This window comes from Anabas testudineus, chromosome 11 (genome assembly GCF_900324465.2).
Source record: "Anabas testudineus chromosome 11, fAnaTes1.2, whole genome shotgun sequence".
NCBI classification, from domain to species: Eukaryota; Metazoa; Chordata; class Actinopteri; order Anabantiformes; family Anabantidae; genus Anabas; species Anabas testudineus.
The window spans coordinates 16,289,812-16,361,900 of NC_046620.1; the positions used below are offsets into that span (position 1 = coordinate 16,289,812).

General features: G+C 41.2%; 3 protein-coding genes and 1 long non-coding RNA gene across 6 annotated transcripts; 1 reads left to right on the top strand and 3 right to left on the bottom strand.

Annotated features, from left to right (window-relative positions):
- Positions 1 to 2,650: 2,650 nt before the first annotated feature.
- On the bottom strand, positions 2,651 to 31,631 carry trim71 (tripartite motif containing 71, E3 ubiquitin protein ligase). Its single transcript, XM_026348699.1, is given in 8 exon segments — positions 2,651 to 7,284; positions 7,416 to 7,556; positions 8,447 to 8,671; positions 8,673 to 8,945; positions 9,069 to 9,311; positions 12,094 to 12,228; positions 16,710 to 16,877; positions 29,809 to 31,631. Coding segments are annotated over 8 exon segments (2,487 nt in total). The 5' UTR covers positions 30,538 to 31,631; the 3' UTR covers positions 2,651 to 6,711.
- Positions 31,632 to 33,878: 2,247 nt separating this feature from the next.
- Positions 33,879 to 45,223, bottom strand: topaz1 (testis and ovary specific PAZ domain containing 1). Of its 3 annotated transcripts, none has more exons than XM_026346980.1 (20): positions 44,787 to 45,223; positions 41,103 to 43,626; positions 40,975 to 41,024; positions 40,611 to 40,696; positions 39,429 to 39,475; positions 39,265 to 39,335; positions 39,055 to 39,113; positions 38,549 to 38,635; positions 38,412 to 38,469; positions 38,127 to 38,278; positions 37,361 to 37,453; positions 37,145 to 37,245; positions 36,935 to 36,986; positions 36,642 to 36,813; positions 36,450 to 36,550; positions 36,060 to 36,225; positions 35,817 to 35,969; positions 35,092 to 35,295; positions 34,650 to 34,836; positions 33,879 to 34,568 (listed from the first exon to the last, which is right to left on the bottom strand). In XM_026346980.1, the coding sequence occupies exons 1-20, from the start codon at positions 45,130 to 45,132 to the stop codon at positions 34,373 to 34,375; spliced, it is 4,905 nt and encodes a 1,634-aa protein (XP_026202765.1). In that variant the 5' UTR covers positions 45,133 to 45,223; the 3' UTR covers positions 33,879 to 34,372. The 3 variants fall into 3 exon arrangements, with proteins under 3 accessions (XP_026202765.1, XP_026202763.1, XP_026202766.1); XM_026346978.1 differs by having other exon boundaries at positions 36,935 to 36,998; XM_026346981.1 differs by lacking the exon at positions 44,787 to 45,223 and adding an exon at positions 44,525 to 44,617 and having other exon boundaries at positions 36,935 to 36,998.
- A 1,802-nt stretch (positions 45,224 to 47,025) lies between these two features.
- Positions 47,026 to 56,528, bottom strand: LOC113155012. Its single transcript, XR_003298090.1, has 4 exons — positions 56,408 to 56,528; positions 53,451 to 53,571; positions 51,046 to 51,107; positions 47,026 to 47,492 (listed from the first exon to the last, which is right to left on the bottom strand). It is a non-coding gene; the product is annotated as an uncharacterized LOC113155012 (long non-coding RNA).
- A 9,702-nt stretch (positions 56,529 to 66,230) lies between these two features.
- LOC113153232 (1-acylglycerol-3-phosphate O-acyltransferase ABHD5-like) lies at positions 66,231 to 69,696 on the top strand. Its single transcript, XM_026346756.1, has 8 exons — positions 66,231 to 66,370; positions 66,469 to 66,528; positions 67,115 to 67,197; positions 67,448 to 67,856; positions 68,149 to 68,300; positions 68,750 to 68,861; positions 68,963 to 69,143; positions 69,320 to 69,696. Exons 1-8 carry the CDS (start codon positions 66,345 to 66,347, stop codon positions 69,437 to 69,439), a joined length of 1,143 nt encoding a protein of 380 aa, XP_026202541.1. The 5' UTR covers positions 66,231 to 66,344; the 3' UTR covers positions 69,440 to 69,696.
- Positions 69,697 to 72,089: the final 2,393 nt, after the last annotated feature.

Consider the following 72,089-nt stretch of genomic DNA (forward strand, 5'->3'; position numbering starts at 1 on the left):
TAGTAAAAGGCTCAGTCGTCAGAGATAATTGTTCTAATATTCGAGAGGGCGTGGGGACTTTTTCAAATGCACAGTAGGAAAAGCTGCACTAATGTAATGTTATTACATTAGTAAAGTCTGCTTTTAATTTAGCTGTAAGGGTGCCATTGACCTGTCCCAATGCACACTTCAGTAAACACACCCTATCATTAATACAGCTGCTGTTCCTGTCAGTAGGAAATGTCTACTACTTTTGGTGGTTTCATACTTAATTTCTCTGATTATAGTATAATGGGCTACCTGTCCCTTAAATGTTTGCAGTTTGTTTCTTAAACGTTCTTGTCTTACGACTTATTAATCTTATTTATAACAACACTATATTGAGAGAACCTTGCCTTTAGGGACTGCAGTATTTTCTTGCAATCTATTGCTTGAGGAAGTGGAAAATCTATATTTAACTGATTTCCTATCTGTGTGTCACAATACAATAATAATATAATGGATCATATTCACACTATATCTATAGCTGCAGTAGTTTAACTACAGCTGTTCTGTTTCTTTTTAGGAGGTTCACTTTTTAGTGTGCCTTGTTTAAGCAATACAAATCTAACTGCTAAGAGTACATTTTCCATGACTCCTACCTGTTTGCATTGTGTATGCAAAATGCCCAAAAATTAATGGATTATCGTTATATAGTTATTATACTGGAGTTATTGAAAGTTTGAGGGTTAAAACCCCTCCTCTGACCTCTGTCCTAATTTGTGGGTTGTGACACAAGACTTCTTGTTTAAGAGATTTTGCATTTAGAAGACCTACAGTGAGTTTTAAGAAATTCATATGTGTCAGTTGTTGACAAATGTGTACATGTACAAGGTTAAAGTGCTTTTTTCTGGTTTGTAAACACTGTCAGTCCACAAAAAAGTCATACACTCTAGTATTTAGGCAAACCACCTTTAAATGGTAAATGGTCTGGACTTATATAATGCTTTTCTACCTAGCTGGTACTCAAAGAGCTTTACACTGCGTCTCTTTCACACGCACAAGCACACACCGATGGCAGAGCTGCTATACAGCTGACCTGACTCACCTGAGGCAACTAGGGGGGAGGGGTGAACTGCTCTACCTATTGAGCCACAGCCACCACCTTTAGCTTTGATTACAGTACGCATTCAGTGTGGCATAGTTTCAAGAGTTGAATCAATTTTTTACCAAGATCTTTTTTTACCAAGAAGTTTGTAGACACTAGACATGTTGGGTGCATCAGTGTATATTCTATTACTAAAGCTTCTTTCAGATTAATCATAACAAACTATTTTAATGAACTTATATTTCCTTTAAAAAAAAAAAACATGCTTTATTGACTGACTGACTGAAAGGGTTTTCAGTTCTGTCACTGTTCGGCTAGAAAACTGAACTTTACACATTAGAAAACGGTGCTTCCTTTAGAAAGTCATCAACTCCAGGAATCATAAAAACCACACATGACATCAGAGTATGTTCATCTTACTGTTGGAAATGTTCTGTAATTGTTGTTTAAAAGAAAGACACAGTTTACTAAGGTTCTCAATACTATAAGAAGTGACAAAGAATGAGTGGCATTACTTTCTAATATCATGGTGCTCACTTCCTTCCCCCAGCCAAACCAGTTACTGATACATTATGGCTGTGAAACCAGTTTGTCTGTCTTGAGCATGTCCAGCTGTTTACTGTGTCACTTACGTGACAGTGGAACTCACACTGTGCCACAGGGGGAAAAGAAGTTCACCTCTTGTTACTCCGACACAACAGAAACAAGGAACCAGACCAGGAGAGACAGATCATTAATGTACTGTGATCATAGTCATATGTCACTTGGCAGCACTTGTGCTGTGTGTATTGTATTTTATATTAAGAGCAAAGGAGGAAGCAAACAAAAGTTGAAGTCAATACAACTTTATTTAAGTGTAAACAAAAACAAACAAAAAAAAACTGCATAGGAAATGTTTAAAGTCCGCAGAGTACAGAGAGAGCAGCAGGTGGCCAATACATTATAGTCTACTCTGCCTTATTTAGACTGAAGACCTAACATCTGCATTTCCACTCAGCACGATGTGAGAGTGTGGGATGGTGTGCTAGCAAACACACAAACACACACATACACACGTGTAAGGTTTAAATGATAAACACACACACGCGCGCACACACACACACACACATACACACAAACACAGCGGCCTGGATGAGGAAGCGCCAGCAGCACCCATCTAAACTCAGCTGGCCACGCCGGCTCCCTCTGCATCGTGGACTGCGAAGGAGGATACATTCAGTGGATTTCTGCTCAGACAACACAGATGCTGCGCACAAACACAACACCTACTACACAAATCGGCTGCTGGGAGAACAGGACACGGCAGAAGCAAGACGAGCCGAAACAAACACCTCTCATCTCGGATGATGTTAAAGGCTGATAAACGGCCACACTGCTGCATGCCCCCACGTACAATAAGATGGAGCAAACATGCAGCAAGCGTTCTCCTTTGTGTATCTTGATGCTGTCAGCAGCCGGTTGTAGCAAGCGAGCATCAAACTAGATCCCATTTAGCCCTTTTCTTCACAAAATACATTCTAAAAGGGCCAATGAGCACCAAATGGTGTGAAGTATTTGTATTGGTTTGTAAAAGAAAAGACAATAATTGGCGAAAAATTTATTTTTCAGGGGAAACTAATCAAAAGCATTATTTTTCAGATTGAGAGATTCTTTTTATAGATGTAAAGGGACACACAAAAAGCTTCAGACTAGTAATGAGAGGTCATAACAGGAAAAAAGTCACTACATCATCGATCACTAAGGGAAACAATGAGACACCTGCAGGGCAGGGCTGAGGAGAACTACCTGAGTTTGATTATTTCTTTTCCTTTCTACATTTCCAAACTTTTTTTTTTCCTTTCGAGAATACAATCACTTAAAAGGAGGTCTACATCCTTTGCACGTCAACTGGTGCAGCTCCGTTTTTTTTTTATTTTTTTGAGAGAGAGAAGCTAGAAATAAAAATGGGAGACAATAACCACAAAGGCTCGAAAATGAATAATAAAAATTATTTGACAATCATGTGCTCAGCAGCCATCACCACACTTCCTAGATTCTTGTGAAGATGAGGAGGGGGAATGATTGTGCTGGAGAAACCTAGCTGCTCCCACTGCTAAGTTGAACACAAAATGGCCGCCTTAGGGATTAATCATTGTCGTAAAGATAAATCTGTAATCAGCAGGAAGCTTTTGCAGCCTCCAAAAGGTTCAGAGATTGTTAAGACATGTTAATGTCTACCCATGTTATGCATATTAAGAGGAGGAAATGGAGCGCGAATGGAGAAACCATCCTTCTGCATTTAAATGAGAACTCTTGTTTCCCAGGAATCGAGGCATGGCTGGCTAAACAGGTTGTGCTCTGCAGAGCCTCTAGAGAACAGGAAATACAATCACAAATGTCAAAGGCTAATTCCATCCAATGCAATCCTAACACACACACATACACATCTTTGGGTATATATTTTGGTAAAACCATCCCAATAGTCAGCTACCCATCCCATCTGAGAGACATCAATATAATATGAGGACTTTTTAAAGCATGCAACAAAATGAAAAACAAAAGTTTAAAATACATTTTTTCCTCTTAAAGAGTGAAGACCTAAGGATCTTAAAGATAGAATTCTGCAATCTTAATTCAAACAAAATTGAGTAATACTGAAAAACAAAACAAAAACAAAAAAACAATCTTATTGGTGACACTAGAAGTTGGGTTCAAAGCAGCAGGGTACATGGACTCAAACTAGCTTGTCATCAATGTGCACAATGTGCTCCACTTGAATTATAAGCCAGCCTGTTGTCACCATTAGGCGCAATTTTCTGTTGTATTTGTTTAAACCACAGTCAGAATTGTTGAGTTCAGACTTTTGAGGTCCTCCACAACCAACATCAAGCATCTTCCACACTGAACAACTGGTAAATTGTGAAATTTGAGGTAACTCATGTGTGCTCAAAGGCAAACGAGAAGTTCTGCTCTTCCCCTCAAGTGGAATCTGCACGTTCATCATCATCATCATCATCATCATCATCATCATGAGGTAAAGATAAATGGGGCCCAGCCCTTTTAAGTGCATCCAATCAGAGAAGAAGGATTTATCCTCAGGCGCTCTGATTAAACATTTGCATCTATGATATAATAGTCCAGTGAGATTTGTCGTCTACAACAGTGTGGTCCAAATGCCAACCCTGTTTGGCACAGAGCTCTCACAGATCATTTTGGCACAACGCTTTCATTTGAAATATTTGGTTTCTTGGTGATAAAAGGCATAATTTACCAGGCAATTTTACAGTAAAGTCAATAAACTGAAAACTGGGTTGCAAGATGGAGCAACGACCATAATACACTTTATATTGATTTATTAATATGAAACAGTACCATGATCTTTGGTCCTAGAGCTATGGGACATGTGCTGCACTGTAACACAAGAAGAATTAAAGAATGAGGTATATTTGTGATGTATAAATATCTGGCGAGGTATGCTTACATAAGAGGAAAAAAACAAAAAAAAAAACAAGGAGGTATTCAGAATAAGTAACGAGATGAGGTATTTGAAAGTTTAAATCCACAGTAGCTATGAGTGACATACTTGAGGTACTCAGGAGCTGAGGTATTTAGGAAGGGAGGTAAAACAACGGTTCCAGTATCTGAGATATAAGCATGATTACGTGTAGACGGACCCCCTCCTCAGAGGTGAGAGCCAGTCGGTGAATCTTCTCATGGGTCCCAAGATTCTTTGCTAGGCTAAGGAAGTGGCTAACAGAACTTTAACTGTCTTAGTGCTTCCAGTGGGACACAGATTGAATGAAGGGCCAAGGGGATTCAAAACCCCACAACGTTTTCTCCACAAAAAGTTAATATCAACTAGTTTCTATGCGAATGTATGTCTTGGCAGACAGATGATAAGGATGATTTGAAACCTGCCTCACACAGGGAGGGACTCTGTCTTAGCGTGACCCAGGCACACGTTCCTTCTAGCCCAACGTGGACAGTGCTATGAACTCAACTCGCGGTTTTGTGAACTTTACACTTCCCAGCAACAATAAATTCAGGTTAAAGAAAAATGTTTTTTAAAGGGGATTTTTAGTTTCTTTACTTGCCAAACCTACACTTTGGCCATTGTGCAGAAATTCTAACTTTGGTTGACTCCAGTAGTTGGTCTACAGACCTCCATCTTTAGAGGAGCGGTCTACTAGAGCTCATCCTGGAGATGTTCTCTCAACTCCAAGCATCAATAAAAAGGGCAGAGCTTACGATGGTGCCCTCTGATTAGATTGGACTAATTCATAAGCCCCAGGAGCTAAAGGGAGTGGCTTTCAACCACAATCTAAATCCAAAGGATTGTAATGTAAGTTAATTTGATGTCATTTATGTCCTCTGGACGGCCTAATTAGTCTTTTTCTGAGGCTTTTGTCACACAGCATGCCTCATCAAAATGTGTTATTCCATTACATGATTACATCTCTATATATTATGATCATTAATAGATACAGATCTTGAAAGATTCATCTCCAGCATCCTTTGGTGGGTTTTCCTCTACGGAGGAGATGCTGCTCCATTTGCATCCTAATCTTTGCATCTTTGTTATTCATGCGACAGATAGTAACGGCACAGTTAGTCACATTATACCAAAAACATTAGTTCATCCAATCTTATAAGACTCAATTAGGGCGGGGGAGAATGGATGACCAAATATTTGGGCTATTTCATTAAAGGGTTTCTTAAATTTTATTAATTTAGAAATTCAATCAAATTAGCGTTATCTAGTAAAACTAGAGGAAAAGTCTGAAAAGTACTGATCGTTTTAAATCAGTCCTGCAGTGACCTGAGCTAATTTTGCTTCTATCGAGTTTGGCATTGCTTCACACTCTCCTCTTAGGCTATATTAACACTACTAACTCCAGAGAGCCGCAAAGAGATGAGAGTCAATAAGTAAAAAAACGTTCCTAAAAACACGAAAGGACATTACTGTACCCTAGATTCATCTCCAAGCGCAGCCTTCTAATGAGAATACATCATGCAGCCCCTACAGCGAGTATTGACTCAGCATGTCTCAGCTCAACATTCAGGAGGTTCACTTTAACTCGTATTTCCAAATGCACAGCAAGAAATCCATTAATCCTGTGCAAATATCAACTGAAGAGTCTATTCTTTTTTTGTCTGTCTTAAATAAAGTATAGAGGTAGACCATTCTTTTTTTTTTTTTCTTTTTTTTTTAAACTTCTCGGACTAAAACCTCTGCTCAGTGACTATGAGTACATTCATAAAGAGCTAAATGAGGTAGGTATGGAGCAGAAGGTACAAGATAAAAAAAAAAAGAAAGTGAGAAAATCCCTGAGATGGATATTTAAGGAGAGTTTAGAGAAAGAATTGTGAGCAGCTGAGACTAAAGAAGGGAAATATGGCTCTTTTTCTACTGATTATCAATTTGTAGAGGTCCCCTGTGTGATAAATACCACAGATTTGATATGAATATCTGAATTTAAATGAAAATGAAGAAGAAAATCATCTAACAATCATCTATAGTTTTAATTTCCCTTCTTTCAACATGCTCTGAACCCTCTCTGAACTCTCCTCCTTTTGTGTCTGTTTTCATTCTCTCTCCTCAATATCCTTCATTCAAACAACTGCAGAAGGACAAATGAAGAAAGAGAATGCACAAATAAACTTTTTTAGAATTTGAGAATGCGATTATTTCCGAAGTCAACAACCACAATGACTCCATCCGGCGTCACAGCCACGCCAGAGGGACGATCCATCTGTCCAAAGCCACTCCCCTGCGTGCCGAATTTGCATAAGAAGTTTCCGTTGGGTTCAAACACTTGGATTCGATGGTTGCGGGAGTCGGCCACGATGATGCGGTTTTCCTGGTCTACGGCGACGCCTTGGGGCCGGAGAAACTGACCATTTCCAGTGCCTTCAGAACCGAGAAAGCGAGCTGACTGGCAGTCCGGCCGTATGACCAGGAGCCGGTGGTTGTTGAAGTCGGTCACCACCAGGTGGTCTTCGTGGTTAAAGGCTACTCCTCTAGGAGAGTCAAAGTGTTTCCACAGGGCCCCTTCAAATCCGTACTTGTTGAGGAAAGAGCCGTCAGGGGCAAAGAGCTGCACTCGGTGGTTCCTGGTGTCTGAGACCAGGATCTTACCCTCAGAGTTGACAGCCACATCCCAAGGATAGTTGAATTGCCCATTCTTGGTACCCTTTTCCCCAAACTTCAGCAGGAACTGGCCCTCAAAAGTAAACACCTGTCAGACAAAGACAACGTGTTTATATGTGGGGTAGACTGACAGTAAGCAAGAGGACCTATGTGAAATTCCAACTATTCTACAAAATTACCAAGTAGGAATGTGTTGCTTGCGTATGTTGGTTTTCATACCTGCACACGGTGATTGTCCTTATCAGCCACAATGATTCGTCTCTGACTGTCACAGGCAACTCCAGCTGGACGATCAAACTGACCAGGCCTTGAACCTAGAGAACCAAACTTATGGTGGAAGGCACCGCAAGGTTTGAATATCTGGAGAAGGTTTAAAAAAACAAACAAGAAAAAAAACATTAACTTAAATGCTAGATTGGAGCCCTCACCATAAATACAGCTCTAGAGAGACCACTGCAAAATCAGTCTCTCTCTTAAATGAGCAGTTTTTTTTGTGAACTTTTTACAACATGTCTCCTAAATTTCAAATAAAACATATTGTCATACATTTAAAGGTCGTGACAAAACATAAAAATAACAAAAAATCGCGCAGTGTTCCAACAGGATTCAGCTGATCACCTCATCAGTACCTCATGCAGCAGAAGGACTTTGGCATTCATTGTAGACCAGTGTCTGTTATTCTCTTTTAGATGCTATTTTACAAATAATTGCAGTGGCCTCTTATGTTTTTTCCAGAGTCTATTAGTGGCAAGACATCACAGACTATGGTGTACACAACTCTGTGTGATCATGTGAGTGGAAGAAAGTAGGAGGAAATAAACTTCATGCACTTTACACCATTCCAACACCAAGTTTGATGAGCAGACTCTGTGCTTTATAAACATTTCAGCACAAAAATCAACACTGTGGAGTTAGCATTAACTGATGGGTGAATGATAAATTATATGTAACCACTCTAAACGCAATCTGAGTGCAGATGGTTGTGTTTATTTGTCAGGCTGAGTAAAGACAGAAAAGTGACACAAGGAAAAGGGAGCGCAGTTGCTTGGACAGTTATAAATGCACAATGTAAATTAACATTTTAACATTCACTTTAGTCACAAGAAATGGCTTAATTTTTTAGATTTTGTCAAATTGCTGTAATACATTATGTCAGATGCTGGCCGGGTACAGAGAAATAAGGTTTATAAAAGACAACTTAATAACCACACTTGATTGTAAAGAGATAGAGGCAGAAGGTTGTGCTCTACCTGTATGCGGTTGTTGCTCCGATCAGCCACCACCACATATCCTTCCTTGTCCACGCTGACGCCCCAGGGACGACACAGCTGACCATCTCCCTCACCCTCACAACCGAATGATGACACCTGGGAGCCCAGGGACCCGTAGCTCCGACCTGACTTCACCATGACCTTGAAGGGGCTGCCCTGGATGTGTTGGTTACAGACCAGTACAGACACGAGGTGCTCCCCCTCACATTTTGGGGAGGTAGCTGACGGTGTAGGAGCCGTTCTGGTGATCTGTTACCTCCACTGCAGACAGGTTACCATCTGTGACAGACACCACAATTGCAGACACTGCATCCCCGCCGGAAAGACGTGGCTCGCCATCGTGGTCATATCCAATTACTGTAAAGGAGGCAGGCTTGCCACGAAGCGCACTTTTAAGACCCTCACCATGGGCTTTGGTGACAGGGGCAAATGCTCCACTGCTGATCAGGCCCATTGACTGGATGGCTATGTACAGAGCCTGTGGGAAACATAAATAAACTGAGCTCTCTCTCTTACTTACAAGCCATGTTTGATTCCAACATGACTCTTACAACACTGCGGGCACTATATTATGATGCACTGACATAGCTCTGGTGCCTACCTGGTCTGGAGGAGTAAACATAAAGCGGTCATCCTCTTGCGGCTGCAGCAAACCCCTCAAAGCCTTAAGTTCATGGATCTGGGTTAGCATTCGTTCCCTGGCCAGAAGCACATCCAAGTGGCGACCCTCATCTAGCACCTGGCTGACAGCAGCGATGGTGCTGTCCAACTTGGTCAGACTCTGGTGCAGTTTCTCTGCCTGCAGGTAAAGAGACTTGGCCTTCACCTGACGGATCTTCTCCACCTAAAAAGGGAGAGAAAACGAATGTTTGAGTAAAAGACTTGTTCAGACTCCTGGTGTCACAGCCAGTCTGTCCACTGGATGGCAGCAATGTGCTGACTGTACCAAGTCTGCAAGGTATTTAAGAAGAAGAGGTAGCAAAGTAGTTTCTTATGTATCTATTCTGATTGGGCAACAGTGTGTCAAAATGAACCAGTACAGTAGAGTCTAAAACCTAATTGTAGGCTTTTGACAACATCATCAGCAGTCAACATTATGAAAAGTTTTCTTTTACTTCACGTCACAAAGATTTTTGCGACTAACTCTGAAGAAGAAGCTAAATCTGACTGGGGGAATTGCTAAATTATTTTAAAGGTTTTTACCGAAGACACAAAATATTCAGGTTTATGTGTCACGAGAAATGAGTAAGAAAATACTGGTTCCTAATTGTAAAAATAAATAAATAAATAAAAATATTCACCACTTTTTTTTTCAGTAAAGTTTCCAGATGAAGTTACAGGGAATTAGCTTTTTCTTTCTTCTTACCACTGCTTAACAAAAAGAGTATAACACAAAAGCCTGACTGCCTTTATGGTTAAAAGGACCTCTGACAGTACAGAGACTCTAAAAGAAACAAAGAGTCCAAAAGATTGGGTTCCTTTGTGGGTTCCTTTCTATAGGTAGAACTGCAATTTCCACCTTTGAGACTAAAGTTACACTTTATAGCCACTGAGGACAAAGGCTCAAGTTAGGCTTCCTCACATCAGATGATTACACTAGTTGAGGCACCTCAGTTAAAAAAGACACAGAAGAGGGAAATGGTTGAATTGGTATGTAGTTCAGAGCACAAACCAGACAGGCAAAGAAAAGCGAGACAGAGAGAAGCTTCCAGCACAACTCCTGACACACATTCACACAGCAACATGCAGGACACACCCAGACTAACGCTTATAGCTTTAAGTGGCTTGTGTGAGAGTCACAACATAGTGCCTTTGGTGTCATCTCACAACCATGGATCTCTCTGGTTCAGTGACACAGTGCTGAGTCACTGCAGAGTTTGTTTCTGGATTAGGTTTCTGTGCGTTTCCTGAAAGCACAGGTCACACCAGATCCCAGAACAGGCAGCACTAGTGGAAGAGTTATAGGAGCTATAGGGTATGTTCGATTGCTGCGAATCAACCAACAATTTTCATGAAGGCAAGTATTTTATTGTTAAGTTTAAGAGTGAAAATAGTGACATAATGCAGGTCATAATAACCAAGACATCAGGTGGCCATCTTCAAATGGATTGTTTTACCTGAGTGATAGTTAAAATCCCAAGAATCAGTTTATAATACAAAAGCCACAAATACAGTTCAGACGTTGGGGCCACTAACTTTTCAATAATACCATCAATTGACATTAACACTTACCATGCTACAAAATTACTCAATTAACAAAATTAGTAGTTAACCAACAACACGATTTCTACCAGCTCTATAAGAACTAAACATACATACATAATCAATTATGACCTGTCTGCTTTATGTGCCCTCACTGGTATTCCAGAAATTCCCATATTCAATCCTCAAAGTGTAATTCTGTATGTGTGTAATCACATACTTAATCATCATCATGAATTAAACGCGTAAAAAGGGAGAAACAAGCTCAGTGTGTGTGGGTTTGTTATGGTTTATTGTAATGACTTATCAGGTCAGGGATAAAGTAGTGAGTGCTGTAGTGGTGTAAAAGGGATTAAAGAGGGAACATGGGTAAGTAAAAACCTTCTCTGTGACACTTTGACCTGCACACACACAACGGAGGTGTAAGATCTTAGGGAGTAACATACAGGTCAGTTTTTACAATGTCACTGAGCCTGTTCTCAGGGAAATAGGAGAAATAAGAGTTTGGTAGCCTGGTGGGTGTTCAGCTAAATTAATGTCTGAGTTCTGTCAAGCTCAAAGCCCCAAATGTGCACATGCACAGAAATGCACAAGAGCAAAAGCACATACACATGTGGTACTATCTGGTTTCAGTCGTAGCTCATACATAGTAGATGCTGCGTGTTTGTGTGCGTGCGTATGTGTTGAACATCTGACTGGTGCTGCAGCATGCACACAGTGCTGTGCGAGCAGCGCTTTTTATGACAGGTATGGGATTTGCAAGCAGTTTAACCATAGTTGAGGGGCCTCCGAGATGAGGATCTTTCTTTCACCCAAAAGCCCTCTCCTTCTCAGGGTAACCTTAAACTTGAGAGGCCCCTGCAGATGGCTTCTGAAGTGTAGATAAAACTGCCAGGTTAACAGCTGGCTATTAGGTTTTCTTTAGTTTAATCAGGTTTAATTAACCAATGTTGTACTATATGTTCTGCTAAATGCTCACGTTACAGCTTCTCAGTCCTCATAATACATTTAACCTATAAAAACAGCTTCTGCTACAGAAAACCCAATAGAAAGCATAGGTATGAATCCAGGTGGTTGGGTGTGGATAAGTATGAGTATGTAGGGTTGTTTTTAAAACCATGTCTAATGGTTTGTCATACAATACATTTCCAAGAAAAAAGATTTTAGCAATGACCCAAAGCACACAACACCGGAGAAGCCTGGAGAAGTGACTGTTCCTGAGTGGCTCAACCAAAACACAGACTTAAATCCCAAAGAACATTTGTGGAAAGACCTGAAGATAGTAGTTTACAGATATTCTGCACTCTGGCTGCGCTCGCCTTATACTAGCTGGTTAACTGTGCCAAACGAACCTGAAAAGCTATTAACCACATCAAATAGGAAACTGCCGCGAGTTGAATAGGAACATGATAATAGCAGCTCACCTTCCACAGCAGTTCACATTCCCTCTCCTCCAGTGCTTTCTTGTGTCTGAGAACAAGGGCCTTCACTTCAGACTGCACCACCTTTGCTTTGATCTCCACCTGCTCTGCCATGGCCTGAACTTTCTCCATGCTTAGCTGGGAAAACAAAACACAATAATAGGATTTCACTAATGTAACACAAACTTCCTGAGTTAGGATTAGCTAAAGCAAGAGAGAAAAAGCTTAGATAATCACTTTGGTGTTTTTCTGAAAATAATAGCGAGGGAACACTGAGAGCAATAATCAGACATACGCAATTGCTCTACAGTGTGACAATGGACTGAACAATGTCTAAATGCTCATAGACTCCACTGCGTGACCAGTTTTATTATTCAGATGGGATACAGGTGGCCCCCAGAAACCGGATGCATAGGATGAGGAAACATTAAAAAGAAAGGGCAGTGTATGTGACATCTTCCTGGTACAAACAGCTGCTCAGTTTTTGTGAACTATTCCTTTCTCACATTTGGTGGCTCTTTGGGGAAAAATGGGTTAGGATTAGGAAGTCCCTACACACAGTGCAAAATGATGATACTCAGGCTGAACCTCTACTTACTTTTAGTTCTAAGCGTACAGTGAGGGATGTATAAGCATGTGGGAGCACAACATTTAAAACCATATTGTCTGTTCATTGTGAAGTGGTTGTGAAGTTCAAACTCAGCCCTTTAGAGCAACATGTAACAATGTTACATTAGGTCATATATTTACAGACTGAGTATGTATTGGACAGAGCAATGAAATGAGAACAGCAATTTCCTTAATAAATGCACATACTGAAAAAAATCACTATATGGTATGAACGTAAAAACATGGACCTGGAGGAAGATTTAGTATTGTATCTGTGCCAAAAGCATATTTTCCTCTTTGTTTCCCTCCCTTCCCCCTCGGTTTTATCTGCCTTTTTTTTTCTTGAGTCTTCTGGGAGGTCACAGGGTGAACTGGACCTCACAGGGACGAAGGGGAGGTGGGATAAGGCTTCCTTTGTGATAATGGCCGCAGGGATCAAAGGTCACCAAAACCTTTACAGGTCGTGATCTGCAACCTCTGTCTTAAGACACATACCCTCCCACCCCCACAGCACCCCCGCAAGAACAAAGCCTGGCAGAAGGGTCCTTTTCTCTTTCGCCAGGCCATTTGAGGTGGGCAGCTAAAGGGTCAATTAAATCTGGCCCCAAGAGAAGGAACAGCAGGGAGGGAATCTAGCAGGAACTGGGAGGAGGGGGGCTGTTATCAATACAGAGTGAGTGAATTTAAAAGCAACCACCATCTCCAGTTGGTAATATTGTAAATTTTATTTCTAATAATGATTTTTTTCATTTACTTCCATTATTTTTTGTTGCATTTCCTTCTTTTTTTCTTGTCCTCTTCCCCCGACTCTACTCAGTCTGTCTTTCTTACTTCTAACCCTCGATTTTTTTGTCCTCTACATTCTGGTATCATGAGTTCCATCTTCATGGGTACATTTCAGTTCCCTTAATTACATCCATGTTTCCCCTCACTAGTGTCCCTCCCATTGAGGATGCAAGGAAAAAAAATGAGGATAATGAGAGGGGAAATGAGTAACCATTCATTTAGAGAAATGAGACGTCCTGTCCTCTCAACAGTCATCTGACGTGACAACCGTCTCTGATGACGTCAGCTCAGTTGGATCACAGCTGGATCAGCCGGATTAGAGTTCTGTGGCAACTTCTGTTTGTTTAGTGTTTAGAGTCAACATGGTTTTAATTATATTACAAACCCCATTTCAAAAAGTTTGGAAATGCAATAAAAAAAAACAAAAGGTGCAATTTGTTCATTTGCTTGCATACTGGCAAATGTAGAAAAAAGGATGTTTAGTCGGTTTTCGTAGACTAACGTAGTAGAAAAATTTAGAAGCAAATTTAGAGTTATTATTTTAACATTAAATCTGGCAAACTATATATATATATATATATATATATATATATATATATATATATATATATATATATATATATATATATATATATATATACACCTCACACTGTGATTTTCAGTCTAAAATGTAAAAGAAAATCAATTATAATGTATTTATTGCTCAGAGACATCATACTCACCTCCTTCTCTTATTTGTCCATTAAGGTATAAAACTGCTATTAATGTATAATTAACAGATTACTAATAAATGTCTGTGTCAGCTCATTAAAGGTTGGTCTTGTGTATTTGCAATCATGGTTCTTCAGTTCTTGCTCTCTTTGCACATATTAATACAAATTAGTGACCTTCAAAGTACTGAAACGATTTCCAGTTTGAGCGGCAAATGATCAAATAAGGTAAAGTAGGATGTACCTACATCTCCTCTATGTTCTGTCTTTCCCTCAACATTCCCAGATGAGCACAGCTTGAAACACAAAGAGGGTCAAACCGACCAATCAAACCGCAGAGAGAAAGAGCTCTGGCCAAGCAGGAGGTCACAAGTCCAGGGTCAAAAGTCAGGGAAGATAATGGGTATGGAGTGGGCGGAAATTTCCTACCTCAGGGGATAGGAGTGTGTGTGTGTTTATGTATTATCTGGCGTCAGCATTTAGTCCCATGTTAACCTGGGACGAAAACAGACAAACGCACACCAAACACCACAAGGTATTGTCAAATGGTATACATCGTTTCTTCTTTGCTGCATCCTGTATCCTGAGGCTTTTCATTAAATAAAGTATATGTTTGTTGAAATAATTATTGTTGGCTTAAAAAAAAAAACTAGTGTAAGCTGTGGGACATGGTTTTAGTTAGAAAACTAGATCTGCGTTGTGAGATCTTGGAATTTGAAGAACACCCAAAGTGACATAAGTACCTATCCATTAAGGCACAAAGTGTGACCCAGTCACACAAAGGTCAAGTTGAGAAAGGGATAGGTGAGGAACAGGCTCTGCTGAGAAGATGTGTGCATGCCAGCATGTCAGATGACCTCAGTGGAAAAGCTAGTGTTTCATGTTTCAAGTCTTTACCAAGGTCATAACACTGCCCCACCACCCAGGCAAAACAGACAACATTGTGTGTGACCGATCCCTGCTCCTCTGTGGTAACCGTTTCCAAAGTAAGCCTGTTGACTTTATTTTTCTTTTTTTTTTTTTGGTTCTTTCTCAGAGCCCAAAGTGAAATTCTAATTCTATGATTATTAATATCATCCTTTATTTATTTATTTATTTAATTAACGGAGCTGAACTAACACAATTTGTTTAAATCAATTTTAATATAACCCACAGAATAGCCATTGCCTAGTTTGTCAACGCAAACCTGCACACAGCGATTGGAGAGCCCAAACCCGGCTTGCTGGAGTAAAGGGCACAGCCTGTTGTGCTTATACATTATGAACTAAGGCTCATAACATAGTTCAATATCTGAATAAAAAGTGACAGCCCTAACAGCGATTAAATCACCACAAGAAGCTGGACCTAGCCACAGTTTGATCTTTGTATGATAAATGGCAACATAAATGAATTTAATTGTTGCCAGTTGCTTTTCTGTCAATTGAATAATCACCTAATCAATGAATTGCTTCAGTACAATTCAAGAGCATTCTCTTCAGATCAGTCACAGCAAATGTAACTCATGTGGTGCATCTGGACATGAGCAAAAAGGCAAAAAAAAAAAAAAAACTTGACTGTTCAAGCAGTGATCAAATGGTTAGTGAAACCTTTCATTCTTTCTTTACTCATAAATGTGTCAATATATAAGATGAAATTGGGGGTGGGGCTAGGAAGCTGTCACGCAATCTATAATTACGTAAATGAAGAGAAGCTGTGTTGTGTGTGTGTGTGTATGTTGGCGATGCGGTGGGGAGGGTGAGGGGAGTAAGATTAAGAAGCCTGGAGTGTGAATGAGTGAGTGAGTGAATAGGGGGAGGACAAAGTGTTACACATCTTTAAAAGAGGAGGGGAGTTTTCCTTTCTCTGAAATCCTTTAAATGCCTCTCCCACCCTCCCCCATCCTCCTCTCCACTCCTGCTCCCCTTTGACCTTCAGCCCTGCCCCCGCCAGACCTCACCCCATGCAGCCCACCCCTTCTCAGGGCCAGCTGGACACCTCTAACCCCAGGCTTCCCAGCAGCCCAGCACTGGTCACTATCAAACATATTCAAGCTGATTATCTCTAATAGCTGGTTGCTCTGTGCTCAGAGACGAAGAAGAAACACAGCTGCTCTCCCTGAGTTCTACTCTGTGTCTCTAGGAGATGGATGAGTGTGGATTTGTGTGGTTTGACCTCTATAAGGATTGTCTTTTTATCAGACGCAGGAGAATCTGCAAGAGAGCTCTTTGCTTGTTTAGTTAAGACTGAAATCAGTTTGACCTCTCTGAATCCTGGGCCATGAAACGATACAATTTTCTATTGATGATATTATAAAAAACACCTGGCCTCTCTCTCTTGTTCTCTTAAATTGATTATATCCTGATTTTTTGACATCCATTAATCAATAAACTTTAATAAAAAATGTATTCAATTATATTGCTGTCTGTTATTTTACAGGAAATAACAACACACTAAATAATAACATGCATTATTGACTGCGTTATCAGTCTTTTTTTTCCCTCACTACGTATGTGTTTGTTTGGGGTTGCTGTTCACCTGCACAGCCTGTCGTCCCTGCTGTGCATCTGCCAGCAGTTGGATGGTGATTGCCCTGCAGTCCTGCATGGCGTCTTGCAGGTAAATGAAGGTGTGGCCCATATGATGACCCATGCTGCACTCCCTGCAGATAGGCACTGAGCAGGTTTCACAGAAGAACAGAAACACCTGAGAAGAAAGAGACATGGTACACATGATCAGTTTTGTAGTCAAAATACTACAAAAACGAATCCTCACAATTTCACCAGAAATAACTTAAAACTCATTGGCATGCACTATTAAAAACTTTATAAAATAAACAGTATTTTAAAATTTCCTATGCAACACAGTATTTTAAATAATACAAGAAATGAAAATGACATGGGCAAAAATCACAGGCCCCTAATCTAATATTTTGTAGTGCATTTGTTGATTAGAGCACTAATGATCACTTGATGTAGCTCTTCTTACACACAATCTCGAGACAAAGTTGAGCAAATCAGGCCGAGACATTGTGTTGAGTTGTTCCTTCACACAAGTTGCGCACAGTGCAGAACAATCAGACTCAGAAGCATTCACACATGGGGAGATACTCCACTTGATTTTAGCAACAGGCAGGGGCAACTGTGTAGAGCGTGAAGGAGGCATGACATGACACAGCAGAGGTCAAATACTGACATTACCTGGACTTTGTACTGGGGGGCTTGCAGGATAAAGGGCGGTTAATCTTCGGGCTACCTGACTCAGACATTTGCATTGTCACATGCAGCTTGGCCGGATAATGTCTAGATAGGGACTACTCTTACACAGATTACTTACTGCAGATTTTTTACAAATCTCAACTCAGTCTTGTTGAGACATTTAGTTGGATTCATAACAGGTCATTTGTTTTAATTCTCATTAGTTTTTTAATGGCTTTAAGGTATGTCTTTATCCTGTTTGCAAAGCAACCTAAAAACTGAGCCACCTCCATCTTTCACAGTAGGTAAAGTGTTATTTTCTTTAAAAACATAATTTATTCTTCTGTAAACTGATTTGATTTACTGAAAATTTTACTTTTTGGTCTATCTGTACAAAAGAGCATTGCAGCTTGCCGACATCCATTTTAGCAAATAGTTTTTAAAAAATATTTTTTGAAGTGGGTTCTTCATCCCACTTCATCTATAGAGCCCACTTTCATTCAGAAAGTTTCAGATCGTGTGACTGTAGACTGCTGTCAGCTTTTATCTGTTTTGTAGTTTTTATCATTTCTTTTCTCTTCTTGCAGCCACATTCAGGTAGGTTGACTATAGTACCATGGACCATTGTTGGTAATACTATTAAACTTAATACTATTAGCAACAGTAGTCAATGAACTAACATGTTTTCTCCTTCACATTCTGTACTAACTGTACATAAATATTTGGCCTTAACTTTAACTCGGTGTATGGCTCATTAGCCACATTTGATAGTTAAAAGAATGCAGTCCAGGGTATATCAGAAACATCAAGTCAAGAATCTCTAAATTTGGCCTTTTGTAAGACCCACAGCTATACTATCTATTACAATTTGGGCTGTGTCACCTCCAAAGGCTGACAAAGGAATGAGACTGGTAGGATGAATACATGAATCACAAAGTTAAGTGTGTTTCCCTCTTTGGTTCACACACACAGACAAACAAAGCCAATTAATGAGCAAAGACCATGAATGATAAACAAGTCATCCATATGCATGTGTTGCCATGGGTGCCTTGACACCCCAGATGGTTTCTTTCTTCCAAACACTGAGACAGAAGATACACAGAGGGACTGAACGCCAATAAAACTAAAATCAATACTCATTCTGGACAATCTTTTAACATATGAAGACAAGGGCCATAAAGGGATTTTAGCCCCATGTCACATTTATTAATACAACTAGTTTGAAAACTCAGACTTGCTAATTTCAATTATTTCAGTTTTACCGAAAAAGCTAAATTAGCTAAATAAAGTTATAAATAAAGTCACCCTACTATTGGAGGTAGGTTGCAGCTGGGAGCCAAACCGGGTCTCCTGCGGGAGGGTGGTTATCTTACCACTATACTATCCAGCCACATACATACATAATTGGATGAAGTGAAAGAATAAAAAATATTCCCTTGTCTTCATTGCAAAAATCTAAGCTGTGCTTTAGACCTGTTGTCCAAATGTTTACTCGTTGGAAAGGAGGACAAATTAAATATGTACAGGCCATCATATCCCTAAGAGACACCAGATCAATGGCCTTCAATAGCAGGAGCAATAAAGTGGATGGGGAGGGGTCTGCAATCAATCCATCAATCTATCAATAATGGCCGTTTCCCTGGGGAGCGGCACAATCTAATGAGACACACACACACACCTCCTCCTTTATCTGACTTCCTCCTCCTTTTCTGCCTTCTCCTTAAGCTCTTCGTGAATCCTTTTCATCTGGTCCTTTTCTTGCCGTCTCTCATTCTGCTGAGCCCTGTCCTCTACTACTGTCTCTGTACACCTCTGTCACTCAATGCCCTCCAGTCCTGTCCCACCCCCATCAACGTTTCTTAAATTCCAGGGGGACAGGACACACAAAAGCGAGGAATGCAGCTGGGCTGGTGTGGAGGAGGAAGGTGGAGACAGATGCTGATGGACGCAAGGCTGAGGCAGTTGGGGGGTGAGGGACAGGCAGAGTGAGGGTACAAAGATAGGCTGGAGACTTGTTAACCATAACATCTGCAGCACTAGGAGCATCATCAGCACCCACTTCTTAAAATAAAGCTACTGCAGAATAGATGATTACATGATGAGTGGTTCATTCAATTACTTATTTTTATGGTGACAGGGAAACAGCTCCTGGCATAAAAGTGCTGACTTGCTTGTCAGTCATTTGTGAAGTTTGTGGATGTAGAAAGAGAGGAGCCTTGGCTAATAGAAAACACAAATCTGTTTTAATTTTAACCAACCTGCCACAAAGAGACCAGTGTATCAGGTTGGGTCAAAACAAATCTGCTACTTTACTTACAGCTTAACAGCAATAGTTGACCTAAGCAATACAAGGTGCACTATATACATATACACACATATATGTGGCACAATTATATACTAGCTACCTAGCAGACTACCAGTATTTATACCGTCCTCAAAATCTCATTCCTTGTTTACATTTAAATGCAGCTCTGCAGGAAGTTATTATTTGTCCACTGTAAATACTGTAAAAAAAAAAATCTATTGGAAATGTAAAACACACTTACAGAAGGTGAATCTTCTGGTGATCTACAAAGCAAAGTACTGAGTGTGTGCCATCATCACCTAATGTTGGTGTCCTTTAGTTTCCTTTGGCCAACATGAAAATTCACATGCAGCTACAAGTCTTTACTGACACATTTACCTGAGTGGTCTGACTACATACTAAATTACCACCACACCAACCAACACAATTAAATGACATCAGAACTATATATGACATATAAAACATCAAACTAAACAACTGACCAGAGAAAACCACCTCGATTAATTTGAACATCAATATTGTTTGATTGTACAGTCACATGTTTAGAGTCCTTATTTGTGCATGTGAAAGCATGGCAAAATAAAACAGGGTGACCAGCAGCCTGTTACTGAAAACACTGGAGTCCTATTTCATGGAACTAGATCCTTTAACAAATAGTTCCAAGGAGCTTCAGATATCTTTAATGCTATCTGTTGCTTATCAACAGTCCTCGAGGTGAAACACACTCACTCATACACACAAGGTTGTGGGTTACATAACACACTGGCCTCTTAGAACACTAATCAATATTATTGATGTAAACTGAATACTGAGCTCTTCATGTAAGGACTATGTTTCCCCTATGGCTTCTCTGTATTTATCTGACTCTAAAAAAACATTATTTCCAACATTTAAACTAATTTGCCACACATTTCAGTGATAAACAAATATTAATCAAGTCCAAAACTTGTTGCAAGCCAGGAATATAACTGGTCTCATACACATGTGTGGCTTGAACAGGCAAGGAATTTCACAGCCAATGGCATGCGCTGGACACGCCGGATACCTTCCAGACACATCCAGTGTGCATGTGAAGCAGAAATGTGAAAAACTACTTAAAAACCGTAAAGTAGGTGTGGTGTCACGCTAACAAAGTTGTAAATTCCACAGAGAACACCCCGGAGGGGAGGCCTTCAGGCAGAGGTGACTCACCTATACAACATGTATATTACACATTAACAGGAAGTCTGCCTTAACAAAATATACATATAGAAGCACGTGCTGATGTGCACGGAAAAGGTGCAGCATAACACAGACACTGGCACAAAAAAGTGAAATGCTAACTTGATGAGTACAGGACGGTTTTACTGTTGGAGAGAGGCTGGAACCAACATGCCATCACCGGCTATAAAAGCTTTGAACACCAGGGCTCGGCTACGTTGGGGGAAGTGAGTTACTGTATTTCATTAGTGCACCGGATGTTTCTCATTCTCCCTCTCTGCCCGTTACCCTCTTCCATTATGAATTAACACTTAGACACACCCACACAGGTCGGGGGTGTTTGTGTGTATTTGAACATGGCTTGTTATGTGCCAAAAGCATATAGGAACTAGTGTGGGTATTTACGTAATTTATATTTATAAAAATATAATCATGATATTTTAAAAAGAAAATATCAATAAATAAATGATAAAATAAGTGTCTGCTACTGAAATATAAACTAATACTGCTAGCGCAACAGCAAGCCAATCAGTGAAAAGCACAAGTCAAATAATTCCAGTAATTTGTTCAATTTGATAAATTCTCAACTGAACATGTTAACATGTCTACATTTTCATTTGTTACCTCTATTTCTAATGGATATGACACATTCAAGCTTAACAATAGCAAAATACTGAATAGCTGTGAGCTCCCTGGCCTTGTGTTCACAGGAGCAGTCCCTCCCCACCCTTACTCTATAGGTACTGGGAAGTGGGGGAGAGGGCAGAGCTCAACTAGCCAGTAAAATCACTCCATGCAGCATTCGTTGCCTGTGTGCACAGTCGAGTGGGGGAAGGGACAAGGGCCATGTAATGTCACACTATGGTGCCAGAAAAGCCAGAGCTGCTCTGGGGACTGTGAAAGTATGTTCTCTCAAAAAATTTAACCACTTCTCGCAGATTGTGAGATGCTCAGACCTCTGCAGTGGTCCAAAAAATCTCTCTCATCATCTCAACAATTTCTGTATTAAGTTACTTCTGTTGCATCTTGCACATCGCATGCAAACAAGCAAGCAAAATTTATTTGACATGTGTATCAGAATATGTTTTGCAATGCCTTTCAAATGAATGAACTGTTAATGAGACAACAATGTATTTCCTTTGGGATTTTATTTGGAAGTGGTGTATTTGATAAGTCAAGAAACCTGTTTTAATATGCAAAGAATATGTTTCAGTCAATCATAACTTCATTTAAAAACCTAATCTTTAGAAAAAAAAGTGATCTGAAATGTTCAAAAAGTCCTTAACATATATAAACACTTTCTCTTTAACCCTTAAAATATATAGATCAATTCTTAAATATGTGTTTTGAACAATGGGGATTAAGTGTGTGGACAAGGTTTTTCATAATCTGTGCCTCAGGCCTCTGTATGCTCCTAATTACTGCCTGTCAACAGAAAGAAACAAGAAAAGGTCAGAAAGGTACGGCCATAGACAAACACATGGAAGGGACACTTATAGGAGCTTCTAGGAGATGTTATCCTGCTCAAAACCATCAACTCTAAATTATACAAGTAGACTGTTTATGCCAATCATTTGAGAGATTTGATGACAAGGTGTCAAGAGGGAAACATTTTATTCTATAAAGAAAATATTACACTGGTCATATTCTAAAATAAATTTTAAAAAATCTGCAGGGTTTCCTACACAGCATAATCGATCAGGCAACAAGCTAAACAACCAGCTCTCCTTTCTGAATTATCTCTCAGTGATAGATAATCATTCAAGTGTTGGGAATAACGAAAATGGTGGGAGATTAGTAGTGATACTCCACTTGTGACCATACAACAACAGCCTAAGCCAGTCTAGTATGGTCAGACTGGATAATCTGTGGAGTATCCAATCCTAGCATTCCCAGGAATACCAAGTGCCAGAAAAAGACACAGTTATTTCCTTCCCTCCCTGCTCTCTCCATCACTCTCGCACTGCCCCACCCTTTTGTAGCAACCCCTCTTGGCCTATTGCCACACACACACACACGGACATGCCTGCTGATGTTTTGAAACCTTGCTACATACAACAAGTGGGGCGGTGGCTGCGAGCCAGAGATCTGATTGGATAGAGAAGGAAAACAAACCAGAGTCAGCTGGTCAGCTCCTTAGCTAGGGAGCATGTGACTGCCTGTGGTGTTTTTAATAGAAGAGCTGTTTAAAAAAAAAAAAAAAAAAAAAAAGAAGGCATAGCACTAACATATGTCTGTATCTATGTAAAGTCACAACCGAGCTATTTTTCTTTACTGGGACAGAGAATAATAAAACAACCCACATGCTTAATAATAAGCAGCCTTCAACCTAAAAAACAAGACTTCCCTGTTCTTCCCATTGTAACATATCCTCACATCAGTTTATTTACGCACACACACACATTCACACAGGAGAAGCAGCAGTGACAAGATTGACCTATCTATCCCTCTTAATGGAAACTCTTTTATTTAGCCAAAGTCTTTGCCGAAGACCCTAGTGTCTGAATACAAACGTGATTGATAATGTCCAGCTAAATGGATCGCTAGTTAATTATGTTACACATTGACACCACTAGTAGTCTATCTATTTTAAATAGAATTTACATCTAATTAAACAGGTAGTAGAAATGTGTACACACACACACACACACACACACACACAATGTCAGCAGTGCTACCAAACCTTGTGCCATTATTACGACATTGAAACATGAAATCAATCAAAGTTGTTTCAACTTGGGAACCTCACATTTCCATGGGCTAGAGAGCCAGTGCAGAGTCACATCATTGCATCATCATATACATCTGCATATGTTTCCACATTCACAGCAATGCTAACGCTAAACACAACAATAAGCACTACGATGTCTGTGTAAAAAAGTTGCTCCTGTCTTCACAAGCCTTAATTCACATCCAAACACAGCTGGTTCAATATGAGCGCTGCTTGTTCTGTTTACAATGTATGGTGATTAAATTTGATATGTTTTTGTTGTTATTAAAACTGAATTTCAGATGTTCAATCACACTGCAGTGAAACAATTGTAATAAATAATGGGCTTCTTTTTATGTTTAGAACAAAGCTTTAGTTGATCTTGTGTGTTTTTCCTCTAGTAATGTCTCTCAATAAGAGAGAGACAGAGTGTTGCATGTTCATGAATGCAAACACACAAGCACGCAAGTGAGGCTGAACGTTTTTTTTTCCTGTTACACACACTACCAACATGGCAGTAACATTCAAATGAATTGGGGTTTGTTTTTTGTTTTTTTCACCCACATTTAACGAGAATGAACATAGTTGTTATGTAACATAATTAACAGCTGGCCACTAAAACTGTATAAAATACATTAGCAATTCTCAGCAACAATGTAGTACTAAAACATGCATGGTGTGGTCCTTAACATCATGATGAAGGTGGAAAGCAGAGTTTGAGATTACAGACTATCAGAAACAAGATACAAACTATTTAGTGCAACTGGCAACAAACTTGTATAGTGCTACTACAGTGCCTAATATTACAACCACTTAGGGGGGATAAATCGTAGGTGGAAGCTGTGCAGTGTCCCCTAAATAGGGTTCAGAGTTTTAACATCAAATGTGTTAACAGCAGAATCCCGTTGAGTGAGGTCAAATAATGGCCAATTAAAACCCAATTTGTGCTCAGCCACTGGGAAGGAAGTGGCAGGTTCCAGCTTTTGAAAGGGGCTTAAATCCTGTTGGCAAAGATAATGTGATAAATGCCTTTCTTTCTATCCATTCTATCCAAGTCCTCAAAATGGACATCAAAGCTAGGACACACACACACACACACACACATACAAATATACAAGCTTTCTCCTGGCCTACATGAAACACATTCACAAAACACATAAAAACAGGAAATGCTCTCTAATTACTGGACATATGTTGTGCATTAAAACACTGGAAGTCGAACTTCATATAATTCAACTGTGCTGGCTGTGTGGACACACACACACACAGTAAAATCCTCTTCAGAGGATAACTACCTACAGATGGGAGATGCTCTTGGAAATGAAAACACTGCTGCCACACACTCACATGGATACTTCCAGGAGTGATGAAAATGTAATCACTTGCCTCCTTGCTAAATCATGTTGAGAAGACGTGCAACATCTATAATGTCCATTGTCTCTGACACAGAGCAGACATAGGCTGCTGATGAGAAAGGCAGGAGTCGGCAGAGGAAATACCCTGTGTGTGTGTGTGTGTGTGTGTGTCTGTGTATGTGTGTCTGTGTATGTGTGTGTGTGTGTGTTTGAGACAGAGAGAAGGGGAAAGAGAACCCAGGAGGTATAAACTCAGGTTACAGGAATTCCTCTGGCCTTGTATCAGCGACAGTGTTGGGTTAGGTTTCCTTACAAACATTCTCTGCTAGTGAGCTCCAGAAAGAGGGGGAGTAGGCATGGTAAACACAAAGTCGACCTAACATATGTTTTAAGTGATAGTCTCCTTCTATAGAACTAGCCAACAAATCAGAAAAGCATCAAGAAAAAGAGAATTGAGGAAATTTCAGACAACTGACTATCTCACCATCTTGGGCTCTGAGGACAAAAAAGCACACTGATACACATCAAACTGATTAGTTCAACTTCACCTAATCTTAAAAAAATAATAAATTATAAACTGATGCATTTTAGGCTCTTATTCCACAGCAACACTCTCAGTACACAACAACTATTTGTGTGTGTCTGTGTGTGTATAAATAAGAAGCCATGCATGTGCACTGACAAGCATGTAGCTATGGTGACAACAATTTAATCTAAAGCAGAGAGTGACATTTTGCAGGATTACCATATCATTAAGTGTCTTTCAGGTGGAGTGGTGTATGTGTGAATACAGGATGACATCACAGCAAGAAGAGGGCACTCCTTTGATGTAATCCAATTTTCCATTTCACACACAGCGTGGGACCCTCCCAGACTGCCTGTGGCTCAGTCGGACATTTATGCTGTTTAAGCAGGTCACATTCTATATATTCTTATCAGTCACTCGTCTACTCTCTTTGCTGCCTAATGAGCCCCTTTATTTTAACTGAAACCTGTTGTTTCACTAACGATTTGCCTGTTTCCAACATTTGGGAATTAAACATTTGGTGCAGTTTCTAATACTTTGTTTCCATATGACTTTCAGGTGACATCGCATAGGGTTAACTTAGCTTAATGATTGATTTATCTATGTATGCAGAACTGGAAGAAAACTCAAGCCAAAGCAAATAAATGTGATATTCACTACACTCCCCCGACAAGAGTGAAAAAAAAAAGAAAACTTTCCATTGCACTTGATAAAATTTAAATTGAAGTGAAGGACATTGCATGTTCCTGTCTGCATATAAAATATCCTGAATCCTATTTTCCGATTCCATCATTGCTTTGTTTAAGTTTGAAGGTGAATTTCCACAAGCTACAATTTGTATATAAATTCACCACGTCACCAGATAAAATGTCAGCAATCATCAATTAACATTAATACTGAAATGCATTTAGCAATTTTTGTCATTATCCACACACGTTGGAGAGATAGCACTGAACAAATATGCAGACTAGCAGGGCCCTGAAACTGAAACACCCAAATGGAAAGTAGCCATTGTTAATGTTATCACTTAAAGCTCTGCAACTGAAACCTGTGCAAGCATGTGACTCTAAATCAGTCTACTCCACCCTGCCCACTCCCTCTGCTCTGCCATGCTCAGGTAGTCTTCCTGTCTTCCTGCTTCAAATTGTTTTGTATGCATCAGGCTGGAATAACTGGAATTATCTGACTGGGTATGAGGTACTAGCACTGAAGTATATTTCTGCTAATAATATATTAAAAGTTACATATTGTATATTAATCACATAATTACTTACATCTGTGTAAAATTTCAAAAGTCAATCACTACATTGTGTTTATGGTAAATTCATTATCGTTAAAAAGCTGTCAGTCCTGAAGCTTGCTTAGCAGGACGAGAATTGACTATTTTCCCATCTGTGTTTCAATGTGGAAAAGGATGTTTGTAGATGTATCCTAATTCCTTCTGTTGTGTAGGTGTTTAAGCAGCTGCATAATGCACTTCTCATTCCAGTGAACATCTGTTTTTTCTTTGTTTCTTTGTTTTTCCACACAGAGAAAAGGTCTGAATAAAATTCACAGTGCTCTTATTTTGTAGTGAGGGTCCCGACACACCAAATTGACAAAAAAAATGTCTCTGTCTTCTGTAAATACTTGAATATGCAACAAAGGCTGCAGTTGACTGCACACATCCTCACATGTATAAGCTGGCTCTGTGAGAAATTGAAAGAACTAGTCAGTAGTTAAAAATATATAAATAATATATATTTTGTGCTACAGCTAAACCTCAATTTTTGACTGCAATGACACTAAAATAAATGCTTGCTGTTGGCATTAAATCTCTTTTAGCCAAGGTCCCTCACAGTAACCACCTCCCACAACCCATAAAAGTGAATGACAGAAATATCACGCTGGCACTTGCTGGACAATAGCATTCAAAATAGTAACAATGCCTTATCTTACCATTGACAAACCATATAAACAATGAGGTTGAAAGAACACGACTGTCAACACCCAATGTACACTCAAACCTCAGGAAATTACATGCTTCTAAATAAACTGACAGACACCAGTATCTAAACACACACAAAGAAATGGGAACTTGTGTGTTTAGTAAATTTGCACCGTATAAACAAACTAGGAATTACGTGAACAAAAAAAAAGTAAATAGAGATTAAGAATGCAAACAGGAACAACTTTACAAACAGAAACTCTGGGTATATGCTGACTTTACCATATGATTGATGTGGAGGTGGGTGATGGACAATGACTGCTTACTCAGAGCTCATAGGTAAAGAAAGACTAGCCTTCTCCTGTGTCATTCCCTCCCCCAGGGCTGAAACACAGTGAGTGACTGGGAAATAAAGCCCTTACTGGAAAACTGAACCAGCCCATTTACTGGCAGTGGATGGGGGGTGTAAGGCTGGGGGGTTAGAGGGATTTGGGAGGTTCTAGGGGTCAGGAAAAAAACTAAATTGGAAATCTGAACTGGGCCTTTGTGACTTTGCACTTAATTAATGTTCTACAGACAGAATCAGTCATTTATTGACATCACAGCTTTTTAGTTTAGTGCAGGTTCAGCACATTTCAGTGCCCCCTAAATAACCATGGACTTGATGGAAAAAAAAAAATAACAAAAAGGTTGGACTTTATTGGTTCATGTTGTTTGAATTTGTAATTTTACAGAACACTACTACAGAGGTTTTAGTTGCGCTTGCACTCACGTTACCCTCCACCATTGTAAACCATCCCGCTTCTTTTTCAAACACTTTGCTCCGTATCCTCTGTGGAACATGCACAGAAGCAACATTTGAGATGATCTGATGCCTCAAGCTTGTAGCCATCCTCAAGCTAGTTGCCTGCTTGCAGGCTGTGCAAACCTGGGTAATTACATAATTGCAGCCAGTCCACAGACATAGCGCGTGCTTCCTGAAATTCGAAACACTGTGGTTTGCTGCTGTGCTGACTTCCCGCAGCTCCTTGGCTCACTAGTTTAAAGGGAACCCCAACCCAACTACTTCCCTCTTCTGCCATCTTCTAAAACACACCAATACTAAGATGACCAATACATTTAGACCGGAAGAACATAAAAGTGGGCTAAACCCAGCACAGCTTGCCACACACAGCATTTGTAGCATGTTCCGACCCTTAGTGGTGCCTACTTACAGTAGGTTACCCTGTGAAGTTTCTAGCCACTCGCCATGCTAGAGAGACATTTCTTTTAGGTAAGAATATACGCAAGGCAAAGTAACACAAAAAGAAGCCACTGATGGGTGGTGAGCTTCCCCCTCCATTGTTTGAAATTCTATAAGTAATCAAGATGAGTAGACGCTTTGCTTCTGTTTCACGTTACAACTGATGACATCAGATTGTGCATCAGAAGACATTCTCATTAAGCTGAATCTTTTAAAATGTCCCCACGTTGCATCACTGGCGACATGAGTCTTTACATGGCAATGGGCATCAGCAGCATGTTTTCCAAGGTTCAGTTAACAGCGAATGGCACCCTGCTGCATCGCCAGTTTGTTGGACAGCCAGTAATGAGTGCATGTACTACTGGAACCTAATAGATTGATGTGTTCATTTTGCTACACCTTTATTATAAACTACTTAAAAACATGTTTTTTATTAATGCTCTTGTGGTAAAGAAGCAGGGAGAACTTCCTTTAGCTCCTCAACAAAAACCATAAGTGGTACCAAATTGACATTCCAAGACCCCCTGCTTCTGCTATTTGTTATTCTTCCTGGACATATGACTAAAGCAAGAAAGAGCCGATTTCCTTTTTCACAGGCCTTTATAGTTTATTTCACCCAGGTCACATGGTGTAGAAAAAAAGAACCCTAGGCCCCAGTTCCTACTTGTCTTTCCCATTATCAGAAAAAAGCTTGATTTCCATTGTATGTCCACAGATAGGACTCGTAACAGTCATAGAAACATGTGCAGTTACAACAGGGGCCTCTTTCTGCCCTCAATGGATGGTGTGGTATAGATTAACCAGACTCTGCATGTGTCTATGCCCATAAGTGTGTGCATGCACGCAGGGCGATGTGTGCGTAAATCCAGCTCAGCACACGTGCCTGTTTGTCTCCAGGGAACTAGGTGAAGAGCCACTCGGCTTCCTTTGAACCTAAGGCCATATGGCTCCCAGTATGGTTCCATACTATACACATAATGCTATTACACTACAGGAGTGTGCGTGAATGTGCGAGTGTGTACTATAATACTACTACACTACTAATACCACAGGACCAGTATGATAGGTTTCAGTGCCAGAATGTTTACCATTCGTGTCTAAAAGGTTATTAATATGGCCTACATTATTACAAGGGTAGTGGCTGAGGCTTTGGTCTAGTTTTATCTTTGCTCACCTCATTGTCATGGTGTTGGCAGAAGCTCATGCGATCCTGGAACAGGGAGAGCAGGGCAAAGTTGTTCTGCAAGGACTGGGCGAGGCACACCGACACCCCTGACTGGCCAGGGTTGCTGTTGGCATTGCCCAGGCGGAGGTTCTCTCCGAGGCGCTCGATGAAGTGGTCTTTGGTCAGACGTACCCGCTGGTGTGCCCGCACACAGTTATCACACAGATACTCCTGGCAGTCGAGGCAGTGGGAGGTGGCCGGGTTCTCCTCATCACAGGAGCTGCACTGAGGCTCTCCCAGGTGATGTGGCTGCAGCAGGCCTCCATGGGAGTGATGGAAGCCTGAGGAGCCTCCAACTAAGCCTCTGTGGTGGTGGTGGCCGTTCTTGTGATGGATCTGCTCCTCAGAGCTCACCACCACATCCAGCAAGTTGTTGAAAAGGAAGTTGGAGGAAGGCAGGGAGTCCACCCCGGCCTCGGAGATGGACACCTTTTGGTCGCATGTAGGGCACCGCAGCTTCAGCGGGTCCCCGGGACTGCGCTGGCCCTCAAGGCAGTGCCTGCAGAAGGCGTGGAGGCAGGGCAGGACGTGGAGCCTCCTGGTGGTCTGGCTGGAGGAGGACGAGGTATGTGAGGAAGATGAGGATGTAGAAGAGCTCGAGGAGATAGGAGCAGAGGAGCCGCACAGCTCCTTGCAGAGCGGGCACGTCTGCAGGTCCGAGTCCGGAAATGAAGCCATCTGCAGCGTTACCGTAACACAGGATCAGTTCACAAGGCGCGCTGCGACGAGGCTGACGTATTAATTTGGGGACACATCGGTCCGTTGTGTCATCTGGAAAATAACGTGGAACTTGAGGTAGATTCAGTAGGTGTTGAGGTCAGTTCAACAGTGAAAAGGGTTTTAGTGAGCTTAAATATTTCTTCTCTGTACTGTATAAATCTAACGTGATGCAAAACAAGGAGGTAGTCAGTTCTTCCAAACTTCTGAGGTAACAAAAAGAAAAATACTTAGGCTCGTAGGATCGATTCAGTTACGTAAGGCGTTTTCTGAAGAGGAGGAATCCAGGTTATTCTTTCAAACACGGCCAACAAGATGACAAATGCACTCTCCTGTGGACACAAATATCCCGACGGTGCTTCGTTAATGCTCATAAAATAAAGCCGAAACCGGAGTGACACTGGATCGGCGTCGAAGTACTGGGGGCTCCGTCTTTCCTCTCCCACCGACTCGGCAGCATGACTCCAGAGCTCCGCGCTACTAAACAGCCCCCAGGAGGAGTACCGAGGGTTTTCTGGCCGTCTTTTATCCTCTGCTCTGCGATTCGGGTCCTTGTCGTCGTGCTGGTTTTTCCTGTCTAGTCCACCATCGGAGCCCGTTCAGGCGGCGTCGGGCGCAGCCAAAGGTCGGTTGATGGTCGCGGCGCGAGCCTCGGACCGAAGCACCGTAAATGATTCATCAAAGCCCCGCTAACACGGTGCGCGCCGGGCGGTCAGGGCATCACGAACAAGCGCTCGGAGCCTCATGTGAAGGCTAAGCCTCTCACGGGACGTCTGCGACGAGCCTCCGCGCGTGGGATCCACAGAGGCCGCCTCCAGCGCTCCTTTTCCCCCCCTCCCCTGCTCAGCCTGTAGCTCGGGCTCCCTCCGCGGCTCTCCGCACGGAGGAATGCGCAGGATTTGTGCAAACGGTGACCTACAGCCGTCCGAACCCTGTCCGTCCGCCGACCGTGAAGGGCTGAAACCTGGCCCCGCTGTGCAGGCTCGAGCGAAGTGAACAGGAACGGTAGGTGTGCGCTGTCGCGGGGGCGCGTGCTGCTCGGGGTACAGCTCCTCGAGCTGCTCTGACTCGACTGAGGAGGGAAGAAAGAAAAAAAAACAACAAGAAGCCACTTCCGCCCTTGGCTGGAGGGCGCGTGCTCATGTGCGCGTGCGTGCCCTGCAAGTGCTGATGCGAGTCAGGGGGACCCCCCCCCCCCCCCCCCCCAATATACAGTACATACATTTAATACATTTTTTATAAAAATATCCCAATTGCTAATTGTAAATTCTCACCTTTATGTAACTTTGACATGCTCAAATATGACTGAAGCGGGTAGTGTGGTGTGCATATTGACTAATATGTGATTTATGTATGTAGTTTGCTATGTAATGCATTGGATCTAATGAACTGGGATACATTATTTATACATTTAAAACAAACAAAAAAGACCTGGTCAAAGTTTTGGAAATACATATTATGGAAAGATATTGAACCACTCTTCTGCACTCCTCTATCAATACTGTAAAGCTGTTTAAATTTATAAATGTTGTAGTTTCAGCCCAAATAACAGCATCTACTTATTACCCAAAGTACAACAGATTTATTTTTGAACAAGACATTAATCAAATTATCTGAGGTGACTTTTTAATAAAAACTACTACTTGTTTATTCTGTATAATATGATATTTATACCTAATTGTTTGACTATTACACACTACTGTGTTTAAAAATAAAGGAGTACATCTTATTCTACAGGTCATCATAAAAGTTGCATTTAAAACTTTATTTTAAAAGTAAGTGGTAACTATAAGTGTCCGATAAATGGATTAAAATGATAAAGTAACCTATAATGAAAATACTCAAGTAAAGTACAAGTCTCTAACCATCTTGCTTGATGTTAGATACTGTTAGATAATTTTTCAGCTTGCTGTTTCAGCTCTTTTCTTCACCAATAAGCTGAAGCAAATTAAATGTATGCAAATGTGAACTGGCTCGGGTCAGTCACAACCTGTTTGACCATTAAGAGCTGCTCTCCCTAAGGCTAATACAGTCATACAGTCCTGTTTCATTACCCTTCCAAAAACCACCTCCTCACAGGATTCACTTGCAGAGATGATATTGACCACTTAATTTGACAAAGGTCACAAATGTCATTCCACTTGTGTAAAAGTCAGGGGAAACAATAATAATAGCTCAGACCAAAAAGGGAAAAACAAACGGGAAATGGTGAGTAGATTTTCAACAACGTTGCAAGGTGATCAAAGGAAGCAAAGCTGGATAAAAAGGATGAATGGCACACACACCGGAGGTTATGATGATATGTCAAAGTGAGTAACATTTCTCAGGAAGGAACAGTCCAACCAACACACACACACACACACACAACTGATAATTCCCTGTATGAGTCACTCAAACTGTGGTGTTATGATTATCTCTGTCCATGGATTACACCCACATTGTAGCTTGTTTGCCCAGTACGGTCATTTTCCATTATTTACAGCATATCGTCTGTCTGAATGGTATGGGCCTCTTGACAATGTTAACATGAAATAACATCTCAGTAGAGATTTATGTATCCACACCACATGAATGTCTACCAGGCATGTTTTCATTTTACTTCCCCTGGAGCTCTCCTCCTCCTCCTCCTCCTCTCAGGACTTTGTCATAGATTGAAAGGACATGCAAGCACACGCGCCAAGTTTTGCAGAGGTCCAGGGTTAAATTGCAGATTAAAATTGCAGTTATCCATGCAGATATCTATTTATTTTTAATTCCACTAGCCAGCATGTATGTTTCTCCATGGCATTTCTCTAATAGACTTGAGTTTTACTATTCGTTTCACAGTCCAGTGCCTCCCCCTAGTGGTGAATAAGCTCTCAAACACCTTCAGACCTGTAATGCTTGTTTAAAAAAAAATAAAATCACTGAAAAAAGCACAAGGAAGTTATAAGCAGTTAAATGCTCTAATTAGCTCTTTCAGTTCAGACATATTGCTCTTTTTAATATGAAAAAACAGCTGTTATTAGTGTTAATAGGTCTGTTGGGAAACTGAGCTCACTACCACAATTTTGCAGCGACCTGTCTTGCCAGACTCGAGGAAACTGCTATGAATGCCAAGAGCCACTAAACAAAACAATGGCACTGGGTTTTACCAAAAATGCCAGTAATAACTACATTATACAGAAAATTTAGTTTTCTATTTGTGAAGAAATGCTACAGAGACAAACATTTCGGAGCAGAACATTTTTATAAAAATACAGTTCAAAAAAATCTAAATCACAGCTATTGAGCAAATGATGAGGAATTGAATTAAGGTCTTAACAATCAGCAATAACAGTAACATAATACTGTCAGACTAAACCCCCTCATAAATATATACATATTTACAGTCAGATGGTATTTACAAGTTGGAAATTAGGGCCTAATGCCAGTAACAGCAACCCTACAAAATTATGCCAGACTCCATTCAATCAGGTACTCACTTTTTTTTTTCTACCCCCAAACTGTACCTTACACAAATCAGGCAAAATAACTCAGGAAAACAAGGAATTAATAAAGAAACCTTAAACGTATTTCAACAAAACAGAGTTATTAGCATTATAGCAAAGAAAGTGTAAAGTTCTGGTGTCAGTCTTAGGTAAACTTTTGATTTCCTGCTTCTTAGTCACAGGCTAAACTGAAACACGTTATAAAAGCACAGCCAACTGAAATACACATGTTCATCATTATCCTGATTTTATTGGTCGTTTTCCCAGAAACAATCGATGTTTTTGGAAGTGGAAAGTACAGTCAGAGACAACGTACATTAGGTCCACTACATCCACACCTCATTGGCCCACAAATGATTGTGGCGGAGCCATCGTCGAGCCGAGGAAAGATCCAGAGTGAACACTTGGTCCTGTGAGGCATTCACTGCTGTGTAGCGAACAGTTAGTTTGGGTTGAGGGATGCACGCTGCAGAGAGGAGGCGGCTGCCAGCAGAGAGGTACTCACTCTCGCAGCTTTGAGTCCTGAAGGAGGAAATAGGATCGTCGCGTTCATGCAGATTACATAATGAAACCTGTGTTCAGTCAGACACACAGACACGTTACCTTTTGAGAGTGATGTTGAGGGATGAAGTGCTGCTCTCCGGCAACTGGAGAATGAATGTTGCGTTGACAGTGATGAACATCTCAAAGGTGAGAGCAAGCTCCACCTCTCCCAGATGACAGGGGACGATCAGTGACATAAAACCAACGGGAGCAGACACATCCTTGTAGTACCCCACACTCAAAGAGTCTAATATAAACATTCATGTAAGAATTTTTTTCCATTCAAACATCTATTAAAATCATTCATTTTTCTTATCAAACATATATATTTCTAGTGTTTCTGTAAACACTGGTTGTTGATCAGCTGTTTTAGATACACAACAACTCCAGCAGAGGGAGCTGCAATCCAGTTGATAGATACTTTCAGTTTTTCTTTAATTGTGTTCATGATCCATATTTGTGGAAGTGGAGAAGCAAAGAAAACCTGATAATTATTACTCACGTCTGAAGACTTCCCGTGCACGGAGCCAGAGGTTTTGCTTTCCTAGTTTTTGTAAAAGCACCTGCAGCACTCTGTGGTCAACGTCCAGGTTTTTTGAGAGCATGAAGTCTACGGTGTCTGAGGCCACGGGAAGGATCTGTCTGTCCACACATGCTTGTAGATGAGAGTTAAACATAGGACTGTACCTGGAGACGTCTATCATGTCTGGTGAAAAAAAAAAACACAATTACATATCAACGTATGAGATTTTCATGGTATGAATACCGTCCACAGAAAAATATCACAATTTCACAATTATTATTAATTACAAAGCACACTTAATGAAGGAAAACATAGGGGCTTTAGCACCACTGGTGGTGGAAGCATTCACATTCTAAAGTCAAGTCTAAATAAAAGCCTACCATTGTGTTACACCTGTGTAAATGTGTAAATCCTGCATTTAAAATATGAAAATAAGTATGGAATTCATGAAAATGTACTTAAAGAATTAAAAAGTAAAAATAATTATTGCAGAAAAATGTCCTATGTGACCGTCTGTACCATTAAATTTGATATCACTAGATCGGTATTACTCATACATAATTTTAAAAAGGTACAACTATTTGAATCTTAAAACTATGTAAATCATGATCACTTAATGTGATAATATTGGGATCCTGACAATGATAAGAACTCCTTCCTTTGCTTTCACATTGAAACATCTTTTTATAAATGTGTTTTCTCACTGTTCGGCTCCTTAATTCCAGGGAGATTACACAGAACCTCCAGTGTGTCTCGGTGAGATGCTTTCTCAGCCAGACGCATCAAGACAGAAGTCCTTCTCTCCAAATCAGCAGGCTCACATGGCCACGTGCACGAACTCAGGAACCAGTTGTTTTCTGCGTTACAAATTGGACAAACAAACACTCCCTGTTCACATTTTAATATATTATGAGGTCTGTTAAGCCAGTCGGTGTCAGAGCTTTTACCTCGGAGTGTGTTTAAAGCTCCCTCCACACTGCCACTCAAGAGGAAGAGCTCAGCAGCCACAGTGACGAGGCAGCAGCGTGAAGCTCCATCCTCATTCCCAAACAAACCCTTCAGTGTGGAGTAGCTAACTTTTGACATGGAAAGTACTTCCACCACCCTCCGACCCTATATTTGTAGACACACAAAAGACGTCTCACATATATATGTGTGTGTGTGTATTATAAAACAACAAGGAGAAAGAAATTTTATTTGTGTAAGATTTACAACTTCTAAAAATCATGTTAGACTAAATGTTAAAAGAACAAAGCTACACTAGCACTGGAATATCACGATCACGAACTTTACATGCAGGTGATAGGCATTGGAAATACACATAAGGATCCACTTGCCTTGGCCCACTGATGCGTTTTGTGGTATCTCACCATGAGAGAAACTCCGATTCTGCCTAAAAAACTCCTGATCAGGTCGTCCTCACTGTCACTTTGACAAACTAAACAATGAAAATAATCCAATTATCAGAGTCATTATGTACTGTTTTGGACAAACAAATTTAGTGTCATTCTAAAATAACTTAACTTTACCTGTGTCAGCAAAGGCAGCAAAGGGCAGAGACAGCTTGTCTTTGCTGTCAGACAGGAGTGCTATGGCAATGCGACCGCTGATTTGTTCCACTTGGTTGGGGTGTTTGCTGAATTTGCAGATGGACCTGAAAACCCCTCCCATCCGCCTCCAGTCCTCTTGTTTGGTACAAAGCTGACAGAAAATAGAAAGGCAGGCCTGAATACAATGACATGCTGATCATAAAACCATTTCAGTTTTCATCATTATTTATGATTAAGTCAACAAAGGTATTCTACTGAGAAGAAAAACTAACCTCTAGTTCCACAATGGAGTAGGCCAAGTTGAGGTATTCTGGCAATGGTGCACTGCAGGACAACCTTTTATAATAAAATATCTCATTCTACTATTAGTCTGTACCACAACATTTCAAAACTAAAATAAAATACAAGTATTGTCCGTGAGTAACAAGTACAAGTAATCTGTCTCTGTATTTTGATATGCAAGGAGAAAAGGTTCAACTTACACTGGCACAGGTGAGGTTGGATGGATTGTGTGCTGGAACTCAGGAGTATTTTTTACACAGTCGAAGCAGTCCAAACTCAGCACCAAGCCTGCACTGGCCATCTGTCAGCACACATCCACTATGATACCTTCCACATACTGTACATACATACACTATTTACAGAAAACAGATCTCACTATCTTTTTGTAAGTAAAGTGCGCTGTAACTCTGAGATACCTTGAACATGAGCTGCATGAGCTCAGGTACGAAGCCGATAAGACCTTTCTCTCTCACAAAGTTGAAGAGGGCCAGCAGGAACTCGTGGCTGGGCTGGCAATAGAAGAAGAGGATTAAGTTTAAAAGTAATTTACAATGCCCACAGAGAAGCACCGCTTACAAAAATGACTTTATGTCACAGTCACCACTGTACTATTGATATTATGATTACTTCTTTAAATGGGCAGTTGATCCATGGGAAATATACATGATGCCGTACATGTCTTTAGCACTCGAATTAGACCCCAAACTTTAGCCATTCGTTAATTACTCCCGGCTGTTCTCGGCCACAGACATCTATCCTCCGGCTTCATTCCTTTGTACGTCGCTCTCGGTAAGAGTGCTTGAGAGGCTCTAGCCTGGTCATTCTCTGCATGTGCCTTGGCCTCGGGTCAGCTCAAGCACTGGTTTTCTTTCAGTTCATTTATTTACTAAAGGAACGGAACTCAAACAAACACGAAACATCTTTCACAAAGGAAGGGTCTATAGGATTGTGTCCCCAACAAGCGGCTCCTTGTCTGATCTAATAACCATCTTTTATAAGCTCACGTTCACTCTTACTCCTGAATCTAACAGCTGATAACAATCTTAATCACCAGGTTGTTGATGGGACCGTGAAACATAACAGTACAAAAATAGAACAGAAGTTCTCTGATCTGTAAATACCTACAAGGAACACAGCAGAACAACTTTATTTTATTATGAGATTGATCACAACCACACTAACCACTATCTTGTGGGCCAAGCTGACATTGAGGACTGAGAAGACATCAGGGACCATGGTAGCTTTGAGCAGAGCCCACAGGAGCGACAGGAGCACAGGCACCGAGAAATACACTCCTGGTGGGTTGTTCTGGTAGTAGCCTCTAAACACAGCTCCTGGAAGCGAGAGGTAGAGCAGACTGTTTAAAAAAAGCAAACATGGACAGTGAGCAGTCACACAACTCATTAATTAGGAGCAATAAGTTAGCCAATCAGATTAAAGCCACTGGCCACTTAACTGAAAAGTTACCTGCTTTCTGGAGGCACATTGGATTTTTGGCGAAACGCATCACAGTTTCAACACAAAACTGAAAGATAGGGGAAAAGATACATGATTCTACAATTCTCAAATTAGGCACCAAAAAGAAATGTTTACACTGTGCATACCTTCTCATCTCCATCCGCTGGCACATGCTGAAATCGACACATCTTGAACCCACAGGATAGTGATTCACTAAAGTACTGCCTGCAATACTGAGGAGCAGAGAAGGTGGTGCATTACTGAAGTGGACCTATCACATAACAAGATTCTGGCCTCTTGTCCTGTATTTATGCTGCTTTTTTACAGATTTAAAGATACAGATAAGACACCAGTAGGCCACATGTATATATATTATGTACAAATATAACATATATAAAATTATTTGATTTGATGCTCAAACTTTAATAACATTTCTATATATATTTTTTTCAATTAAAAGGCCAATTTACTAAATTTTCAATTTGTTTCCTAAGCTTCTAGTTTGGGGAGTACATGTACAGTATGTGAACGGTATGTATGTAAGTATGTGATTCCTTGATATATCTGGAAATACAGTCTCTACTGAGGCTATAAAGGCCTATGAATGAAGCGTTTTGTGTGGAGACAGTTTGTTAGTTAATGGAAAACTTACAGAATTAGACTTCTGCCTCCTAAACTCTGTCACGTTTGCTAGACTTGTGATCCTCGGCCCTGTGTAGAGAGCAAAAGGACAGCTCATTTCTTTGGTTCACTTACTCAGGACAACGATATTTATGTTGACAATTCAATGACGGAATGAGAAGTTACCTGCGCCAACGAGACACAGTACAACCAAACCAACACCAATTTTTTTTCTTCTCACCATTTTTTACAGTCGTAAACGGAGGAGGAGGAATGTTATGTGAAGAGTTCACAGTTGGAATGGGCTGGCTCCTATTCACAGGATATTGACACAATGATTATCAGAATACTGACAGATTAACTGGATACAAAAAATATTTCATCATGTGACGTGAAAACAGTTACCTTTCCATGCCACTGCTTACATAATTGTTGTTGGCATCTAGCTGACTCTGTTCAAAAACAGATTAAAGATTATACAGCATACTTGTTTGTTCAAGATTAGGGCATTACTTCAGACAATACCTCTATTCTTAATAAAGAAAATCCAATATTACTGTAGTACTAAATTACAAAAAAGGCATATGTCACATAAATAGGTGTAGACTCCTTACTTTCCTTCATTTTTAAAGGTTAGTATACATTGTGTACTCACTCTGTATGTACAGTACAATATTGATATCAAAAAATGATCATGGGTGGTTAGAGTCTGTCATATTCCTCATTACCTATGTGTGTCCCAGTGGGTCACACTGGCCTTAACCTACACTTTGAGCACGAATGGGTAGCAAGCTTCAACACAGCACCGGAACATATGTTATACAGCTCAGTGAGGGGGAATCTAAGATGAAGGCATGAGGGATTAGTGGTGAGAAGACATAACAAGGAGCAGCGGCTACATGGCAAAGAGAAAGCTGGCAATGTAAATTTAACGGCTGATTAATGAGAAAGTCAAGATCAATATACAAAAGAAAAAAGGAGAATTCTCCATATTCAGTGAATAGCACAACTGGATTTACAACCCATTTTTTCCCCCAGAATGAAAATGCCTACACAGTGCTTGGTTCCATGGGGCAGGACAGCAATGTGGAGTTATCTTGAGATACTTCTTTATAGCTGATCTTCACACAGATGCACCTGGTGCATTTGTGAATGCATGCTTACACTGAATACACAGATCTGATGTTGCTTGTGAGTGAGTGCAATTACCATACAGCGTCCAGATATTTATCCAAGGATAAACAGATGTTGGCCAGATTTAATGTTAATATATTTTGCCCATTATTTTCTTCATATTTGGGTTGAATACTTTGAATAAAAAACTTACTTAGTCTTGTATTTTGATTAGAGTGAAGATTTAAAATTGGTTGGGCCCTATGGGATTTTCAGATTTTTAAGTGGCCCGCGGCCAGTGGGAATGGACGCTCTGGAAGGTACAGCGAGAATTTAAAAATAAGAAACCCTTTTAATGGCTTGGTTCTAAGCAACTGCAAGGAAGTTGCTGCTAAAAGTCCAGAGCATTGCAATAACATGTTGAGAAACTGTCCTGGGAAGTGCAGTTCTTGTGCAGTATATGACACACATTACCAAGTTTCTGGTTTGTTTGTCTGTCGCAAGACGTGTGTTTGGTGTTTTGCTGCACTGAGGTCTCCATGGTCTGCTGTCTCTCTCCTCTGGAAAACACACACACACACACAATAAAATTACAGAATCATTTCTGTATAAAACAAACCATATTTATATATGTGTGTATATATTTACACACACACACACACACATATATACACATATATATATATACCCAATTTCAGTGCAGATGTTTAAAAGGACAAATAGGAGGTAAATTATGCTTACTTCATCTATTTATGTAAATAAAAGGTAATTTATACGGTTGGTGACACACATTATGTTGCAAAATCTGAAATACATATGGGACTTTGGTTGGCCATACCTGTGACATCACGACTGCTCCAGTGAAAATCCACATTAACTGGTGTCAATCTGAAACACAAACACTGTTAGTTAGTTTCACTGATAATAAACATGATTTCTCTCATATTAGTAAATATGAAACCTTACCTTCGCTCAGACTCCTTAGAAGCTCCATCTACCTTTGATGACAGTGTTTTCAGCACTCCAGAAGGTTTAGGGATCTCACTGACCCTTGTAGGGCCTAGTCTCAGCAGACCTTGCTCAGGCAAGTTTTCAAACAGCTCTGGGTCATCCTGGATCACATCAACAAGCAGGATATCATGTTCATAAGCTGTGAACTCATCCAAAACACTTGGCCGAGTATCACTAGCTGTTTCAGCTGTATCCTTCTCATGGTAAGTTGTTTCAGATTGATTCAATCCCTCTTCTTTAGCAAAACATGTCTGTCCTTCATCACTGAAAACTCCTCCATCATCTTTATCACTGCTGGGCGGAGAGCAGGGTTCTGTCAGACCACCTGAGGTAGGAGTTGTCTTAACTTTAGAATTTATGGGAACTTGGTCAGAACTGCAGTTACCATGTTCCACATCATCTTCATAATAGGTTTCCTCCTGGCTTTCCTCTTCATTACTCTCACTCATGTCTCCAACACTGCTCAGGGTAGACAGAGTTTTATATTCAGATGACATTCCATCCAATTCTTCATTACAGTATCCATACTCCTCACAGCTTTGAAAACTCTCACTACTGATTTGTGTCATGTTATGTTCAGGCAACATGTCATGTTTGGTGAGGTCTTTGTTCACCTCGTCTTCCTCTGAACAGTCTTGACTCTGGGGAATGGAGTTTGTCCATGAGTGTTTTGGGGATGGGACAGGAGAGAGCAGTGGCAAAAGCAAAAACGCATCTGAGTTGGCTTCTACACAGCGGTCTGTGGGAATGTTCTGCTCATGGTTAATGGGTCTTGTATTATAATACAGATCCAATTTTGGTGGGTGAGTCTCTTTCTCGTCTTGAGGGAGAATGAGGGACGATTCACATGGTGGAAACCACGGTGGCAGGAGAGACGCCGATGTGGTTGAGAGGCTGCTCGAACCACTATGTGTGAAGGGAGATAACGTGGGAGACAGAATAGTAGCATTTTCCCAGCCACTCAAGCCAAGTGACGATGGGGAAGGGGTAGACATGGAGCAGCTAGTTTCTGGTTCGTTAAGTGGTATAAATGAGGCTGAGACTTTTGCAGAATGTGGTTCGCTTCCACATTGTCTCGATGTGCAAAGGACAGCCATATCTGAGAGTCTACTGGGCTGTGATTCTTCAGACTTTGTAGAGTCGGGAGAACATGAAAACATATGATCATCTCTTTTCCCGTTTCCTTTATTCAAAAAGCTTTCTCCATTTTCTTTTTGTTTCTCTTCACTTTGTTCAAAAGCCTGGTTGGTTGTGTTTGAAGAGAGTTTTGTAGCTGCATTGGTTTGATTGTTCAGTGTACTTGACCGATTTACTGGGGAGCTATCTGCTGGACAGGCTGTGGTGGTAGCATTTGCTGTAAGGCTGTAGCTGCTGTTAGAGAATGGCCATGGCATGTATGTGCGTGCACAAGAAAACTTAATTTTTCTGAAATAGGGTCTCACTCGCTGGCAGGTGAACGACTCTGGTTCGTCTGTGCCCTGCTCGTTTCCCTCACTGAGCATCTCTGATACCATTTGTGCTGCATCAGTTCGTCTGGGTTCATCTGAGTGGCCACAAGGTTGCTTGTTAACACAATCTTCTCTCATTGCTGAGCCAAAACTGCTGCAGCTACCAGACTTAAGCTTTACATATAACTGCCTGCAATTATACATTTGCTCTTTGTCTATTAAGCCAGTTTCTGCAGTCTTGTTGTAATTAATGCTTTCTGAATTTTGGGTAGGCAAACTCCCGGTGATAGTACCCCCAAGTCTTATTCTTTTATCTGTGTGAATCTCAGCTCCTGGACCAGGCTCCTCCTTACCATCCCTGTCGCACACACTAGTCCTGTACTCCTCCTTGATTGTACAGTTACCCACCAAGAAAGAAGCAGAAGAAGTTGCAGAGGCTTCAGTTGTCCAGTCCTTGAGGAAATTACATATGGTACGACAGCAAAAAGTCTCTGCATTTGGATGTTCTTTCATCTGCCTCTGAGGTTTACTGAGACTCTGAGAGCTGCGCTCCTCAGACTGAACCCTAGGCATTAACTCACCATTTGAGACCAGAGCACATTCCTCTCTTTTGCGTTTGTCATGCCCTAAACAGCTGGGCCAAAACCGAAATCCAGCTCTCATGTCCTGTTTAAAGCAACGCACATCTTTGGTCTCAAGAGCATTTGGCAACACAAAGCTACAATTGTGACAGCATACATCATAATATTGAGCCACATCACAGAGTGTCACCTCTGGGTACTGGTCAATCCATAAGACGTTCCTATTATAAGCCTTAGTGACTGGGGTTTCTGTTTTGAGCTTATAGTCAAGCACAGACTGTTCTGGGCCTCGGCTACTGATATTTTGTCTCAGTTTACCCAGCGTATTCTTATGTAATGAGATGTATTTACAGTCACCAGACTGACTATAGCAGGAGGCTCCGACGTCTGTTCTCAAAGACCCTCTTGAACCAGCAAATCCAGTAGAGCTTGAGTGTGCATGTGTACTGTCTGCAAGTAAAAACAAAAGTTTGTAAGTGTATATCTGTGTGTAAACCTTTTGATTATTTATCATCCAGGTCCCACACAAGGGATATTCCAAAGACGAGTTATATTACTATATACCCAATACCATTACACTATTCGATCCATCACAATATGAAGGGTTTGAATGAGAAGTGAGTATCTGGAGAAGATCACATCATCAAGTGGAAACATTTTTGCATTAGTTACATGACCAACTGTCTAAACAGAGGCCTCTGAAAGTCCAAGTTATCTGCAGGAGATCTCGGCGGAAGATGGAAGTTCATATGAGTTGACCGGAAGGGAGTTACCTAATTGCTAGCAGCTTTAGCATCTTTTAAAATTAATAATGTATATCAAATCAAATGCAAATATTAACTGCTATCTAGCACTGTCACTGACACAGCATTAAGTTTTGAACTTTACATGCATGCTGACGTTAACGGTTAAAATAAAACAAGGGTAGTTACCTAACACATGTCAGTAAACACGGGAATTAGCCGCGCTGTTAGCTTAGCATCCGACACCATCCGACAAAATTAGCCATTAGATAAGTTAAACAAGTAGCTTAAAACTTTGACCTACCAGAAAATCATCAATTTAAGTAAAAAAAAAAAAACTGTCAAATACCAGTAAGTGTAAATTAGCTAATCAGCGTTGAGCGGTTAGTACAGCTAAAGTGCCGGTTTACTTGACAGTCCGGTGCTCCTGTGTTTCTGCAGCGGCAGGTTGAGGATCGCACCTAGGGGACCTGGCCTTCTCTTTACTCCGTCCTTTTTTTTTTTTTTTTTACTTCTGTCCCTGTCGCTATCAGTAAACCGGGTAGCGAGGACTTTACTGTAAAACCCCCGTCGTGTGAATGTGCGTCCTCTGCCTGCAGACTTACCCTCGGACACTTTCTGGCTCTCTGTGGCGGTGTGTGTAGCCGGGGCTCCGTCACTACCGAAGCCCACTGTACAAGACATTTTGGCGGCTCTGAGCCTGGTTTCACCTGGAGCTGGACCTGTGTCCGTTTCAACAACAACACGTTTGTGACTCGGTGCAGAAGCACCAAGTGAATCTGAATCTGACTCTGAGGTCGCACAGCTTTCTGAGCGGGTCCAGTTTGAGCTCGGACCTAGTGTCGGCTTTGCTCTGGTGATACTTGCCTCTAGTGTACGGCCCCTCTTGATGGAAGTCTTTGCAGGACTGATCAGACCTTTTCCTCTTTGCTCTACCTACGCAGCTCCCCGGCTCTCCTTCTGGCGTGTTACAGGTTGTGTGTATTGTGACTTTTTCTGGGTTCATTTGTTCTTTTAAAAAACTCTGCACGGGCTCGTCTCTCACTGACACTACTTCAGACAAGTCTTGCTTTCTGTCTTCGTTAGTCGGCGGCTCCGATACTTGTCTCCGCCGATGAATCGGTTTTAGTCTAACTGCGTCTTTTAACGCCACTCGGTTCAGTTTTACTCTGCTAGAAGACGGGAACATAATTACAATTAAAACACAAACCATGGACACAGGTAGTGACTATTAAAGTTATTTCGTCAGAGCGTCACCCCTAGCTGATCCCCTCCCTGCTATTAACGATTTCACACTGGGAAAAGGTGAGCTGCACCCACTACGCATGCGCAGTGTGTAGCAATTAATATATAATTTGTCTATATAGAAAAATATTTAAATAAATAAATTTATTTAAAAGCACAGATTGATATTAAGCTTATAGTGTAAGACATACAGTGGAATTCTTATAAAACACAATCTCATTTAACTATATTTTAATCTGTTGTTAGGATGCCACTAATCTCTGCACAAAGTTAATTAAATAAGGAGCACTCAACATATGAACTGAAAAAGTAAATTAACTTATAAAACATACATGTATAAAAAAGACTTAAGGACTAATATAAACTACAGAAGCTTTAGAAATGGAGAATAAAACCATGCAGTGACAAGAAAAGTAAAAAAATTAATAAAATAAATAGATTTACAGAGGCTGCTACAAAACATCCAAAAGATATACCCTACTGTTCAAAAGTGCTGGGGTCACTTAAAAATAGTTTTTGAAAGAAACACAAGTTTTAGAATGTCAAACCCAGGTATGAAACTGAAATACAGAAATACAGCGCAGACCATGTTAATGTCGTTGGAAAGAATTGTTTTTGGTTTTTTTTTATTAATAATCTACATAAGCATACAGAGGTCCAATATCAGCAAGCATTAGTCCTGTGTTTCAGTGACATGCTGCATCTGGTTTAAAAGCTAACTGATAATTAAAAACAATTACATGATAAGCACAACTGAAAATGTGCTGTCATAGAAAAAAAAAAAGACAATTCCCCAAGTGACCCCAAACGATTGAGTGGTAGTGTTAAAAACCACACCTATTTCATTATGTATTTTACATAAATGTGATGCAACACTGTCTGTGATTACTGTCATTCCAGACATTGTCACTCTGAGTGCAATGACGTGCAAACATTCAGCTGTGTTGGTATAAATGTATTCTATATTGTGCTTTCAAGGAATTTGTGGTGCAGTATTTTACAGTATCTTTACATACAGCCTACTCAAAACTAACACACACCTTAATATGAAAATACCCAATACATTTTACTTTTTACTTTACAAGTCTTGTCTATAGGCACTTAAACATTGAGGCTTGTCTACACTAACATACATTTACCTACCCATACACTTAAATTCACTTGTGTGTGAAAATCACAGCGTTAGTTTTTCTAGGTTCTAGGGTTAAGACCATTCAAATTGTCATGAGCTTTGCAGAATCATCTTTTCACTTTTAGACTCTTAACTCAGTAACATGGGGTCACGAGTGCAAATACAAGTTAAAGGAAGGAGGCTACACATCTATGCTGGTGGAAGTAACATTCAGGATATTTAACAATTATTGTTGACATGTTGCTCAGACCTCTCAAAAATGTAGTCTTGTTGTCTCCAGTCTTCTCGTCTTGTCACCTTCTTAAACCTGTGTGTTTTGTGTGCGCTTCAGACGGCATTACAGCACTTAGATTTTATCTCATATTTGTTTAGACACCACTTCATGCTGAAATTTAAGACTGCTGACAGTGCCAAATATATATTAATAATATATATTAATAATATTAAAGGTGTGTGGTGGTGTTTGGACAGATTGGTTGTTATAAAACCATTAAGGGAGATTTTTTAATTAATTAATTTATTATCTGGAAAAGTGGTTCAAATACATTTTGTGATGGGATTTCAAAAAAGCAGTATTGGACAAAATACCACAAATGAGATTTTACATTTTCAATCAAACTGTATCTTCTGAACTTTATTTGGTTTCCATGTTATTGTTTAATTCCATAATGTCTTAAAAAACAATGACTTGTTTAAAAAAAATGAAACCACCAATACGTGTTTCTCATATATGTTTGATTTATTCAAGTTTCAGAAAATACTCATAATGTAATCATAGTTATCTTTTATTTTTATGTATCTGTTTTGCATTTTAATTTGTCTCTCTAAAATATATTTTATTATGAACACATATACTCCATAAATTAGATGTGGACATGTAATTTGCAGTCTAACTGATGACTCAGCATGACAAGCAAGAAAAATGTTTACTCCATCAAAGACGAAATCATGGTGAGGTGTGAGGGGTGATGGTAAGACCCTGGTGTTGGGAAGTAGCCGGTCCCTGGACTGTGGCGGCCTGATTCACAACACCAGCTGTCCCGCCCCACCGAGCCAGCAGATGGCGCTCTCACGGTGGAAGTGGCTTTCCACTGGGAAGCAGAGAACTGGTTCCACCTCATTACGTCCTCCCCCGGGGGTATAGAGTCAGCGCTCCCTCTTCCTCTCTCTCCTAATCTTCACTACATCTGTGACAGCTGTGAGAAGAGAACATGCAAATTAGAATCTGAGGAAACCATTTGAGATGAGGAGAGAGACACACCGAGACATGAGGAAACTTTCTCTGGGTTCCTCTTGTTAAGTTCTCATCATAAATCCACGCATGAGGGATTCTGAGAGTCTCTACCCTACCCCACTACACCGGACGAGCATTAGACCACCCAACAACCCCCTGCTTCAGTTCTGGTGCTTTTGCTCTCCACAGCTCTAACAACATCCTCTATGCAAATTTTATAATCACGCCACGGCAATGAGGGATGTGTGTGTACGTACAGTGAAGAGGGATATAAGCTTTTACTTAGCATATGAAATGAGTTGGGATTAGAATGAGATAAAGAGCAGAGTGAAGAGCAGAGGGAGTGTTATGAGAGAGGTCACTCATAATTTTGCTTCTATGAAGCACTTTAAATCTTCCTGACTGCTCTCACAGGCATTGGAATATCGCACTGAGCTCGGCTGAGCGATAAAAGAACACTGGCGGTTTCACCAATTATGGTGCACTTCAAATTAAAACGCTGTACAATATCAGCATGATAAAAAAAGATTTCAAATCAGAATCTGATTCATAAATAGTATCAACCCTGAGAGCACAGACCAGTCAGGTTGATTCAAATTATTTAGCGTTTTCATTTCAGAGATTTAGCAGACGCTTATTTGCAGAACATTTAAGGCATTAGTGTCTTGTTCTGGGACAGGCTGTGAAAATTTAATATGATGGCTGCAGATAATGATTATTTCCATTAGGAACTGATTATTAAAACAGTCCCTGTTTCACTTTGTAGATGAACTTACTTGCAGTGTGTTTCTATGAGATCACCCCGACAGCTATGGTTTGTGTTCATAGAACACAAACAGAAACTAAATGTCTACTCGTATGATCACAAAGAAAATCCACAACCAATAGCTTTGATCTATTTAATTTGTTGACTTGGGAAAACTAATTTCTGTAACCTGGATATGGAAGTAAAAACAGCTTTCTTTTTGGTTGTAATATGATGAAAAGCTCAGAATTAGACATTAGACATGAAAGAGGCACAGGTGATGAGCAAAAGCTGCAGCGCTGCCTATCATTACCAGAGTTAAATGTTGACAGAGGCGCATGTGAAGCTCAGCTAAAATACAGCAATTCTCTCAGTAGGTGATAGGAAGTAAACGTCAGTTTCCTTTAGGAATACGGTCTCTTACAACCAACTGTAATGAAGGAGAAATGTGCGGATCAGGTATGTGCTCGAGGAACGCTCTGTTTGCTCTCTCTCTCTCTGCGCGTAATGCATGCAAGACACTGTAGGTGCACAGCAGTTCTTCCTCTCAGTTTGCTTCCTCATGTGTTGCTGTCCACTGAGAAATACCTCTCTGGAGATTAAAAGTATGAATAATGTGAGACATTACAACACGGCAGCCCCTTATGCAGACAATTCAAGCATATGGACATCGACATAAAAATTCCCCACTACTGTGTAGCAAGCCTGAGCCGCGTTGTAGATTTCTCATGTGCACGCGTTTTAACACAAATGTATTTGACCGTTTATTTCAGCAGTGTATGTCGGCTTTATGTGAGCAGCGTGTTCTCAGCGAAATGACAAGATGGTGCATTCTCTTGCTTGGCTGTGTTGTTAGGCAGCAATTAAATCTGATTTGTGTGATTGGCACTAGTGGAGAAAGAGGTTCTGCAGGAATAAATACAGTGTGGAGGGCAAACAAAATTAGGGGTTAAAGGCAAATGTTGAGATTCCTAATAGAGCATTTAGGATCAAATGTGTGAGCATTGTTTGTTTGTGCAATATAAGTAACCCTACATTTAGACTGTTACTATGTTATTTGTTATTCTGCTTTTTGTAACCCAGCCTAAATAGCACACATTAGACGGTAGGGTTGGAACTATATGCATCTTGCATTCACATCTATTTCTTTGTCTTTCACTGGACCCGGTGTGAAGCTGACGGGAACGCAAGCAGCAGCTGAATTCCTTTAAATAGCCCTGCCTGCCTCATCATATGGTTGCTATGGTAGCCAGCCCCTCGTTTCAAGATAACGTCCACATGCTCGGAGAGACCTCCTCCACCTGAACACTATAGATCTGTGCCGCTGCTCGGTGAAAAAGAGATTTGCCCTAGCCATGCATCCACTTAACGGCACATATGAATACTATTTTCTGTGTCCACACGTCCACGGTGTGAGGAATAATCAATATTTGAGCTATGCATTTGTGTGTGAGATCAATCTGCTGTCGTCTGAGCTTCTCTTAGTGGGTGATTCAAGAGAAGAACTTATTGAATAAAATGACAAGTGTTTGAAGGATATGAGGGAGGGAAGAAGTGGGGGGGGGGGGGCAGAGAATGAATATGATGGAAAAATCAGACGTTAGAGGAAAAGAAGATCAAAAGTGAAACAGATGAGTGAACAGCTGGTACAAGAAATGAGGTGATACAGTGAGGAAATAGAGAGTGAAAAAGAGGATGAATGATGTGTGACATTTTCTTTTAGAGAACGAAGCAATTGAAAAATAGTCACGGATAAGAGAGTGTAACATCACATGTCATCTTTTCAAAGATGTCTCTCTCCCTCTCTCTCTTTTTTTAAATAACTCCCTTTTCCATGCATGTTTTTCTTTTTTTAGCCACCTCTTTCCAACCTCCTCCTCTCGTTTCTACCATTCCCAGCCCCCATCCTTTGTCTGGCGCCCGGCTTCTTTCTCTTCAGTTTCACCCCAGCGCTTAATTAGTCATATGTTTAACTGAGGGTCAAACAGGACGTTGACAGTGCAGGATTGTAGGCAGCTGGTGCGAGCGCGGGCGTATCTACATGGATGTAGCTCTCAAGCTGACTTTGTCCTGAATCTCTCCCCTAAGTGCACTCAGAAAAACTATTGTAAGGCTCAAAGGTGTGAAATCAATTACAGGGAGAGAGAGGGAGGGGCAGACTTTCTAGGCACCACCAGGTTTCACAAAGCCAAGTTTAAAGAGCTTTTTAATGCTACCTGCACCTGAATTTAAGATTAATTTAACAACTAAAATGCAGAACAAGATCCTGTTAAAAGTGGGTTATTTCTTACTGAGGAAAATCAAATGTGTGTTATTAAAGGTGAAAAGGAATTCAGCAATATTGAATCAGTCCTGTTGACGTACATTTAACTCACTATGATCGTTTGGAAACGTAATTAACAATGAATGAAAAATATATCAGGTGTTACTAACATTACAATGAACATTTCCATGTAACAACAGTGACATTTAAATGATTTGCTTTAAGTTGATCCATTAATTCATTCAGTAAATATGAGAAAAAATTAATCTGGAAATGTAGGTGCTTTAAAATTACATTTGTGAAAACATTTCAAAATGCAGCACGTCTCCTTACTTTAATTACTTAAATGTGTAAAAAAAAAAAAAAATCACACATAAAATTCATACAAGCTGCACGTTTCATTCTGCAGCGTGGTAGATGAACATAAACCAGGTGGATACGTAATAGCTAAGACTTATGTCTAAAGAGAATCTCAACTGTTTGTAGTCAGATGTATTTTGAACTTACCTTAGGAAATCGGAATCTAAACGCTTCCTCGCAAGCGCCATCTCGGCCTTCTTTCATTTACCCTAAAAAGGAGACAAATCAGCAAAGGGCAGTCATGAATAAAATCCATATGCTGCTGTCTACATTTTGAAACTATTTCCGTGGAAACAGAAGAGGAGAAGGTCTACAGCAGAGAAGTCAAAAAGAAGTCAATAAAGATGGTACCCTCAATTTCCTCTTAAAACACACAGGCAGGCTGATTGCATTTGAGAGAGCTGGGCGCGCCTCAGCATCTCCTAATGCGTCTGTAAATTGAGTTGGAAAATGACGACGTCTGTTGTCTGCACTTGGGATGGAAGCCAGGGAGGCAAAAAGGCTTCGCTGTGGAGAACATCCTCCCCATCTCTGTGTTTTAGACCCACACCATTAAGCAGCAGACCTCCACTTGTGTCGAACGCTATTCTCATTATCCCACATCACCTCACGCTGAAAAGGACACAAACTCACAATACTTAACCATTTAGTTTTTAGTTATTTGTTTGTTTGTTTCCCCCCTTTCTTTGCGGGTACTGCCTCTTCTCTAACATGAAATCAGATAATAAATGACTGTGTTAATAGAACTAAGAATGAACGCTCTCCTGAATGATGCATTATTTGGGGATTTAATATCTGTTGCAACACACTGCACGGCTGTGAGGCGTCAGTGAGTGCATAAATAGAAATTACTGTGTTTTGTGTCCATTATAAAGGAGCTGTGGTGGTCAGCTCAGAGTGGCAGCGATAAGAATGCTTGCTGAGCATTTGCCAAGCATCCATTTCCTCTTAACTCGGGTCTAAAAGGCTGTTTGCCAAACACAGGTACACACACACACACACACACGCACTGCTGTCCTCGTGTTCCCTTTAGTCAGAGGTGAACATCAATATCTTTCCAATTAAATAAGTAAAAAAACTGGATTATGTCTCTATCCTGGCCTTTCTAACATTATCACTTTATCTCAGTCTTATTTATCAATTATTCTTAGCGATTAATACCACAGACAGTGCTTTGGAAATGGGCCTCTGGTCTGTCTGCTTATTGTAGCTTTTTTTAAATAGTTTGTATAATAATTAACCATTAACATCAACTAATGTAATATTTGTAAATGTGCAATCTTTTTTTTCTCATTTGTAAAACCCCCCAGTCTTTGTGATGACTATGCAGTGCAATTACTATGTGTTACTGTGCTGTTCCTTTCATTTTTAAGGACAAATAAAGCTGCATTTAGCTGTCCCCTGTGCTTATAGGCATTAAACCTACTCCATTATATCCATACTGAAACAGGCGTCTGACAGCGTGAGAGAACTATAGAGGAGCATTATTCACTTAATGAATAGTAAACAGCAGACATATCTCACATTTATATGCATGGTCTCTCTCTCTTGCACATTCCTATACACACGCGCGCGCACGCTGACACACCCTATGGTGGCTCTGTTGCATGGGAACGTACAGTGGTGCATTCCCTCACCTCCAGCTTTCCTTACTGTGACCACACTATTGCTTGACAGATGCATAAAAAACACAGCGGAAGAGATTTTGAAGCGTGAGCCCGACCCTCGGCTGTCACATTCAAGACACGGTGCACGCACATTCACACACGCATACACACATACGCGTGTGTTCTTTGACATGAACACAAGCCACACACCCACACAGCTGTGATAAGGCCTGAGCACTAGTAGTCATTTAGTTCAGCTTTGTCTTTTTACACTGTCTCCCTGATGAACTGCAGAAAATGCTAGCACTTGCAGTATTTGAATTATTAGCGAAAAGGCGCAGCTTTAACTTAATCCAGTGATGCTTATAATCTGTGCTCTGTGTATGTGTGTGGAGCCTAATAAAAATGGAAGAAAAGCGGGTATGTAAATGAGAGAATGCTGCTGCTTATCTTGGTACAAAAGTGTGTGTGGCTGCATGTGTGTGTGTGTGTGTGTGTGTGTGTGTGTGTGTTTAAGAAGGCACCCACCTCCAAAAGCAGCTCTTCCTTAACTGTATTATATTAGAATAGTGTCATATAAGAATTGATGTGGGAAAAAATTAAGCTTAGAGGACTCATTGCTCTCTTTGTGTCAGAGCATAAAGAGATACAAGCATAAATGAAACAAAATTGCCATCAGTCAATATCTTCTCTACGATTACAATGAAGCAGTGTTTTTGTGCTATAATAAAGACGCTGCATGTCTATTATGGTAGATAAATTAGGAACAGCAGCTGTGTTTTATGGATGTCTGAATGGCTCCCCGACCACCACCCTTTTTCTCTTATGCAAGAATATTATTTGATTGTCTGGCCTTTGGTTTGAGTGTAGGTCTATAAATTTACAAGTTCCTGCCTCATGCTCGCAGATGATTTTGGCACAGGGGCATGCCAAAAGAGCACTAACCCTGATGACTCCTGCAGGTTGCCAGTTCTGGGCAGGGCAGGGTCGGCCTGGCTGGCTGGCTCAACTGATGGTTGGGTGGATAGCTGGGCTGAACGCTGGGCCTGGCTGGCAAGGCAGAGAGCTGTAAAGAAACAACAAGGTCAGCTGTTTGGCAGAACACATTCAGCACCTCAATGCTGGTCTGTGAAAATGCCGACGTTCTGAAGATGGTGGACGTGAAACTGAAAGGACACTGGCAACTCCCAGAGCCGCTGCTTTCTAATGCAGAGAGGCGAGATTTATTTTCAAAGCTAAATGTAGACTCTTTTTATTTAGACACCAGGAAACGCAATGATCAACTGTTACAGTAAGGCGGTTTGACATAATGGCTCCTACAGTCTAGGTATATTCAGGTTGGTAATTATGGATTAGCAGAGATCTCGGGTGAGTGGAGACTTCCCCTGACACAAAGCAGTCAGTAAAAAGCAAAAGAAGGATTACTCACATAGACTTAGCACAAACACAGAGGCAGAACGCACACATATACAAACAGGCGTACACGCAGACACACGCACACAGATGTGCAGCTATACACGCACACACCTCAGACCTACACACTCTTGTCGGCCATCACAGACAGCGTGCCGAGCGGCAGCCATTTTGCAGGGCTGCTCCAGAATGTTCAATTAGGGTAATTGTTGCTTACACCATCATTTCTCAGCATTACAGTCACCATATACGAAAGAAAGTACCATTTTAGTCACTGTGGTGTTACTTACCTCACAGCATCCAAATTACAAAATATTTCTTAATTGTGTATTTTCAATGTCTTTTCACTGCGCAGGGGCCCCATGATGTAAACCATAGACGTATGTGATGGCCAGCATGTCAGTGAACTCCAGAGGGTGTGAAATGTATGGACGCTACATGGCTCATTTTAACGTATGTGGCAATGGGGGGGTGGGGGGGCACGCCCTGTCAGTGCTCACATATGGAGGAGGGGGTGGCCGTGTCTATGTGAGCTCAGAGAAAAAAAAGAGGAAATGGGAAGGGTAAGAAGTGGAAGAAATGGAAGAGAAGAGGGAGGAGAGAAAGGCACTGAATGAGAAATGCTTGTTCTCATTGCCACCATTTTAACACACAGATCATGCAGTTTGGTCACCGTTAATTCGGTTTCTGAGATACTGTGAGTTAAGAATAGAGATCACGCCATTCTGATAATGTATACAATAAACACAGAATGAGGGATATTGAATACCTGAAACCTATCACGCTTCATAGAACAAAAATAATACCTTGTCCAAACATTAAATTCTGCATTTTCAGGTTATTGCACATTGAATTGCTCTCTGTCATTGTAGGTGAATGTGTGACCTGTGCACTTGGATGTCTGGAGGTCGTGCCAAGCTCTTTACCCATGAGGACCCTCTTTAATCTAACCTTCTTGTTCAGAAATGGAAGACAAATCACTTCTTACAAAAATAAATGTTTTTTTGTTCATACATGGGTATTTCTGAATGCAGAACATTATCTTCTTTGAGTAAAGAATAATGCCATTTAAGAGTTACCTACATGACATAGCATTTACCATAAACCAATATAATTGGCACTAGTTCAAAAATTCTAATGAGCAGTACTAAAAAATACACAAGACTCACCCCATTACAAATATCTGCAATCACATGGGGAGCATTTAACAAAGGCCACATAAGGAGACGAGCACATCTATTACAGTAGTTGACACAAAGAGTGAATTGATAATCTGGGGTCATATGGATGGGGTTGAGTCAGTCTGCAGCCTTGTGAGACGAAGGCTGAATCAGGCTTGGTGCATGACGGTAGAGAATCGGGGTGGGATGATGACCAGCTGTCAAATGGGACAGGTTCAATAGGGGCGTCGGGGGCTGCGAGGGAGAGAAGAGCGAGAACACGGCGGTGCAATGCGCACATGTGATCTCCTCAGACATGATGATCAGACACACTGTATCCACACACGGAGGCGCTCGGCATGTACCATTCACCATACAACCCCCCCACCCCCCCACCCTCCACACACACACACACACACACACACACACACACAAACACACTCATTCACTCCGAATATGACTACACATATGATCCACCACCCTTTGTCTGGGTTCATTGGTCAGTGATGGCCGGCAGTTTGGTACATAACGCTCCTGCTCCCATTCTTTTTCTTCTCCTCTCACGTGCACACACACTATCGTGCACACACATCCACAACGGTAGTCATGTGCAGGGAAACTGTACTCTCATGTGATTTAACCTCATTCTCTATTGTATGTCTATAACACATTACAGTGGTGTCATGACCGCCACCACCCCCCCCTCCCAGCCTCTGTGTCCTCAGAACACACCCCACCCCCACACCAACCCCCACCCACTGGGTGATCATCTGCTGTGACCGTGTCCTCCTATCACCGTGAGTCAGGAGTGTTCGACAGCGATGGTTAAGAAGGTAGGAGGTGAGAAGGTGCACCCTATTCGACTTATTTTCTTCTCCCGATCAGACATGATTGCTGACGGCGAGAACTTTCCCACCATCAGTAGCAGCGTGAGCGGCGGTGCTATGGCGCCAGACAGAGGGGACCCTTTGTCTCCCACCACCACACTGGGAGGGACGGCGTGCATACACACACATATACTGTACATACTGGCATGTCTACAAACGTACACACACACTCACTGACAGCAGCTACGCACACGCTCACACACACTACACTGAAACATCAGTTCAGTGCTGGAACACGGGATGCACAAGTGACAACTCTGACAACCTGCAACACATCAACACACACACACACCTGTGTATGTAAATCTGTTCTGTTCAATAGATCCATACATTAAAGCAATGTGGAATCACTTCATTGTGTGTATTTACAGCATGTGCGTAAAGTGTATGTGTGGTGTGTGTGTGTGTTTGTGTGTGTGTGTGTGCATGTCCTCAGACTCACCTGACGGCAACCCTGGAGCTGGTTGTCGTGGCAATGCAGCCTCAGCTGGGTTTGCAGAGCTTTGACACCTGATGTCCCTCCTCCCTCTCACTCTCCCTCTCTGTGCTGTAGTATAGGATCAGTAGCTACACCCTAGCACTGACAGAAAAGGGGGAGACAGAGAGGAGGGGTTCTTATCGAGCCTGGTGGGCCGTACCACCAGCTGCCTGGAGACGAGGGCAGAGCTGGTAGGTACAGCCCTGGTAATGCTCCCTCCAGCTACCTCCGTATAACCCTGCTGTCTACTATGAGATGGTCTCTTCCTGTTCTTGCTGCTCTGATTGGACGGCGTGCTTCCTCCTTCATCAAAATGTAAAATTCCAAGACAGAGAGAGTAGTGCAGCATGTGTGTGTGTGTGTGTGTGTGTGTGTGTGTGTGTGTGTGTGTGTGTGAAAAAAAGAGAGAGTGTGTGAGAGAAAGACAGACAATGCAAATGGAAAAATGTGTGTACGTGTGTGTGTATTTGTGAAATATTTTTCATGCAGACTGGTATGACTGTACGCGTGCGTGTGTGTGTGTGTGTCTTTGTGTGCGTTTGCCTGAGCGTTCATGGAAATACGCATGTTTGCGCCTTTGTGTCAGGGAGACGATATACAGGATGCTATTGTCTGTGTGGGCGTGTGATAGAGGAAGAGGTAGTCGAGGGAGAGACACAAGACAAAGAGAGCGAGAGATAGGAAGACATGGTGAGTGTGTCTGTGTGTGTCTGTGTGTGTATGTGTGTGTGATAAAGGAAAAGAAAAAGGGAGCAGTGTGTATGGCCTGAGAGCTGTCATCATTAGTCTCTCTGCAGCGGCTGGTGTTGGGCTGCAAAGGGGCTTGTCAGTCAGTTTCTGTCACAACATGTCACACTGAACACTGGACACACACACACACATATATATATCCACACATTCCCAGAGGAGATCATGTCAAGATGGGGGCCAGTTTGCTCTGACAAGCTGATCCAACCCCCCCCCCCCCCCCCCCAAACAACCTTTCACCCCTCTCCTCTGACTCCTCTGCAGTAGGTGTCACGTGCAGAATCAATCCCCTGATTTGTCGGTTTTACCATAAACCGAAAACATTCGACATTAAAAGCCAGGTAGACGAGGCGAGGAGGGAACACAACGCACAGAAAGGCAGGGAAAAGGGCGAGAGAGTGGCAAAAGGGAGATGGCAGCGAGCTCTCACACATGGCCGAGTCTCCTGAGAACTAACCGGTGAAATACTGCTGACTCACTGTGCTCGTGGGCGGCCCTAAAACACACACACACCACACACACACACACACACACACACGGATCAACCGTCTAAATCCAGCTAATTCACACGATGCGATTCAAAACACAGGAATCAATCGCAGATAATGTCAGCGTAGGGGTGACTAAAAAAGAACGCACAACAAACAGCCGTTTGTTCCCGTTCAATCAGTCCCCTGTAGTTCGCCGCAGAGGGAAGTTTTATGCCCACATATAAAACAGACCATCCTTTTTTCTTGGCTTTTCTCCGTCTCTCTCCTGCTGCCGATTTAATTACCTTCTATATTTATCGGAGCTCAAGATGCTATTCTGGTTTTGAGACTCTTGTCACTGATATTGGGAGGCTACATTATTCAGAGTGAGAGCACAGAGGGCCGTCAGACACACAACGTAAGCGCTATTGTTAACCCTATGGAGGAGGACTGAGGGATATGTCACACTTAGAACATGAGCGGCTGAGTATATGTTTGTGTCTACATCCCTTTTCTGTAAACTGGGAAGCTGGAATTCTGCGAAAAGCCTTGTAGACAACACTGTAACTCGTGCTCCGTCTTTTTTCGAGTCTACATTTTCTGACTGCTTCATCTGAAATCTCAGCATCAGGAGAAAGATTATTTCACACAGAAACACACGTACAGATACAAACGGGTTACACAAAAATGTAGCGGTGCATGTTTGCTAGTGCACGCACGCACACACACGGCAACACAAACAGCCAGTATAGATCGGCATCCTCCATATTTGGTTGTGATTTATGATTGCTCTTCAGTAGAGGCCACAGTCATCTCGGAGATGATGGCCGTATTGATCTGATAAACAGTTTCATTTGCTGCCAAAGCTATTCACAGTCACACTTGCGCACGCTCCAGCATGTGCGCGTCCGCACGCGCGATCGCAGCAAAGACACATAGATTCACAGCAGGAATAACCCAGCTTTCTGCTTCATCAATTCCCCACCTCCTCCACGTCTGCTTTTCTGTTTCTCTGCTCTTTCTCTTCTCCTCCCCTCAGGCCACCTCACCCTCTCCTCTGCTCTCAACACGCTTTAACCCGTTCCTCTTCTGCCCTCGTTCTCGTTCTTTCTACCAACGCTCTCTGCCAATCACCTGGTCCTTTACTGTCAGTCTGCCCCAAACACACGAGCCACGGCCTCTCTGTGATTCTCTGTTAAGCTCCATGTGACATCATGATAAGGTTTACCAATATTTCCCAGCATGCTTTTGATAGAAACATGCAGAAGGTGACTGAGTTTAACATCGCCGTGAACCAATTTCTGTACAATACAATTGCATGCTTTGAAGCATTTGTTCCCATAGTCTGTCTTTATGCAATACTCTACTACTTATTCTGGTTGAAATGTGGTACCTTAGTAACGTGACTACTGTATAATGTGGGAAATAGGGAACAGGGAAATGTGGGAACAACTTCCACAATCATCGTTCAGCTTCTGTTTATTCCAGCGAAGTCACAATAGTCTCCGGTCTCCACTGGTAAAGAGAAAGGAGGGATGACTAAAGCGAGCAGCGACTCTTTCAACATACATGCAGGAACCCGAGTTGAGCATTAAGATTTACTTGAAAAATCTCAACCCTTCTTTCTAAAAAGCTTTGAAAGCTGTGGGTATACGAGGAAGCATATTTAAGGCTCAGCTTTGCACGCTGTCATAACAAGCAACGAAGGATGTTATCTAATCTCTGTATTTAGACATATTTTCAGTGCTGGTTAAGGTAAACATATTAACATCTGCAGTATATGCCGACGAAAACTTGTTGAATGGCCAACCAGCGTCTGGTAAAGATTGCTATAAAGATTTGTGTTTCATAACACTCTGCAACTGTGTTGCAACACGCAGTACTGCTCCACCGCTGCAGTCAAAGACTTAGTCTGGTAAAATGGCGATGCAGTTCCCCCCAGGCAGTTTACTGCAGCGGTCAGTAGCAACAAGAGCTTAATACTTCAATATGTTAAATGCTGCAGACTGTCCGTTATCTCAGGGTCATCCACTACAGCAATGATGGACCACGTCACAGACCACGTGATAATTCATTATAGTTTTTAATTTAATATTTTAATACTGATGTCAGGAATTAATCCTGCATTAGAGGAACTGTTTTCTGGAGTTTCACTACTGTTTAATTGGTGTGATGGGTCAAACTGCTTTAATTAGCCTCACTGTTAACTCTTAAGTTAGTAAGAGAGTTTTAGTGTCTAATGATGGTCTGAACTTTAATTTAATGGCTTTCCCACTTTTCCACATGTAAAACATTATGCAGAGAAGTCCGTGTACAGCACTGAAAATGGCCATATGTAATATACAGTGTCGTTGTGTGTTTTTCTGTGTATGTGTGTGCTGCATTTGTGAGTAAACAGATAATCTTAGAGGAGTGTGCTGGAGAAAAACACATACAATGAGTGCACAACATATTCTCTCACACATACACACACACACACACACACACACACACATACTAGAGAGCTTTCAGTTTCTAAATCAATCCCACATCCGTAGCTAATGCAGTGCTGGGCCCTCTTCAGGAAGCATTAGGCCTATTAGTCAAAGTGCGTACGCATTCCTGTGTGTGTGTGTGTGTGTGTCAGAGTCAGAGTGTTGTGTACAAGCCGCACACTCAGCAGTAGCCGATCTCACTGGATCCTGTGGGGTCAGCAGGTGCAACAGGGAATGAGGGACCATCTTATTGTGGGTGTGTGTGTGTTCCCTCTCCTCGATATCCTCTAGGCTCTTTATCGCTCTAAAATTATCCTCCATTTACTGGAAGACACTTGACAGACTAAGAGGCAAAGAGAAATATGGACGTTCTAGTGTGAATGTCTTCCTGGATCACTTATGGGAGTAGAACTAAGAGACAAACAGACTTCTTGCTTTGTCAAATGATCTAATTTAATAAGTGTGGATGGGTTAAAAAGTCTGAGAGAAGGAACGTCTGATGATGCCTCAGCTAGCCAGAGGAGACCGTTTAGCCTCGTAGAAAAAAAAACAGGCCTCATGTAGCATAAAACTGAATAGCTATTTGTGCAAAATGATGCACGGATTATGCAAGAGGCACTCCTGCAAAACCTATGCGTGAAGTCCCTGCAGCTGCATGTACAGCAGACCAGTATGCATGCTACTGCTAAGGAGATACCACATTCTGTAAGCCGGAGCTGTGATTGATCAGCTGGTTCTGAATGCATTTTCCTCTTCAAATTTCTAATACTGGTGTGATTGTAAAAACATTAAAGATCACATTTTTAAGACTGCTTAAAGCAGCACTGTCCACTGAAATAGTACAGATGAAAGGAAACAAAAAGTGGGAATTTTGGCTAGCCGAGAATGATTTGTGCACAAAATGTGAATTTAACCCGAAGTCTTGCATTGCAAAAAAGTGGTGGGCGATATAGACTATGTCACAATCTTTTAAAACATTTTTGCACTTCAACAATAATTTTTTGGCCATAAGTCCATCAGCATACGGTCTTTAGAGTTGAGCAAACAGGAAATACTAAACTAATTGAGTAGCTAAACAGACAATATAAGTGTGTTATTTTCTTCATAGCAGTATCTGTAATGCAAATTTTTATCATTTGTCAACATTTTGTCTTGGCATCATGTCTTTTATTGAGTTTGTAGGCCAATGTGTCATGCAGATGTGACAAATGAATGGGGAGGAATTAACTTTATTTACAGTCTCGTAGATAAAACCCGAGCCCTACTGGAAACACTTTATGAAGTGATCTTTTTTGGAATAACCATACATTCTTTTCCAATCTACTGTACAGCACTGAGTATGGTTTAAACATAGACTTGTGTGATCCTATCCTTTATGCCATCTTCACATGAAACATTCTCAATACTGAACGCAAGAAAATAAATACTGTGATTATTACAGTTCCATAGATTGTGGTTTGATAGTCAGCGATAAAGTTTTCTTTATGTAACTCAAGTGAAAAATACAAATAGTCTTACTACGGGCTACAGAATTAAAGAACAATAAGACTTATGATACATCGATCTACTCTTGCATTATCTTGTTCATTTGTATTAGACTTCAAAAACTCCTAATCAAATACTACAGTCTATACACCCTCGTGTAACATTTTTTTAAAATCTTAAATATGACCCTCAATTTTCCTTTTGTCTCCTTCCCTCACATGGCCCCTTGCCCACTCCTCCTCATACTCTATTTGTCCCTGAGGATTTTCACATCCCGAGGTGGATCAAGTCTCTGGAAATCAATATCAACATGTTCACCAACATGCACCAACATTCATGTTGGTGGAGCTTATGCATGATCATGTGAACATGCACAATCACAGACACAGACTGCACCCACATCTACATTGTCTAATAAGACCCACTAATGATTGACCTATAAGACAAAAAGAGATGGACCCAATATGAGTTCTATCATCAACTAATCTGAAGCTGATTAGACTCTGCTCACGATGCACGCTGGAGAGAATATCAGAAACACCCATGTAAAGTCAATCATAGCCTTTACTAATGCCAGCAGCAAGAATTCAGATCAGTCAGACAGGGCCTGTTAATAGACCCGTAGAGATGCTGAGGACAGAAATGAGGGTAGAGGATGGAGAGAGTCCGTGGAAAAGTGAGAGGGAGGAGAGGAAGGAGGAAACTAGTGGAGAAAGCGAGACAGTGAGACTGGCCATTATAAATCATATCCGCTGTTGGCGCCGGCCATGTATCCTAGCAACCAGACAGTCTCTCCGCCTCTCCTCTATCCTCTTTCCATCTTCAGCTAACAGCCTGGTCACTCTTATTACCCATAGTGCACTGGGCATGCCCCAAAAACTCATGGCACAATGTGGTTTGTGCTTACAGTTAGCAGGCTGAGCTACAGTGGGTTTGTATTAAATGTATGCTAATCAGAATTCATACATACGAGCTGACCCCAGATAAGTGATTTGTGCTTGTTTTAAGAAATAAATATAGTTTACAAAAGTGCCATCTAACATGTAAAGGCAACTTATAGGTAAAAAGCATGAGTAGCAAGTTGTCACTCACATGAGAGGAGAGCAGCCATGTCGTCCTGAGCTCAGAGGTTATTTGCTCAGGCTAATTAGAGCTCCTGCTCAGTTTGAGGTTGGGTGTAGCTGTGCAGGAATAATGTGAGGTCACCAAACTTCATGTACTAATAAGAATGATGAAGGTTTGAAGTGCCCCACATTAACAAGTGCAATAAAACGAGTGGGGAAGCCTGTACACACACACGCACAGACACACTCCTGAACACAGCCCTAATGAGGTCCAATTAGGTGTGAGTGAAAAGACCTGGGTGGGTTAACTTTGTTCCAATATCCATTTTGTATTTTTGGTGAAAACTATCAAATTGCTACTGTAATCAGGTGACTGTAGATTAACTCTGTTCTCTCATGGAGGAAGAAGCTTTTTTCCTGTCAACTGCAGTACATGCTACTAAATCCTAGAAGTGGCTGAATTGGATTGACCTGGATTGACCTGCTTCATTTTCAGGGTCCTGGTAATGTGCATGCTGATTCAATGTCACACTAGTCATGACATTAATGGTATTAGCGACACCTGTGCTATTCAGAGTCAAACTGTGTGCTGTGACAAAAGCCTGTATGCGTCATCATTTTGTACGAACGGGAAATAATGTGAAAAAGACGTGCACAGTCAGACGCTGATGTGAGATCCTGAATGTCACTGCCAATTAAATGAAAGATATCAAACTTAATAGTTTATGCTCATTTGCAGCTTCTCCTTACATTGTAGTACAACAGTCTACTTCAACAGCACAAAGAATGGTTTTTGATGGGTTTTTTTCTGCATTTCTGAGCATTTTTAACTTGGTCACACAACATAATCACATCCAAAAATCAGGCCTAATTCACACATCCACCACGTTGGCCACACATAACAATTCACTTTAGGGGTTACGAGGAGTTGGCAGAGGTGTGACTATTAGATCTATTCCCATCATCCCCTCCCATTGTTTCACCTAACAAGCCAATTCAGGCAAAAACAACCTGGAGGATAAATTTGTGGTCTCTAAAACAACTCTCCTCAGACTGAATACATAAAAAGATGTAATCACATCCTGTTTAGTCTTTAGTAGCAGGGACACAGCACTTAAAATCCAAATGCACTTTTTGCTTTGTGGCCAGCTAATCCAAAGAGATTCCATCTGATCCTCAAACAGATTTTAGTGATATGGACTACAATGTGACTTTAGGATGCATCTTAATATTGTGTCATGAGCGCTGGCTAACATATTTCTACATGAGCTCTGCAGGTCCAGACAATATAGGACAGCTTGTAATGACTTGGCCTGTTCTATGAACTTTTCTCCTGATTGTCCCAGGTCTTATGAGGCAGAACCGGCACTTTGTTTAAGTCAATTTACTGCCAGACCACGGGTTACTGACTGTGAGCTAAGATAAAACAAGAAGACGATTTACTGCATAACCTCTAGCTAGCATGACTAGCATTTAGTCGTGAGACACACTGACCAGGCCGACTCCACGCTGCAGCTTTATGCCATCTCCTCACTAAAAGCTTCACCCAGTTACTGCTCTCCAGACAGCTACAGACTTATACTACCCCTGCTCCTTGTTGGGCTTGGCTACAGCCTCATTGTCTGCTGCCTTATGAAATTTTGAGTGCTCAGCAGAGTGAACGGACAGTAACACACACAGAGGATGAGTGTGTGCATCAAAGGAAATGAAGCACTCAGGAACCACTCAGTCAGCCCATAGTCCGAGAGCCACCAGAAGTGGGTGGTATGAGAGGAAAATTGTGTTTGAGAAATGCATGACAAAGTAGCTGTAGATTGTGTGCGCGTGTGTGTGTGTGTGTGCATGTGTGTATAAGTGTGTGTGTACTAATAGAGCACAATTATGCCACCTTGTGGATCAGGACTGTCAGGGTTCACCTTGAACTGTCCGCCTGTAACAGAAAGAAAAATCACGAATGATTTAAACATTTTGCAAGACTGTTTTGTTGTTATGAATGAAGATATGGCACCACATTGGAAGAATCAATCCATAAATACAGCATGTCAAAAAATCACCTTTTTTCCTGCCTTAAATAATGTGCATACCCTATGCAAAATATATTGTTTGTAGATAAGTCGAAATCCTATGAAACCCTGCGGAACTCATTAGGTAGCTGCCAGCTCCTGGGGTCTCAAGACGACACAAATTACTCATACATCTCTCGTCGGCGTGCACAAACTACAGAATTATCTCTCGATTCTCCTGGGCTTTTCAAGGATAACGCCTCTTTAAATGTATAAGATAAAGCCCCCTTTTAAGATTTAATGAGAGTCACAGTCAAAGTTTGAAAAAAAGAGAAAAAGTAAGATGGCAAAAGTGCTATTCCTGTAGCAGCAGGATTACACCGCACACTCGAATCCTTCAGGATAATGAGTTAGATTAACTTTTGCTTTAATCTCTGTCCTTATCTTAAATTATAGGAGGACATTTGTGCAGATAAGCAAATGTTTAATCTCTATGCCAGCAATTGTGTTTTCTGCCTATTATTAGCCTCTAGACAGAAACCTAAATCATATTCTTTAGGTTAACACTGCACACAGGACACATAATGATCAATAATACAAAACAGCTCTCTCTAGCTTTTGATGTATGTACGCATGCGTGTAATAATAACCGACCCTCAAACTAAAGTGTCTTTGAATGTTGTCATTTTAAATAGGAAAAGATTAGCAAAATGTCCCTTACCTTGTATGTTTGCTCTTTTACGGCATCTTAGGCAAAAGCTTACAGACGCTTAATATTGGAAACTGTAAAACACAGAGTTTTTTATATCTATATAACAGAACAGTAACAGCTAATCAAGTCTTCTTCCTAACTATTGGTAACTGCGTGATCAGTTCAATTTGTGACTCGGCCTCTGATTGGCTGCCTGGTAATCAAATGAGGTACAGAACCCCTCATTAGTTAAGCAAGTACGGGTGCTCGGGGCGACCAAAATGTAAATGTAAACACTCGGACTGAGGAAAGGTTGAGAATGTGAAATATAACAGATTGACTGTACAGTACAGTAAAAAAAAAAAAACATTTAAAGGAATTATTTTCTAAAATCGTTTTACAGTATAGTTTTTAGTACATTAAAGAAAAAATCGACAAATCTGCCAAAACGTTAGTAGTAATTAACAATGTGTTCATGCTAGGACTTTTTCTTATCATTATTATTTAGAGGTTACCTAAAATCCTCAATATGTTTTTCTTTAGAGTGATGCACAGTATTACCACTTTTTTTTTTTTTTTTTTTTTTTTTGTTATATCACGTTTTAAATATATTTGTATTTAGCTCTATGTTATTGTGTATAATATTTAAACAGGATGCCTTAGAGTTTATCTGTTTAGCGCAGTTCAGCATTATTGTCAAGCATGATGTCTTTATTGCTCCGATAAAAAAAAAAAGACAAAATAGAAGAAGATAAAGAAAAAATAGCTGACGAGATAAAGAAACGATGAACGCAGTCCACCTGTGCTGATTACCGCTCAGGGGAGCATAGGTTAACACCGCGCTGCTGCTTTCACGTACAGTTGGAACACACAACTGCGACAGCCGCCCAAGTGCGAGACTCTCGGAAGTACTGAGCTTTTCATTAATGCATCTAATTACCACATTGAAATTGTAAAGTTATATCACATGCTGCGCACACATACGTGGCAAAGGTGCGTTTTGGTATTGGTTCAAAATGGAAATTCAGTTTTGAACCGGATGTCCGCGAACGTCTCATAATAAACTCTGTACTTTCTCACATGTTCGCCAGACGATCGCCAAACAACATGCGGAGGATGGCGGAGGAGGTTCAGCCTGTGAAGGAGCAGGGGTGAGTTTTCCATGTTAACGGCTCCTTTTATTTTAAATGATCGTCATACAGCGGGAAGTTGTCCTGTTATTTTCACTTTAAGGTCAGTGTTCAACATTCAACTAGTCCTGATACGTTGCGTCGCTTTAACCAACGCGCAAACGCTAAAACCAAACCTCCGTTAAAATCATGTGTCTAACAGTCAAACCTTTACATTATATATTCTCCTTTGTTGACCCCGAGGCAGAAATTTATTTATATTAATATTTTTTTTATTTTGCACAAAGATTGCTTGTATAACTGAGGTGAGGTATATTATATTGCTTTATAGTGAACTGAACAGTGACTATTTTGTAGCCAAGAAAACGTTAACACATAAACATAAAACTGACATAATTTTAATTTGAACATAATTCAATCACACCACAAATTAAACTCAATTCTTTGCACTCTGTTCTGTTTTGTTCTAGAAAGAAGATTGAGACAAGTCCCCAATAGACAATAGCATCACTGATAACAGCAATGTCCAAAGTTCACTTTTTAAGTCTGTCTTTGTCTGTCTCTTCATGCACTTTGTGTTGTGTCTGCCACACCGTCTCTGTCACAGCTCCTGGATTTCAAGTTGGCTTCCCTCTTGGTGCCCCACATCTCCCTCTCGGCTGAAAGATGCAGAAGAGAAAATGCTCAAGAGTGAGTGTGCCCTAAAAAGCTGTTAAAGCGCATATGTGCCCCGCTGGTTTTCTGTCAAGGTTTTTAATGTTCTATTGTCTCAATATCAGAGGGCTTGGAGCTGTTAGAGCAAATTCTGTAATGATTTAGGGACTAAAAATATCAAAACTGGTAAAGCATCAGAGATCTGATGAACAAGTCTAATCAGTCTCAAGTACTCGGGATGACTCCCATTTATTTCTGCTCCTCCACCTCCCTCCCTCTACTGCAGGTGTGAACAGGCCTTTCTCCAGGCAGCATGTTCGGATATCTAACGGCAACTTTCTGTGGACCTTGGCGTTTTCCAATCAACCGCAGCCATGCTCCTCGTTTCTCTCCCAGACTCCTACCCCGACCAGGCCTCCTCTGGTTCTGCTGCATGGCTTTGGGGGTGGAGTTGCTCTTTGGTCCCAAAACCTGGACACTCTCTCCAGCAGTGGGCCAGTCTACGCTCTGGACCTTCTTGGCTTCGGCAGGAGCAGCCGTCCACAGTTCAGCACTGACGCGGAGGAGGCTGAGGAGCAGTTCTTGGAAGCGTTGGAAGAATGGAGGGAGAAGGTGGGACTGGAAGAAATGGTGTTGCTAGGACATAACCTGGGAGGATATCTGTCTGCTGCCTACACTCTGAAATACCCCCACAGGTGAATTTGTGTGTCTGGGTGGTCGTGCAAGTGGTTTTCCAACTCTTAGAAACACTACTTGAAACTCTATTTGTCCAGAAATACATGGCAACTTTCTGCAACAGAGGAAAAAAACATCTGAAAAATGATAACAGTGCTGTTATCTTTATTTGATTGAAAATGTGAAGCAGCTCATTTAAAACCTTCAATAAAACCTTTCATAAAAAAGTAAATCTGTGTGTTTTAGGGTTGAAACCCAGCTTTTAGCATGTTTATTTATCAAGTAGCTGAGCTGTTTAATATGTGTGTGCAGGGTAAAGAGTCTGATTCTGGTGGAGCCCTGGGGTTTCCCAGCACGCCCGGACAACCCTAACCACAACTCCATCCCAATGTGGATCAGAACCATGGGAGCTGTCATGACCCCATTCAATCCACTGGCTGGACTCCGACTTGCGGGGCCTCTAGGTGATCACAAAGATACAGACACACACTTTTTGTTTTGTTTAATATTATATATGCGAACAGCAAAACTTTGATTTATGGTTATTTATTTAAAAATAAGCCTGTGACTGATGATGATGACGACTGTGTGTGGTTTGAGGCTTTTTAATGGTTTTCCACATAAATGCCTTTTTGTCCTAAAACAAAAAAAATCACTAGTCACTATTACTTGTCCCCCTTTTTTTCTTAAACATCACTAAATAAGCCTAACTACACTCGAATCCCTGTTTGTAACTGAAGCACAGATTTAGCACAATAAGGTAATATGGTGCGACAAAGCTTAGGAATGTTGTGACATGTTTGTGGCAGAAACTCCGTAGATCAGTGTTCTTGTGAATAGGCTGGTTTAATTGCAGTTTCAAAATATCACAGTCTGCTTTTTTTTGTTTTTCCTTCATCTTCTCCTCTCTCAGGTCCCATGCTTGTCCAGACCATCAGGTCTGATTTCAAGCAGAAATACTCCTCTGTTTTCGATGACAACACTGTATCGGACTACATCTACCACCTGAACGCCCAGACCCCAAGGTGAGAAAGTGTTTTTTTTAGTTTCTTTTAAGGCGACATAAAGAGATTTGGGATTTCTCAACACATTGTACAAGCAGCAACTTTTTATGTTTAATTTACAGTGGAGAAACTGCCTTTAAGAACATGACCATTCCCTATGGCTGGGCGAAGAGGCCTATGCTGGAGAGGATTGGCCAGGTCGAAGCTGACATTCCCATTTTCTTCATCTACGGCTCACGCTCCAGCATCGACAGTGACTCCGGACATGCGTTAAAAAAAAACAGACCTGATGTGGAAATCGCAGTATGTCCTTTGCTGTATCATGTTTTTTGCAACTTTAGTATGTGGTTGGGGAAAAACGTCCACAGACTCAGTTTGCTTTGACTTGATTTTTCGATCAGTTGTAGCTTTTTAAAATGTGAACCACCAACTGTTTAACTCAGAATAGCTGACTTTCTCTTAATACTTTTTTCTGTTAGGTGATCAGAGGAGCAGGCCATTACGTTTTTGCCGACCAGCCAGATGACTTCAACGAGACAGTCCTCAAGATCCTCGCCGGGACGGAGAAGAAAGGCGAGGACGAGAGAACGGAGCAGTGAGAGTTCCTCCATTCGGACGAAATGGAGAGCACAGGGATGAACTAACCCACACCATCACACAACCACAACTTTATGCCTCTTGATCATGTTGTTTTAAGACTGACCAATCACTGACTGGCGACACTTACTCATCGTTTCACACTCTGGCACTTTCCAGATGTTCACAGTCAAAGGTCAGATGATGCCACCATGCTCTGTGTTCAGTCTTGTGTAGATACGTTTCGTAAATAAATATGAGATGCAATCCGTGTTGCTCATGTAGTGTTGTTTTCTTTTTTCTGTGCTCATGTAGTAATACTTGCATCAATCTATTGAGCAATTTTGGTCTGTATAAAAAGAGAAACTATCTCTAGAGAATATTTTGTTCTTGGGAACCTATGCAAACACATCATGTTCCTTTTCTGACCTTTCACCCACTCTGTGAGAGATATGAGGGAGAAGTAAGTAGGACAAAGGGCTGGTGACTTTGGCAGCGCACTTCCTCCCTTCTCCAAAGACACTGTGACGGAGAGCAGCCAGTAGATGGCAGTAGAGTAGCAGCATGCACACATCACCTCTCCTCTGTTTTGCAGATGGGTAGCAGTGAATCTCACACCAAGCGCCCTCACATTCACACTCAGTTGAGTGACCTACTCAGGAGATCTGGACCGTGATGCTTTAAGAGCAGTATGACACTTGGCTCGCTGCTTAGTCGTAACTGCAGTGACAGAATAAGGTCAGAGATGTGTGTTGGACTATAAATAGGCCTTTTGTTTCACAGGGCTTCCACATGAGTAAAATTTGAGGACCTTTAGTGGGACGCATTCATTTTGTGGAATTTGTTTTTGCAATATATGCTTAATTTGCTAAAGTCACATTTTCCTTTTTATGGTTTTAGCACTTGCTGACACACTAATTAACCCCCTGTAAAATACTCCTAAGGTTTGCCAAAGGCAGAGGTGGTAGGTAACTAGATTGCGAGGTACTTACACTTTACTGGAGTGTTTTCCATTTTACCATCATTAGTTACATTTTGCAGGATCCGATTCTTATAAAAAATCATTTTAAAATGCTGTTGTATCATTTATGTATTAACCTCCTGTCACTATACACTAATCTGCCACCACATTAACACTACCTGGTGGTTTTATTGTGGTGGTGGACAGGGCTCAATGTGGAGAAATTGTAACGCTGGTCATGATTGACTGACAGGTGCCAGAACACACAGTGCGTCACAGTTTGCTGTGTGTGGAGCTGCAGACCTGTCAGAGTGTGCATGCTGAGATCTGTCCACCACACTAAAACCACCAGGTAGTTTTAACGTAGCAGCTCCACCTTTACTGACTGCTGTTTTTGATCTGCAACTCTGTAGGTGAGAACATATTTTCACCTATGAGAATATGTCAAACAAATTTGGACCACATGTCTTTTAATTATGTTGCCACCGGCATCAAATTCAACATTGTTTAATATGCTGTTTTCTTAGTGGAGTACTTTTATTTTGTACTTTAAGCAACATTTAGAGGTTGTACATCTCTGGTCAAAGGAGGGCAGTGCAAAGATAAACCCACTGATTGATTTTTAAGTTTGTATGTGTGTGTGTGTGTGTGTGTGTGTAGCAAGCATTAGCATCCATTATAGATTAATTTGTTAGAATTAAAGTGATACTTGAACTCTAGAACATGCAAAAGTATTTTGGTGAGAAACAATGAATGAGAACGTTAAACAGGGCACCTTCTAGTACTGACTTTTCATTGCAAACAAATGTTTCCAATAGCAGGATGCACAATTCAAATAGTGGCATTAAAGGCTGCATGTATCTAAACGAATGAAGGGGAGAGTAGATTACCAGGAAAAACATTATTTTTGATTGCGTCAAGTCCAACCCTGCTGTTACCTCTGCCCGTCTCTGTCATTTCTGAGACATCAACCCGGCCCACCCGAACTGTCTCCTGGCAACAGGGTAGCCACGGAGACTGAGTCTTTTGGATCACCGACCTGCAGGAAGTGATGCTGTGGTTGGACGGGGTAATTATGGGTTGTTTGTTTTCTTGAAGACACTGGCTGCTTGTCAACGCAGCGAAGAACATTCAGCAGGAGTCGCATGTGCACAGCCTCCCTGTGTTCGGAGTCATGCACACACAGTGTGCCCGGGCCTCTGTTCACTTAATAAGCCTGCAAGCCTATTCATCGTGTCTCTGTCACCCACTCAGTCACATGGGCACGAAATCGTTTCATTAGGAAAAGTGAAACAAGTGAGAAAAGTGACAGAAGCTTTCATACTGGGTTTAGATGTAGTTGAAAGCTCTGAAAGGCCTGAAATAACTGCAAATAAAAGGTGTCCACACACAAGAGCACACGCTGTCATGCTGCTGCTGCTGCTGCTGCTGCTGGCAGCCTATCAGCTCTGAGTTTATCTTTAATCAGCACCACCACATACAGGTTTGTGCAGCCAGAGCATCAGGAGCTCCGTTTAAAAAAACGTCTTTTTGATTTGCAAGACTTAACATACTTCTGTGCCTCGCTTATTTTTCTGCACCCAAAGTTTCAGTGAGTGGAAGGCTAATTCAGCTCAAAGCATGAGCACAGTGTTTGTACAAGTGAAGGGAGTCAGTCCCGGTAAAGGCCGTCAAACTTCCACTATTCTATTGGCACCCATCATGATTGTGCA

Bases quoted from the DNA above. Each gene is read 5' to 3' on its own strand.
- topaz1 (XM_026346978.1), bottom strand. From the start codon at position 45,132: ATGGTTTGTGTTTTAATTGTAATTATGTTCCCGTCTTCTAGCAGAGTA. The intron at 38,636-39,054 runs GTAAGTTTTCCA...TCTGCTCCTCAG, and splicing joins GGAGGCAGAAGTCTAATTCT to TATTGCAGGCAGTACTTTAG. The intron at 36,814-36,934 runs GTTAGTTTTTCT...ATTTTCTGTCAG, and splicing joins ACTCCATTGTGGAACTAGAG to CTTTGTACCAAACAAGAGGA.
- LOC113153232 (XM_026346756.1), top strand. From the start codon at position 66,345: ATGCTGCGCACACATACGTGGCAAAG. The intron at 67,857-68,148 runs GTGAATTTGTGT...ATGTGTGTGCAG, and splicing joins ACTCTGAAATACCCCCACAG to GGTAAAGAGTCTGATTCTGG. The intron at 69,144-69,319 runs GTATGTCCTTTG...TTTTTCTGTTAG, and splicing joins GACCTGATGTGGAAATCGCA to GTGATCAGAGGAGCAGGCCA.